The 72,089-nt window shown below is 47.8% G+C and overlaps 3 protein-coding genes across 3 annotated transcripts; 1 reads left to right on the forward strand and 2 right to left on the reverse strand.

Moving 5' to 3' along the window:
• Positions 1–9,526: 9,526 nt before the first annotated feature.
• LOC135822891 (espin-like protein) lies at positions 9,527–14,929 on the reverse strand. Its single transcript, XM_065335729.1, has 6 exons — positions 14,587–14,929; positions 12,591–12,799; positions 12,142–12,264; positions 11,197–11,298; positions 10,635–10,745; positions 9,527–9,976 (listed from the first exon to the last, which is right to left on the reverse strand). The coding sequence occupies exons 2-6, from the start codon at positions 12,795–12,797 to the stop codon at positions 9,860–9,862; spliced, it is 660 nt and encodes a 219-aa protein (XP_065191801.1). The 5' UTR covers positions 12,798–12,799; positions 14,587–14,929; the 3' UTR covers positions 9,527–9,859.
• A 2,913-nt stretch (positions 14,930–17,842) lies between these two features.
• LOC135822968 (uncharacterized) lies at positions 17,843–22,171 on the reverse strand. The gene has a single exon (XM_065335808.1). It carries the CDS (start codon positions 22,169–22,171, stop codon positions 17,843–17,845), a length of 4,329 nt encoding a protein of 1,442 aa, XP_065191880.1.
• Positions 22,172–60,559: 38,388 nt separating this feature from the next.
• Positions 60,560–62,950, forward strand: LOC135822851 (uncharacterized). The gene is made up of 2 exons (XM_065335686.1): positions 60,560–62,121; positions 62,249–62,950. Exon 1 carries the CDS (start codon positions 60,612–60,614, stop codon positions 61,356–61,358), a length of 747 nt encoding a protein of 248 aa, XP_065191758.1. The 5' UTR covers positions 60,560–60,611; the 3' UTR covers positions 61,359–62,121; positions 62,249–62,950.
• The last annotated feature ends 9,139 nt before the right edge of the window (positions 62,951–72,089 follow it).

Below are 72,089 nucleotides of genomic sequence, written 5' to 3' on the forward strand. Positions count from 1 at the left end.
GAACAAGGAACTCACGGCACAGAGTAAGCGCAAATTTTCTGGTTTCAGACCTTGTATTTTTTTGGAAAATACCAGGGCATTTCAATTTAGCGCGGGGCACGCGGGATGGGCATAAAAAAGTGCATGGACCTCAGCTTTTCAGAGCAGTATGAATTGTGAAAATCGGTTGAGTTTGAGGAAGAAGCTGAAAAAAATGCTAGACTGAGTTGTTGTGGCGTTTCCAAGGCATGATAGGAGAGTTTGGAAAGGACATGGAAGTGGCCCTGATGTGCCTATGGAGCTGAGAGTTGTCAGGATGGATTTGTTTGAAATTGTAACATGCATCATACAGTATGACAGGATATACAGGCAGGAGCTGTATAGGCTGAATTTTAATGGGGCCGAAAAGGATTTTGGCCTGCGGATGCTGAAATTTAAAACGTGCTGATAATTTGTAGACTTACAGTATCCAGTGTCCAGTATCACAGTAGTAGATATCAAACTCAACTCACTTACTAAAGCCACAAGTCGCCAAGATACTCAAGACAAGATGCAAACTGGAATAATTCACTGCAGCTGGTTGTCGTCGCAGTGATTTCCAAGTGTCCATTGTACACAGCACGTTCAGCATAGTGCTTGCATTTAGCTCCAGCTCTGGCAACAGCATGGGAGTGGCTACACATTTTCCCCTGTTACTAGTGGAGCAGTTATGCCGCGCCCATCATCATCATCCTAACCCCAGTTGTCGTTCAGGACCGTACGGGTTCGTCGTATCAGTGTTGAAAGAGCAGCGGTTGTCACTGCTGGGCGGATGAGATGGCCCATCCGCTATGCGGGCCATACCGCGTGGGAATCATTTAATGTCATGGTTCGCGAGTTGCGCAAACGTTGCGCTTGGCAATTTGGCCAGAGCAGTTCGTTAGAAATCGTGGCCACCGTTATCAGAAATCTCGGTGGCAGTTCCGAATTCACCCCGCGTCTCCAGAGCAGACTTGATAGCGTAGCTGATCATCCGGAAGACCATTTATCAGTCGGGATGATACTTGTCCATCGGATCACTGTTGACAGAGCAGCTGTTGCTACCGCCGAGGGGACGAGACGCCCCAGCTGCTGCGCGGGCGTGCGGTGAGGAACACTCGACATACCACGTAACCAACGGAGAGCAGTTTTCAATGCCTCTGAATTCTGACTACCCACTACAAGGTGCTTTGGTGCACCCTGCCCCGCAGGTTCTGACACCACTGTCGCCTGTGGGTGACATCGAATAGCGGCAGCAAATTGCTTTCTGTTGATATGGTCGGTCATTACTCACTACCTACCCTTGCCCCGCCGGGGGTAAGTCATGGTTGCCGTGTGCACGCACGCATTCATGCCGACGTATCTGTGCCTGCCGTGCTAATCTTTCTGTCAGGCATATGTTGAACAAAAAATGCCTCCCTGCTCCTTTTGAGGCCCGATCAGTGCATTACGGCTTGTGCTTCCATTTGCTCCGCAGTCACTACCGGCTTCTGCACTCGCTGGTCAACGCTTTGTTCGGGAGTCTAGTTTTGTTTGCATTCAGCATATCATTAACTATTCATTCGCGTGGTGGCCGCCCGCGTCAACTCTATGGTTTGCTGGCCGAGAGTGAGATCGCACCTCAATATGGTGATAAGACGCTGTACATCTTGACGCTATGCACATAACATTGCCTCGCCAGGACTGCAGTATGCTGGGTGATAGCGTGGGCAACCCACCCTGTCCTGGGTTGACCATCAGTCTACTACCGTCGCCTCGTTCAGTGTTACCTGGGCCCTTCTCTTTTTGGGGAAACTTGGCCAACAAACGCAATGTGCTCAAAGGCTCGCTGACAATGTTGTGCAAGTTTGCGCCAACAACCGTCACGCGTCCCACCAAGATAAATCGGGCAGGAGGAAAGTGCTCTATGGCTTGGATCCCCAGCTTGCACGTGCATACGCACCAGATGCGATCTGGAGGCGCATTATGCATGGCTCAGCGCCGGGCAGGCTAGTAGCCAATAGAATGAGCTAACCTGGAACTGATGGCCAACGTTTGCGCTTTCCCAGGCCAGTATCAGTGCTAGTGATTGGTATGTGGGCTCGCGCCAGCATCTTAGAGCAGTGTGAGTGCGTAGTGCGCAGGTATGGCAGTGGTGAGGATATGGACGTGTGCTGTGTGCTGTACCTATGTGGATGTGCACGTGGCAGGCGCGTATGCTATCGTGTGAAGTGATTGATGAGGTGCAGAAGTGCGGGTGGTGAGAGTGTGTGGCTACTGCTAGAGTGGCTAAGGCGAAAGCAGCCATCAGGGCGGGGCAAGATGGCCTGTTTGCTGGTACGGTATGTGCTTTTCTAGGCCCACACGCTGTATGCGGTGTTGGCGACAATCGGGCCAGTAAGTGGGCTCACACGAGCAGCTTGTGGTGGTCTACGGGCATCTATTCTCTGTCACATGAATGCGAGGCGGTCGAGAGAACGCTGGTGCGTGCTTATGAAGGTGTGTGCGGGGTGGTGTGTGTGTGGGGGCGTTCCTGGCGAGCTTGTATGAGGTTATATGCCTGTGTAGGAAGAGAATATACGGATGTGTAAGAGGCGAGAGAGTTCTCGTGGATACTGTGAAAGCCACAGTTTATACTGCTTTGCTACCCGGGACCGTGTACCCTGGTCAGAGCAATTGATAAGGTAGCGGCGGCATCATATGATTATGCATAGGTATAATGCTGACGGTACAAATACACCTTCCATAGTGGGGGTGCCATGCCTTCTAGGTTTATCACTTTTTTTGGGTGCAATCGGGCATCGTATCGTATACGTGTGGTGTGACGCCTAATGCCAGGCAGTTGTGTGAGTTCTTGGCCTCGGTGGTCGTTTGTTTGCCCTCGCTGGGCAGTATAATTTCGGCCCTAGCGGGCAGTATGCTTTTCCCTTGGCGGGCAGGTTGTCGGCCTCGGTGGCTGTTCATTTGCTCGATAGGCAGTATGATTTAGCCCTCGGTGGGCAGTATATAATCGGCCCATGGTGGGCAGCATGCTTTGGCCCTCGGTGGGTACTACGCTTTAGCCCTTGGCGGGAAGTTTGCTTTAGCCCTCGGTGGGCAGGCTATTGGCCTCGACGGCCGTTGTGCACACTCGGTTGGGCGGTATGCTTTAGGCTTCGGTAGGCAGGTTGCTGGCCTCGGCGGCCGTTCACACGCCCTCGATTTTGCTTTACGCTTATTCTTGCACCCTCGGTCGGGCTATAATCATGCGCCCTCGGTCGGGCTATAATCATGCGCCATCGGTCGGGCTATAATCATGCGCCCTCGGTCAGGCTATAATCATGCGCCCTCGGTCGGTCTATAATCATGCACCCTCGGTGGGGCTATAATCATGTGCCCTCGGTGGGGCTATAGCCATGCGCCCTCGGTGGGGCTATAATCATGCGCCCTCGGTGGGGCTATAATCATGCGCCCTCGGTCGGGCTATAATCAAGCACCCTCGGTCAGGCTATAATCAAGCGCCCTCGGTCGGTCTATAATCATGCGCCCTCGGTGGGTCTATAATCATGCGCCCTCGGTGGGGCTATAGCCATGCGCCCTCGGTCGGGCTATAATCATGCGCCCTCGGTCGGGCTATAATCATGCGCCCTCGGTCGGGCTATAGTCATACGCCCTCGGTCGGGCTATAGTCATGCGCCCTCGGTCGGGCTATAGTCATGCGCCCTCGGTCGGGCTATAATCAAGCGTCCTCGGTCGGGTTATAATCATGTGCCCTCGGTCGGGCTATAATCCTGCGCCCTCGGTCGGGCTATAATCATGCGCCCTCGGTCGGGCTATAATCATGCGCCCTCGGTCGGGCTATAATCCTGCGCCCTCTGTCGGGTTATAGTCATGCGCCCTCCGTTGGGCTATAATCATGCGCCCTCGGTCGGGCTATAATCATGCGCCCTCGCTTGGGCTATACACTTCTCGCGCGCCCTCGGTTGGGCCGCATGCTTTTACTCTCGATGGGTAAGCTGTTGGCCTCGGCGGCCATTCATGCGCCCGCAGCGGGCAGGTTACTGGCCAAGTCGACCATATGGGCGCCCTTGGTGGGCAGTATGCTTACGGCCCGTCGTACCATTTCCAAGGATATTTACTCGCATACGATAAACTTTGACACACGCTTGCAACTGATTTTTTAACCTGGCTGGGGCCCGTGTGCTCACGATTATACTTTGCACACGAGCAAAAGTGCCGGTGTTGAAAGTGCGACTACTCAAATTCAAGCTAACAATGCGCTTTTTCAGATTTTCTATACCTCCCCGCGGAAAACCATCCTTGCCACCAGACAGCTGGAAGTAGGCAGAAACTGTATTCGCCATCGCTCTGAAGTGTGAACATCCTGACCTGTTTTACGGACTGGAGCGGAGATTGCAGCCTTTTATTGCGGTGACGGAAGTGTTCGTCGGTGGCAGCTCCAGTCAAAAAGATTCAAACGAACCGATCACAACCTCTGTGCTGGTTTGTGCTGCCATGTTTGTGGATGCAATGGTCTATGGTTATGTTCGGATGGTGAATCGGTGGTTCAATGCGGTATGACACAGGCAGAACACCGAAAAATCAAGTGCGAAGATAAGCGCCAATTGAAACTTGGCGGACCAAGTATTAGCAAACATCACTTGTCTAGTGAGAAAGTGCCTTGCCTTCGTACACCGTATATTCACCATCATACTTTATTCCAACAGGAGTGCATGAAACATTTGGAAATTTGAGAAAAGTCACAAAAGGAGGCGCAATTTACTGTGCATTCTCCGTATCTGTTGAAATCGCACGCACTGGATTAAAAAAAACACACTTGTGTGGTCATGACGAGTAGATCCCACCGAACTCATCAAACACCAGTGTGCTTCGCGTGGACAGGATGGGATTCTAACACAATTTCCTCATTCGTCTTGCCGTTTCACGGCTTGCAAATGGTCCCAATTATCACATGCACTTGACGTCTGGTTGATCAAATGCAGTGATACCCTAAAAAGCCAGCCGGCACCAAATTTAGCGCTTGGTGCACAGAATAGGATATAGTTTAGGTCGAGTGCTGCATTCATCCCCATCCCCCCCCCCCCCCCCCCATATATCCACAACCATGCAGTGGCGTGTCCAGGATTTGACTGAGGGGGTCACGGCCGGGGGAGATGACATGGTGCACATAACTGTAATGATGTATGTCATGCACCTAGCTATCCAACATTACAAAATGATTACATGCCAGGTATTTCTTCCAGACCTACACTATACAGATTAAAGTATCTCATGCTCAGTTACTACAGTGCGTATCGGTTATAGCGTGGTCGTGTAAAAGAATATACTACTTACAAGAATGAACTCTCATATTTTCATAATCATAACATGGGTTTCAAGTGAACATTTATTCTTACTTCTTCCGCGTCATTAAAATTGTCGCTTCCCAGAGCGATTTTTCAAATTTATTTTGTCCACTCGCAGGGAAAAGAAATCAGCTAGAAATTGAGGCAGAGCATTGTCGACGGACCAAGCTTTAGTTTGTGGCCTCCCGCTTCGCTGCACTTGCAGGTAAGGCCGACGTCTTCATCAGAGTTTGGGGCAGGCCCTTCAGCACTCAACAATGTGCTGAACAAGACGTGCGTTCAAATTCAGGTAAAGAAACTTCGTTTTCAAGCGATCCATGCCGCCAGGTGGCAGGCGATGAAGGCAAGCTAGCATTTTTCAAGTACACTGTAACGACCTTCCAGCGGGATAGAGTAAGTAGTTCCGCACCTTCTTTCTTTGGCAAGCGCTTCGCTAATTGTGTTGGTGTTTTCAGACCTGCTACCTTCGTAGCAACATGCGACACAAGTAGCGCATTTTAGGAATTTGAGAACACTTTGTTCTTGCCATCGTCAACTTCAGCATTTCGTATTCAGGAGAGATACCAGGATTCTTATACCCGATCTTGCAGTCTTGATCAATACCCACGCGAACGATATGGGACGGCACGAACTCCAGAAAAACGATATGCGCTCTGGGGCGGAAGAGTGCGGAGCGCGATGAATTTGGTTGGTGCGGAAAAGAGCTCCGACAAAGTCCGAGACCACCACGGCTTCAGTAACAAGTAGACATTGCGCAGGAAGGGTCGCACCAATGCTCGCACAGAAAACAGCGATTCCGACAGTCTAAGGAAGACGAGCCAAGTCACAAACATTGCGATGTGCGCAGCGACAATTTTAATGACGCGGAGGAAGTACAAGCAATGTTATCGCATTGTAGAATATGAGCCCCGGCCAGCGAAAACCAGCACTTGTGTACTTGATATCAATCATCAAAATGTGACGTCAAAGTTTGGGACGCGCAGTGAGCTGGCTTTTGAAGATTCTTTTTCGATCGAGTGGGTGTCTTTGTTGTCAAAGGAGTTTCAAGTGTCTTCAAATGTCTCTGGTCAATTGATTTTAGCGCTAGGTGAGAGCTCGTCACACGGCGGTTGAGTTTAGACACAGCGATGGCGACAGGTGTCGCGACAAAGACTTAGGTCCAGAGTTGTCAGCGTGAGACTCCCTGTACGAAGCGGCGCTGAAAGTTAGTTCGCGATCGGAATTATTTCTTTGGTGGCGATCTCGCTGAGTTAGTCCAGCAGTGGCGAGTCTCATATGCATAGCAACGAAGAGCCCTCATAAAATCGACACTGGATACTGGTGGCGACGATAGTCAGTGCTGGAGTAATAGCGACTGCGAGGAGAAGCTGAATGTCGACCCGCTGAGCGATCCATATTTCTACATCGACAACAATGATGCTGCAGACACTGATGGAGGGCTTCTCACGGCGCAAAACAGAGCATAGTATTATCAGTACTCTACCTTGCCAGACGACGCCAGGCTGGCTGCTGCCTGTGCTGAGAAAGGGGATCCCTAAAAACTCAAACCGGCTGAACGCTTTGGGGCAACATCTTCACGCGCTACAAAACGCGAGTATTCGCTCATATCATTGAAATACAATTATGCTGAAATCATCGTCTGAGTGAAAGTGTGCAAGGGAGTGGATGTCAGTGGTATTGGTCAGTACATCTATCAGTATGGCAAGCTTTGGGACAACGCTCAAACTGCCAGGACAGAGGTCCCTGAACACAATTTGGAAGGCCAGCCACCAATCATCGTTTTGCACTCTGGTGTTGTAAAGAAGGTAGTGATGTATACGGAATATCGTCACACTTCTGAACTACTCATGCCTGCAGCACCAAGAGGGCAAGCCTGACTTGCATTCTATTTACTTACATGTACCTGTTCCACATCACAATCAGAAACTGTAGGATCAACTTGCATGGAGTCACTAGGCATGGATGCTGCGCCAACTGTACCGAATCTTGACCTGTGTGACTTCAAACTCTATTTTCCATGCTTTCGCTTATCAGATTGTCACCAAACTTTATAACTTGAATGATTAATAGTGTAGAAACAATTTCGAGGGAAAAATTAATATTTTTTAAATTACACATGTTCATGTTTCTGCTGGCTGGGGCTCATATATCGGTCCTAAGAATGGACTTTGTGTAGCAAAACATACCAGATTGGTACAAAGTGTATCGCCTGTAGATGAGTGTAGTAATACCATCTGTCCAATGCAGTTCTGTTCCGACTCGCATTGCATTGTTGTGCTCCAGGTTCAACTGTTCTTGTCCTGTATCTCATGCTGCATAGCCACATGGCAAGCGTATGAGACTATGAACACCCGCATGCACAACAGAGATACGTTGTATGTATGATGACCATCCTGTATCTGCGCACATGCATCTGATATGTCACACTTGACTTATCGCGAGTAAGAAATATCGGAAATAAGAATAGAAAGTCGTTTTTCGAACACCCACGCTATAACCGATACCTACTGTACATTGTACAATCATCAGTCATGTTACTTGTACAGTACATCCTTGCCCAATTTTTATTGGAGCATATCATGCTGTTCTTCATCATGTTTTGGCTGCTCATTGACAACAGGTACTGGCACCTCCGCGTGGGGCGGAAAGTCAGTCTGCTCCGAACTGGACTGGCAACGACTTGATCACTCCCGCTGTTTCCTGTTGGAACAGGAATTGCGCCGTCGCAAGAACGCTTTGTAAAAATCCATCAAGGCTCTGTTGGCCAGAGCTTGTCTTCTTTGGTCCATGGATGTCGCTGAGACTTCGCAGAAAAGTCTTCAAGTCAACCAATTCGCGATTCGAATCTGGAGGGGATCATCCTCAAATCATCGTTGTACAACGTTGCGAAAAGAGGCGCTTGAAGATCACAAGCTTTGTTTTTGTCCCACTTGGGCAGCGCTGCGTTCAGCACATCACTGCACGCCTTTCTCAAGACGCATCGAGCGCGTCCTGGAATCTGTACAAAAGTCTAGAGCTCGTACAAAGTCGATCATTTCTTTCGCAGTGCAATCAATGCCGCTCGCAAACCGACAGCTCGTGCAACCAGTTTTGGACGCTGCTTCCCACCGCGTAGAGTCTACCGCCTGTGCACATGGTGCATGTAGCAGCCTGGTGTTTTTTCAAACCCAGGTCGAACATTTTTGAGGGGGGGGGGGGGGTGGGAGCGTGACCCCCTCCCCCCCCCCCCCCCCCCCCCGTAAACCCGCCAATGCCATGTAATAGGGACCATTAGCAAGCCGTGAAACTGCAACGCGAAGGGGGAGCTGGGTTAGAGTCCCGTCCTGAGCACGCAAAACATACTTGTGTTTGACAAGTTCGGAGGGGTCTACTCGTCATGACCGCAACAAGTGGGTTTTAGTCAAGTACGTGCGAATTCAACCATGATACGGAGAATAGCACCGTAAATCGCGCCTCGTTTGGTCTTTGCGATTTTCTTCAAATTTCGAAAAATGTCTCACCCATTCTTGTTGGAATAAATACAATGGCGAAACGTACCAAACAACCAGTAGGACCATTGATTTTGGCATAACCGTTACTAACATGACACAGAACAGGATTGAGGGTAACCACAGTGCCAACATTTATGCTTGTTCAAGACAAACTTCAGCTTGCTCGTTCATTTATGTTTTGGCATGGACCTCGTGAACACAACCCTTTGCTGCACCCATCCATCGGCGATGTGGCTGTCATGGGGTTTCTTTCACTTTCATTCGGGTAAAAGTCAGTCAGGCTGAGAGTTGTTCTCAAGAAAAAGTTCGCAAAAATAATTGCCAGTAAAAATATCAGAAAACTGTTTGAAACTGGAAAGCAGCCGACTCGCGTAGACGGGTTGTGAACGCGAGAAGCTAATCCTCAACCACACCGTGTTTCACGTGCGTTACGATGAACTCGTTACCCCCGTTGACGTTTCACGGCTTGCTAATGGTCCCTTATGGTTCACCCAGCCCCCCCCCCCCCCCCCGTTCAATCTCAGGCTGGCTATGACCATGGAGACAATATCGTTATTTCGTACTCGGACCCCTGCCCCCACTCTGAAACGAACGCAGCTTGCTATGCTGGACGACGATAATCGCATGCATGTACAAGTACAATGTACAGTGTCGGTCGAGTTGTGATTTTGACTCACACCCCTACCCCCCCCCCAAACAAATGATGCTCTCGTTTCAGAGACGACAAAAAAACTTTTGCGACAACCCCTAATGAAAACTGTACAAGCTCACGCGCCCACAGACTCGTAGTACATGCCCCGTACGGTATGACTCATCATCTCCAGAAAAGTCAACAAAACGAAACATTCCGCCATGGCCAGACCAAGCGGAGTTACACTCTCTCGTGTTTATGTACTCTTGATCTCATGGACAGCTGTACAAATGTAGGACATGATGGTGGTAGGTGCACCTCACGTGACTCACGTGACACCTAGTCACTGCATAGTTCAACCAATCAAATGTACGACACGCTGTAATGTTTACTGTAGACACACAGTACATCTAAATTCAGTCACTCACAGTCAAGTCTACTGTACATACCTTCGCACTCTCGTGATCCACCAGCAACTGCACACATCCCTCATGCTTTCTTTGCCTGGCTAGGTCCAACGCTGTTCTCCCTTCCTGAGTAACTCAGCAACACATCACAGGAACAACAGAAAATCATTTTTGAGAAAATTCGTTCCAATTTTACAAAAACGAAAACATAACGAAGGCCAAGGACATAATCTACAACGAGACGAAATCAATCTCTCCACAAGACGACTTACATGTACAGAACAAGTCTCTTCTTCCTCAGCAACATTGCTACTCCATGCATCCACAGCAAAAACTCCAGTTCATACCTCGACAAATTTGAATTTGTTTTACAGATTTCTACTCGAACGAAAATATCCACGACGAGAGGAAGGCGTCCACAGCCCCTGCTCCACGTCAGGAACAACTGCATGTCTTCTGCGTACTCGTTACAATAACAACAACCCTTCACTCCTCACTCGTTCCAACAAACACCATCAAACAGTCTACTCCTTCACACACTGATTTCGAATTCTTCAAAAATTGAACCACGGAGTGAATATGACCACGTGGCGATATTGTACGCATGATGTCATCGAGTACGGTATTGTACAACTGGTACACATTTCTGACAAGAGGAGAGGAGAGTTGTGGTACTGGTAGTCGTGAGAGAGAGAGAGCAAGGGGCAGAGAGAGAGAGGCAGGACAGGTGAGAAGGACGAGTAGAAACTGTTCACTTCACAACAACACACAATCAAATACTTACACTGTCACGCAGTGTGGTATCCAAGGTGACACCGTCACTGTCATGTGACAGCATCACCTTGACAACGTTGATGTTGTTATTGAAGACTGCCCAGTGAAGTGGAGTCCATCGCTGTAGTGTAGAGAAAGAGAGAATGTGATGAGTATTGCTATACAACCATTACACTAACTACTACAACCACACACCGACACAGACCTGGACAACTAGAACAAACGCATCAACACACACACATACACATACACACACACACACACACACACACACACACACACACACACACACACACACACACACACACACACACACACTCACATGTGCGCTCGCACACACTCACACACATACGCACGGGCGCACATACACATACACACGTACATGCACACACACATGCACATACATGTACACACATGCAGATGTACATACACACGTGGACATACAAATGGAAGGACACACATGCAGAAGCAATGAACAGATTGTCTTAGAGACACACAGATAGACATGTAGGAACATACAAACTGAGAATTCAGTTGAGACAACCAGACTCTAAACTATCACTAGTTCTTACCAAGCTGTTCTGCGCATTGACATCAGCTCCACGTCCGATGAGAATATTTGCTAGTCGATCATTTCCACACACTGCACAGTGGTGCAGTAGTGTCCAGTTGTTCTGTACACACACACACACACACACACACACACACACACACACACACACACACACACACACACACACACACACACACACACACACACACACACACACACACACACACACACACACACACACACACACACACACACACATATGCACACACACACATGCACACACACACATACACACACACACACACACAAATTCACAGGCACACACACACGCACACACACACGCACACACACACGCACACACACACGCACACACGTGCACACACACACACACAACACACACAACACACACATACACGCACACACACACACACACACACACACACACACACACACGCATACACACACACAGGCACATGCGCGCATGCACGCACACACACACACACACACACGCACGCACGCACACACACACATACGCACACACACAGGCACAAGCGTGCGCACACACACATACATATACACACACATGCACGCGCACGCACACACACACACGCGCGCGCGCACACACACACACACAGGCACATGCGCGCATGCACACACACACACACCAATACACACACGCACACACATGCACGCATACACACACATGCAAGCGCACACACACACACACACACACGTGACAGCCACATACACACACATGACAGACACCCAGTCAGTTGTACATCCCAATGACGCAAAGTCTTGGGGCATGTGGACAGACGGATGCATTTTACAGTACAGGGATGCAGAAACACAGGAGCGAAGCGTCAGGCAGACAGACAGACAGACAATAGACAGACATACAGAACAGCCATGACAAACCTGAACAGTACTGAGTCTTGTAACAATCAAGAACACAACAACTTACGTGAGTTTCGTCTTGCTCATCCATCTCTACACTATGTACACTAAATATGTAGTGTACAATAGTGTAGAGGATTTCATCACGAAGATGCTGACCCTCCAAGCAGATCACACAAAGGAGCATTGTCTGTGTGATATACAAAACAGAAAAAATGATTTGACAATTACAAAAACGACAGCAACAATACTCTCAGTACAATGCCATCAGGAGTTAGGAAACCTACTGATTGACCTCAGGGGTCAGCGATCCAAACCAGACAAATTGCCATAACTTTATTCCAGCTTGAGAGAAGCTTGCAGCTATTGCACATCTTGTAAAGGTATGTCACATCAACGATTCCCACTGGCCAACAATCACTTGACAATGGTACAGACAAGAAGACCAGGTGTCACAGAAAACTCCCCCCCCCCCCCCCCCCCCACACACACACTGTACAGCAACACTCTACTTACTCCCATTGAGTAGCAGTGTGTCCAGTATGAGTATGGTGATGATGTTGATGATGATGGTGATGATGAGTATGGTGATGTCCATGTCACTTTACGTGATGTGGAGGACAATTGCGGCTGCTCAGGAGGCACAGCAGACTGAAGACTTTCCAGTGTGGCACCCCGTCGCCGTACCTCCCGAGCAAACCCTGCTACTTCTTGTCTGGACATGTCTGTACAGGGACAATGCGTATGCAACACAGACACACAGACACAGATGGACACACACACACAGACAGACAGACAGACACAGATGAACAGACAGACAGACAGACAGACAGACAGACAGACAGACAGACAGACAGACAGACAGACAGACAGACAGACTGCCACTTCCATGCACACACACGACACAGATAATCACACATGCACACACAAACACACACACACACACAGATGGACAGACAGATACAAACAGACGGACAGACACACATACAGATGGACAGACAAGGGGACAGAAAATAAGAGGTAAGAAAGACAACAAGTACTCCCATACTATGACATACACAATGATCCAAACAACATTGATCTTACATGTCAATACTTGCATCTACACTGATGCGTACGCACACACACATACACACTCATCATGACGTCATACTCAACACCATATTTAGAGTGGAATAACCTTTGACCCCACGTCCACGGACATGCAGCTACGTCAGTCAATGACTGTGTCAGTAGCTGAAAAAGGTGAAGACGATCAATGAACGACATCCCGGGGACATCTTCACAACACACTGCAACACAATGCAATTTACCTGTCTCAGCAAAACCACAGAAACTACCGACAAATGTTACACCTCATTACTACAACTGCCTACGACAACTATCAACGAAAGAATACAGCTCTCCACCTCAAATAACTCCAACTCTCGTACCGTTGACAACAAAGAAGAAAACGCCAGTTCGAAGAAAGGTCCCCACACAAAATGAATGGAACAACTTACTTCAACTTCAACTTGACAAGCACGAACAGTTACAACAGCAAACACTTGATATTTGAACAATCTTCATGTCAATCGTAACTAGAACTATCTATAAATCCTCTTGCTCGTCAAGTCTACCTTCGTTACAAAGAACTGAAATGTACGTCGTCTACAAGAGGTCAATCAGTAGGTCCCTGAATGGCCGTCATGTTGCGACACGAGACAAGGACAAAGGTGGAGACCAACGACACGACAGTACTAACGAAAATATGGGAAGTAAACGAAGAGAAAGAGATGGAGTGCCTCCATTTGTAACTTACATTCCTTGTTGGAGAAACGTTGATGACAGTGAAAACGATCTACTTTTCTCTTCTTTATCGCTAAGTGTAGGAAACATGATGAACTTCTCTGGTCTATTGAGAGTTCTGAAAATGGTCTATTCAGTTTCTAACTTGCCATACGGATAAAGTCACCGTTGAACTTCTCATAGACGAACATGACTACAAGTAATGAGTCTAAAGGGAAGAGCTGAATTGAAGAAAGTCATCCTTGCCGTTTGTTAAACTTTGCCTTCAAGTAGCAGTGAAGAGAAAAGAAGAAACTTGACGCGGAAGTCCGGAGGGCCTACGCCTGCAAGAAGGTACTCAGCTGCTTAACGGAATGGTGTAGCGAAGGAGTAACTCACTGTTTGAACTTTGGACTTTGATCTACAGGTCATGAACCGCTACTGAACGATCCACAGTTGCTAACTAGACCGATAAGATGTAGCACTCAGTGCGAGAACAGGGTCAGGGAGTGAATCGAATGATACAGTCGCTAACGTGAGCAAATACACCCATTATGTCAATCAGGTCAGTTAGTGCAGTACCTGGCGCATTTCTACCAAGCATGTGCACACACGCTAGTTCTCAACCGTGTCACTGAGCCTGATGACCTAGCTCTGGAGTAGGCTTAGTCACAGTGTGCAATATCAGTGATACTTGTAGGGGATTTCAAATAGACCTATAGCACATGATTGTATTTTTACTTACTGAGTGAGTTGTCCGTTCCTTTTAAGATCTTCTTCAAACGTTGGCTGGGTGGGCTGACTGGAGTAAGTAGGTCGTTTGGAGAAGGAGAGCGTTATGCTGAACTTGTTACTCACTGAGAGAGCGTTGTGCTGAACTAACTTGTTATTCACTGAGAGAACGTTGTAGCCACTACAGACTGATTAGTAGTTCAGAGAAAGAGTAACAATGACTGGAAAGGATAATGCACGACTAACAAAGGTAGGTCAGAGGGACTGTTCCACAACACTAGAAGACGTTTGAAACAAAAGAGAAAGACAGGGAGACGAAAACGGACAACTGGACTGTGCCTTGAGAAATGGATGACTGAGCGGTGCTGACCAAAATAGCGATGTGATCTAATGTTTGAACGAATCGTGCATCACATGCCTGTGGTAAATGGCAGGAGATGCTCACTGTCTGGCAGACCACGGACGGCCATCTACTCGTACATTACTGATACTGCTTTAGCTTTGTGGCTGTGTGCCTTAGCGCGAACTCAGGCATCTTTTGTTCGCAGCATTGCGTGTGTGCGTGTGTCAGAGGGTTGTCACGTGATATGCTACACGTCTGCACGATGTCGTCGCGCTCTGCACAGACCGAGACCATAAAAATGTGTTGTTTACCTAGTCATTGGTGACAAGAATCACATTTTTTGACTACACACATAATGCCATTACTGGGGGACCTACCCCATTACCACATAACAACACTACCTGGAACCAATCACGATCCTATGCTACGCTCTTCTCATCAAATATGGACAAAGAGCTGATGACATCATGTCTTAGGGTACAGTCCCATACAGACCAGGGTGGTGTTGGTGTTGTCATTCTGATTGTCGTGAAATTCTAATAATTATTTATAACTGGTTGTTGCCAAACACGTGTCGTCATAACGACATGACGTCTCTGAGCAACTTGACAATGTAGACACTGTAGTAGCTGCTTGTGTGTGGTCTGGTGTACAACTCAGCAACAGACTGTACATTTGGGTGATCGCGGATCAACAGGGCTGGTCTAATACATGTAGACTACTATGTGTTGGCGTGAAATGGTGTGTTGGAGTGCTGTTGCTGGTGTTGTTGCTGCTGCTGCTGCTGCTGCTACTGCTGATGCTACTGCTAGTGCTAGTGCTACTGATGCTGCTGCTGTTGTTGTTTCAAATCTTTATTCTCACGATAGCCAGTGGCCAGTAAGAGATAATAGTGTGAGAGAGGAGAAAGAGTGAGGGAGAATTGAAGAGAGTACGAGAAGGGATTTCGCGAAGCTCGGCGGGCAAGAAATTAAAGTAATGAAGGGCTTTGGACAGGGGAGAATGGAGACAGCGATCAGTCCGCGGAGTTGGCAAGTGCCAAGTACGAGAGCGACGTAAATTATACGAAGGTTGCACGCTGCTAGCAGTATGCAGCGAGAGTAATATGCGGTGGGGCATAATTGTGGCGCAGAGAATGTGCGAAAAGTACATGTATATGTTTAACTTTAAATCGTGAAAATAATGTTGGCCATTTGATCCGATGCAAAACGTGGGAGCATACATGTACATGTAGTATAAGTACAGCTGGACAGCGTTTCCCAATATCTAAACTCACTCTACAGAGTTTGGGCAGATTTCAAATGTTTGCCAAATTAAAGACTGAAAATGGCCGGAGAAACGTTCTTCACTGGTATGGAGTCATAATTTCACGACATTCCTGTTTAGCCATTGCTGTTGGAAATGAACAGATCTGGGTAGTGTGGTTTGAACACAAACTTCGTAACTACACGTACCTGATTGTAGTATGTAAGTTTCACGATGACGGTGTGAACAAGGTGGACTACCCACTGTATGGGAAAACACTACTCCAGGCTCACTGCAAACATACACCGGTTGCCGGGTAGGGTCTCGATCTTGTGCCCATTTGAACCGTATGGGGCTATACCCCTGTTCAGACACTCATTACTCTAGGGGGGGGGGGGGGGGGGGGAGGGCATTATAAGAATATTCCCTGATCGTGTGTGGTTGTTGAAGGCAGGAGCTAGCAGTGCAGTGTTAGCGCAGAGTGTGTGGATGGTGTGGGCAGGAGGTGGTGATCAATGCGTGTGGATGTTGTAGGCAGGAGGCTGTAGAGCTAGCAGTGTGATATGTCTTACTTTCTTTCCTTGTGTTTCTTATTTCGCACTTTCATCCATAACTATGTTACTAGTACATACACAAATAGGAGATCCCCCAGATAGGCGTTAGCCTTTGGGTAATCCTGAAATAAAGATTATTATTATTTGTTGCGGTGCGACTTGGTCCCGCAACTAACCATCGTCAGGCAGACCACAAAAACCCAGAAACTCCTTTAATCGACATTACCACTCGTTTCAACAAGAACACCAAAGAACACACCGAACAACGATCGCCAAATCGCTGTCCTGGGCAAAACGTGCAGCGTGCGTGCATTTGGCTTGCGCTGCATGCATGCACACAACGACGTGGCATAGAGAGAAAAATGCAGCGTACAGAAAATGCATGATCATCGTAGCCATAGAGATACTAAATATGGCGACTGCCAAAGTCCGCGTGCAGCGCGGACGAGTACGAGTGCATGCAACGAAAAGAAAAGCAATAATTTGAAATGCAGGACAAGCAGAAACTAATAATGACTTGCAATGTGCTGGAGTGAAAGAATAAAGAATTGTTGGTTACGGAGGTGAAAACAGTGTCTGTCAAGGGGTGCTTGCACCCAGCGACAGGGTGACAGCACACCCTGTCAGCGAGAGTAAGTTTCGCCAAGTAGATCGTAGCGGAGTTGCCGCGGATGGCGATAATGCAACGGATCAAGTACTAGTAAGTACATGTACATTGCAACCAATTAGTGTGTCAACAATTCTACTTATATAATACATTAGAACAATTCACAAGATATTCCGCTCGTGAACATGGCGTGGTACGAACACGCATAGCAATTACTGTGTCGTAAAATGCGTCTCGACGTAGACGTAACAGACATGCACTCGTGATGTAATTCTAACGGACTAACAAAATAATTATTACACTCGCGAAATGCATAGCAGTAATACGCACCGCACCAGTATTGCAAGCGACCTAGCATGTCTTGACAATACTGTCCTTGCAGCATGTGACAGTTCTGTACACAATTCGTAACTACAATACACTAATAGTATCAACGTGCAACATATGACAACATGAAAGGATAATGTTCAAGAGCGCAGTCTCCTGTCCATTTTCCCCACCTTGATGAACCGCGGGGGCTTCAACACAACGGACATAGCTTAGCAATAGGCCGCACAAGGCTCTTACCGGTTGCTAGACGCAGCTTCACCACTCGTACATGGTTATCCTTACCGGGATAGACTTCCATTACTCGTGCTAACGGCCATTGCCCACGTGGTGTGTCGTTAGATGCCACTACAACCACGTCGTTGACTTTCAGGTCTGGCAACTCTTGCCTCCATTTCTTGGCTGGGTTGAGAAGAGGCACCCACTCTCTCATCCAGCGAGTCCACACTTGACCAATCAGATGCTGCACAGCGCGCCAGCGCCTGCGCGGGCTGAAGCTACTTTCGCTGCAAGCTGGTGCGAACTGACCACCGACTTGGCCGATGAGGAAGTGGTTTGGCGTCAATGGAATGTCGTCCGACGGGTGAGCTGACTGATACGTTAGGGGACGCGAGTTGAGCATGCTTTCAGCTGAGGCAAAGCACGTTGCTAGCTCTTCATCGGTGATATCTGCTCGGGTGAGTATGGCGTAGGCTGCTCTCTTGGCGCTCTTGACCATGGACTCATGAATTCCTCCGAAGTGAGGTGCTGCTGGTGGGTTAAAGTGCCAAGTCACTCCAATAGCAGACAACTTGTTGGCTACTCGCTGCTGGTTGACTTCGCCGACCAACTGTTGCAGCTCATTGACTGCGCCGACGAAGTTGGTGCCGTTATCCGAGATGATATCTGTAGGCGTTCCACGACGACTGACAAACCGACTCAAGCAGTTGAGAAATCCATCGGTGGTGAGGTCATTCACCAGCTCGAGATGAACTGCTCGCGTAGCGGTGCAAGTAAAGACAGCCATGTACCGCTTACACTGGGCTCGTCCTCGACCCTGCTTCGTGAAGAATGGTCCGCAGAAATCAACCGCGGTTGTAGCGAACGCACTCAATGACGGCTTCGTACGGTGACTCGGTAGAGGAGCCATGACCTGCTGCAGGGTCTTTGCTTTCTGCCGTCGACACGCTTGACACTGCTGCTCATACTCACGAATAGCTTCTCTGGCCGAAACTATCCAAACCCGTTGGCTGAGCGCTGCCAAGGTCTGGTTGGTTCCACCGACGTGAAACAGGCGGACGTGTGCTCGTTTCACTATCAAAGTGGTTACTCTGCTCGAGCGGGGCAGAATGATCGGGCACCTGGCATTATCCGAAATATGCTCTGCATAGCGCAACCGACCACCACACCTCAGAATACCATCTTCGTCGAGCTGCGGCTGTAAGCTGCTCAGCACACTCTTAGGAGAGATAGGCTTTCCCCGCTGTAGAGCACTGATTTCCTCTGGGAAGGCTGACTGCTGGCACTGACGTATGATGACATACTCGGCGCTGCGGATCTCATCTACGGACAGGGGGCCTGACACTCGCTCAGTGTTCAGGCGTCTTGCGTTGCTTGAGAAGCGATTGATCCAGGCAATGACCCGGGCCAGCTTGAGGAGGCTGCTGTAGCGCTCTGGATCCAATGCGGGCAAGGCGGCGATCGCCAGATAACTGAAATGAGCTATCTCAACTGCAGGCTTCTTCAGCTCTGCCGCCGCTGTTGCTGACAATGCCTTTCCTGGGGACGGCGTGTGTAACCCGGACATGTCTGGACCGCACCACCAGAACTGGGAATCTGCGAGCTGACTTGCAGACATACCACGCGTCAACAGGTCGGCTGGGTTGCGGGTAGTAGCTACATGCTTCCACTGGTCGGGATCACTCGCTGTCTGAATTGTGCCGACTCTGTGAGCAACGAACGGCTTGTACTTTCGGCTCTGTCCACGAATCCAGTAGAGGACATCAGCACTGTCAGACCAGAACGTGACAGTACTCATTGTGAGATCAAGCGAAGGTAGAAGAGACTTCACTAGCTGCAAACCAAGAACTGCGGCCATCAATTCCAGCCTCGGAATACTGTGGACAGCAAGCGGGGCGACTTTCATCTTCGACGCGACGAGACGCATTGAGTCGCTGCCATCGCTGAACTGCTGCCGGATGTAGACGACTGCGCCGAACGCCTTTTCGGAGGCATCCACAAACACTTCCACGCTGCTAGTTGCTGTTGTCGCTGCTGATTGTCGCAGGCACCTCGGAATTTGAACTCTTTTCAAATCCGGTAGCTCGGCGCACCACGCTTCAGCTGCACTGACGAGATCATCTGGCAAGTCTGCATCCCAATCGAAGCCTTCGATCCACATGGATTGGAACTGGACTTTGGCTCGGACGATGTACGGGGCTAGAAAGCCGAGCGGATCAAATATTGTTGCCAGAATACGCAGAAACTGCCGCTTGGTCAGACGTGTGAAATCTGGCACCTTGTACTGAAAGGTAAACATGTCGATCTCGGCTTGCCAGAGGACGCCGAGCGTCTTGATGTTCGGCAGCTGTTCGTCCGTGAGCTCCAGTTGACTTGCCCGATCAGCTTGTGGGATCTCAGCCAGAACCTCCGCCGAGTTAGAGAGCCACTTCCGCGCGTGCATGTTCGCTTGGCCCCAGAGATCCGACAAATCCGCGTATAATGACTTGGCTGCTGCAACATCAGGTGCTGACGTCATGCTATCATCCATGTATGTGGAGTCCAGCACGACACTAGCGGCTTGCGGCATATCGGAGCTGAGCGATCTGGCATGCTGCTGCGACACGTACTGCGCTAGGAATGGCGAAGCATTGACTCCGAACACCACGCTGCAGAATTCGTAAACTTCCGGTGGCTTACTTGGGTCTGTGCGCCACAGAAATCGATGGTAGCGCCGGTCGTCTGGATTTAGGCTGATACGGAGGTACATCTGGGCAATATCGCAGACCAGTGCTATCGGCTCACGACGGAACCTAACCAGTACATTCACCAGGTCTTGCTGTAATTTGGGGCCGGGCAAGATGAAGTCGTTCAATGACTTGCCGTTCGACTTCGCTGCGGCATCGAACACGATGCGTACTTTTGTTGTGGTCTTGTCCGGCTTGACTATCGGGAAGTGGGGCAAGTACCACGAGTTTCCGTCGTTGACGTCTGCGGCGTCCACCCGGCGCACATAGCCCTGGCTGATGTGTTCCGCTATCGTAGCGGCGTAGACTTCTCCGACTGCTGCGTCTCGCCTCAGCCGCTGCTCGGTGTTGGCCAAACGCTTCAGAGCAGTGTGGTAGCTAGCATTAGCTCCGGGCGGGTGATCCTTCCATGGAATGCCAACGCTGTATTGGCTTCCAATGTGCTTGATCGACTTTGCGACCGTCTCCTGTGCATGTCGCTCATCTGGGGTTAGAAGTGCCGCTCCATCTGCCACGGGCTGACTGTCTACTTCCCAGAACTTCCTCACCAGCTGAGTGAGGTCGGCGTCTGACTGAGTCATCAGACAATGGTGCACGCTGGCCGATACCCGGGAGTCTCCTGCCGTTTGACTGATGGGACCCACACATGTCCAGCCGAGTGGTGTTCTCCGGGCACTTGGCTCACCTGGACCACCGATGACTTCTTCTAGCGATACATGCAGGCTGCTGTTGTCAATACCAATCAGAAGGTCAACTGTCGACCAATCACTGAGCTTCGGGAACTTGACATTCTCCAAGTGTGGCCAGCTCTTCTTGACAATCTCCCAGTCTACTGGTGTTAGCGACCGAGATACTGCTGGTACCGTGTTAGCACAGATGTCCACGCTTGTCTTCTTGGTCAAGTCAGACAGTGTGACAGTGACTGGCATACTCTGAAACGTCTCTTGGTGCCCATTCAGAGTAGACATTGTAATCCTCTTCGTCTCTCCGCGGAGACCAAGTGCGCCTGCGGCACTTGCGCTGATCAGCGTCTGCGTCGCGCCGTCATCCAGGAACGCGTTGACCCGTATGGTCCGCTCGTTGTTGCTCAACAACACTGGCACAGTGCGCAGTGACCCTGGTGCTGCGCTGACGTTACTCGCTGACATAACGTTGCCGACGTTGTGCCTTGAAGGTCGCTCCCCTTCAGTGCTGCGATCCGGTTCGCTGTGTACCTTGTCGAACTTCGGTTTACGATGCAGCAACCAATTGTGGGTGTCGCTGCACTTATCCACACCGCATTGTCTGGTTCTGGGACACTGCGCTCCACAGTGACCTGACCCAAGGCATCGATAGCATAGCCTTTTCTCTTTTGCCAGGTCCCATCGTTCATCCACGGTCTTTGCCTTGAAAGACGGACATTTCCAGACTGGGTGCTGCTCGCTGCAAGCGGCACAGCTCTCGCTCTTCTTCTCTGCTAGGAAGACTCTTCCGGACGACTCTGTGTTTCTCGGTTTCCGGTCATTGAAACCACCACGTCGCTGTCTGCTGCTGGCAGTACTGGCGATGCCGTCAATGGTTTCCGACGCTGTAGCCATTATTTCGGCTTCTCGATTCACCCAATCTAGAAGAGTCGTCACAGATTCATTGGCATTGGTCTCCTGTACCCAGCGATGATACTGGACGAGGTTTTCCGTTGCAAGCTTCTTCTGCATACGTGTATACAAAGTACCCGTACCGAGTTCACTGGTCATGCCGGCATCCGTCATTTTTACCACCGCCACCTCTAGCAAATCTGCAAACTTCTCAAAGTCTGCTGCTCTGTTTTTCACTGCAGGGAAGTCCTCTAGTTCTTGCATATGGACGGCCACCAACCTCCTCTGTCCGCCGTACCTCTTCTCAAGCCGTCTGCGTGCCGCACTATACGCTGATGGCGTGAAACCCAGGTTTTGTACGACCGCCAGAGCTTCGCCAGACAGGTACTGCCTAAGTTGCAGCATCTTCATTTCTGTTGAAGTTGCCTGCTGATCAATGGATACATCAAAAGCCGCCTTCCAAGCCTCGTATTCCCGTTTGTCGCCGGCAAACGTGGCAATAGAAACTTTCTTCATGTGCTTGGTGATGTCTGTCTGTGGCTGACTTGTTCGCAGGTACTGTGGCTGTTGCACGTTCTGCGGCTGATATTGTGGCGTATACGTCGATGGCAGCTGTTGCTGCTGCTGCGGTAGGTACTGTTGCGACGTGTACGTGTATGACGGCTGAGACTGCTGCTGTTGCGGAGTGTACGTGTATGACGGTTGGAACTGCTGCTGTTGCGGAGTGTACGTGTATGCTGCCTGGGACTGCTGCTGCGGTGCATACTGTTGAGGCGTATACGTGTATGCCGACTGAGACTGCTGCTGCGGTGCCGACTGAGACTGCTGCTGCGGTGCCGGATTCGGTGCAGTGTACGCCGGATTCGGTGCCGTGTGCGCCGGATTCGGTGCAGTGTACGCCGGATTCGGTGCCGTGTACGCCGGATTCGGTGCTGTGTACGCCGGATTCGGTGCGGGGTACTGCTGGCTCAACGCCAATGGCGCACCTGTACGCCGGGTGAAGTCCCTAGTAGTAGCTGATGTACTTGGTGTACTCTGTATGACTGCTGTGCCAGTGGCCATAGTCACGAAACCCGTTGCCATGGGTACCCGTTGTGAACCCGTGCTGCTCGGTGCCACAGTTCTGGCTGCTAATGGCTCTTGTTTCATTCTGGCTTGGCTAAGCTCAGATGCCTTCGGCTCTCGCGACGCCGTTGCCATAGTAACCGCCGACAACGATGACGTGACCCCTCCCTGGGTTGACGTTGTGGGCGTGTCAGACATACATGTACGCTTTACAGGTGCGTTGCTTTTTACTTTACTCTGGTAGACACCTGCACTCTCACTTACATCCACACCTGGTACCTCCTCTTCTTCCTCATCTTCTTCGTCATACAGTTTCTCTTTCAGCAACGACCTTACTTCTCTGATTTTTGCCGCACGTTCTCTGGTTGCGGGGCTGTGGCTGATGCTGGTGGCTTTGCTGGGCCTTTCTATTCTCAGCTGCTCCAGCACATCCCCTGCTCTCGATACCGCTTCGGCATATTGCTGTTCCAACAGCTGGACTTCCTCATACCAGTCTGTGGCATCACCTTCCACACAACAGGCGATGGTGGATGTGGCAAGAGCACTGAGGCCATCCAGTGCCCTTAGTATCTCCTTCTTGTCCGCTTCCTCCTTGTTTATCTCTACTAGCAGCGCTCTTCTGCTGTTGGTGAACTGGGCCTTTGCCAGTGTTCTTTCCTTCTTCGTGGTTTCTGGCATTCTTGCTTCAGTTACTGAGTCTCTGTCTTACTCTTACTACTAGTTCTAGTACTACTGCCTAGACGTGACTACTATACTACAACCATCCTCTGCTACCAAATGTTGCGGTGCGACTTGGTCCCGCAACTAACCATCGTCAGGCAGACCACAAAAACCCAGAAACTCCTTTAAGGTGGCTCACGCCTATTTCAAAAAAATTAACGATTGCTCTGAAAATTTGGTGGGCGGTTGCTCTTAGGTAGTGTATGCAAATGGCGAGTTAAAAAAACGGGGTCTCAATGCTAACTTTTGAGATATAGGCGATGACAATTTCACTAAATTGTCAAATTTGTACAGGATTTGTGATGTATAGCGGACGGGTATTTCATCAAGAACCTGATTTAGAATCTTCCTCATTTTTTGGTTATTGAATGGACTAACTGTGTACATGCCAATGAGAAAATAAAAAACATATGCTTCAATGCTCAATTTCGCCATATAGGCGCAGAATGCCTTTTTGATAAGTTTGCTTTGCTACATGTACATGCACACCTACATATCCCATGTACATGTCCGTATACAGCTACTCTTCTCTACTAGCCCACCCAACCCTGCAATACACATTGACACAAGTGTACACACACATACCACACACAAACACACACACAAACACACACACACACGCATACATACAAACACACACATGCATACATGCAAACACACACACACACACACACACACACACACACACCTGTCCTGTCGAGCCACTACCACTAGGGTCACGTGGGCCCCGGAGGGGCAGCAGAGAGAGAAAGAGCACGTCACCCGGTGGCGCTCCAGACACACACGCGCGCACACACACACACACACACACACACCTTTGGACCTTTGGAAAGCCCATCGCCGAAGGCGATGATAGCTATTAGGCGAGGCAGAACACACACACACACACACACACACACACACACACACACACACACACACTACTACTACTACTACTACTACTATGTACAGCTACCCTATCGGGCCACGCCGCTCCCAGAAGCGGGAGACAACGACAAGAAGAGAGAAGAGAAGAGAGAAATCGCAAAGTCAACAATATTTGGCATGGCGTTGCAAGTCCTGTGGCCTTGAGAACCGTCTTTCGCAATGCTTGAATTCATGACGGCAGTTGTTCCTGGCTGCACGTGACATCACACACACACACACACACACACACACACACACACACACACACACACACACACACACACACACACACACACACACACACACACACACTACTACTACTACTACTGCTACTGTAGCATGGTTGCCCAAGGGCCACACCATTCCGAAAGAAGCCGGAGTCGTTGTCAGGAGCAGAAACGGAGATGACGACTCAGGTCACTCTGTCGACGGAACTGACGGCTGCAGCGAGAACAGCGGACACAATATGATGCTCTGTCAGACTTGGTTGCCCGATGGCCACGGTCGCACATGTGACGTCTGAAACCAGGCACTGGCTTGAATTGCCGATTGCATGTCAAACACAAGAGAGAAGCATGGACGCTGAGCGGAATAGATGATGCCGGTGCGGACACTTTCGATGGTTGCAGGGGCAAACAATGATGCACACGCAGGCCACCACGAGAGTGAAACCACCTTCTGCATGTACCACATTGCACAGCACCACGCTGATCCTGGATGGGGAGACTTTGCTCTGCACCACATTTGTGCCTTGTTTGTCACCTGGCTGGCGAAATGACCGATGCCAGATAAGACAGTCCACCCGCCAGGCAGACCTATCCTGACCAACCTCATACCAGGCCAGACAGACAGACAGACAGACACACACACACGCACAAACGTGCGTGTAAACAGTGACTAAACACACACACACACACACACACACACACACACACACAAGGCACACACATGATCGCACGCCTGCAGACCATCGCTCCAATGAAGATAAGATTACTACTTCTTTGCGTAAATATGTTTGAGATAGAGTGTCACTCTTAGATGTGACTGATGCCATCAACCAATGTCAAGGAAAACAATTCACGGTTCGCGTCAGACTCGGCTAGAGGCCGAGTTTTCCGCATCCGTAGGAACACCATCATCCTTCAAGGATCAAGGCGCAGATGCAAGGAAAGAAATTCAAAGAATGTGTTCAATCTTCTTCTGCACACGTAGAAATAGGTTTGGGCATTTTCGATGATTTAGAATGTACGTCGCGTGAATATGACAATGTGACAGAGGCAGCCACAATTTACTGATTACTGTGCATTGATCTAGCTATATACACTGCAAGTGCACTGTAAATATTGTGTTACATGCACGTAGTTGTGAAGGGAGACAGTGTACATGTACATTCACCAATGACACACCTGTCAGACAGCAAGTTAGGGCTAGTCAAAGTTATGAAGGCACAATATACGATACGAAGGCACAATTTTGCGATGTACTTGAGTTTGTGAATATATAGTGTACTTTGTGTTCAAACATACTCTACCAAATTGCCATGCACACCCTTGTAACACACACACACACTTGAGCCTGGGGAGCATGATTGCTGTCAGCCAGTGTTGCTTTCAAATGCTTATTCTCGTCAGGAGTGATGTGAAACACATAGTGTACCGCTGTGATCAAGCCGTGGCAATAACTATAGTAGAGTTCTTGGTGGACAGCGATTACCATAAAGAAATGGTGAGATACTACAGTAGTACCCTCTACTGACACAATGCAACCACGTTGTCCAGTACATGTTCGAATCAAAAATACTTTCGTACATTCGTGACCATTTCAATTTATATTCAAGGGCGACCTCCACAATTCACTGGCTTCAGAGTCGATTGATCATTATAGAACGGCCATTCTTGACAAAATAGTCAGACAAATTTTGCGAAGGATGGCGTTCTACTGTGGAAGGGACTCGCCAAGTAACTTGAACCAATTCAACGAAAATACAAAATACTCAGGTTTTACACATTCACGTACCCGTCTGTGCCGTCCCCCATTCCTTCCAAGACATCCACATAGACTCCAACGCTTTTATTCTACTCTTTTTCCGAAGCCGACCATGGGCATGGCCAGTGCCTGCTGGAAGGGACATCCCAACACTTCTCTGACAGGTGACAATTCCCACAAGTAAAAAATGCACCTAAAAAAAGTAGCCAAGTGAAGGAGTGAAAAAAAAGAAGAAAAAAGCTCACACTCTAGACTCGAGTACGAGAGTTTCGTACTCAGGCCATCTGCTCGAGCTGGACCCTTCGAAACTGGAGTGCGCTACAAGCTCGCTACGCCAACTCCGCATGCACTTTTCTCGAACGTAGGATGCGCGAGAACCTGCGCAGAAGACGAGTTTAGAAATAGGCGCGAGCCACCTTAAGGCCGAGTAAAAAAAATTACTAGATGATCGTCCTTTTTTTTGGAAAAATCGGGGAGGGCGGGAGGATTTTATTTTTATTTTTTTACTTTTTACCCTCTCATGCACACAGTGTACACAACAACATCAAGGTTTTTTTTCTCTTTTTTTCTTTTTTTTTCTTTTTTTCTTTTTCTTTCTTCAGCAGATCGATACTGACGTTGTGATATACTAGTAGTATGTGGTCCATATAGTAAAACTCACGATTTAAAAAATAAAATATTTCTTGGGGCGCTGACAAAAACTGGGGCGGACGGGGACGATCATTTTTTGTTTCGCTCTGTAAAGAGCACTTAGGGTTCCCTGTAACAAGACGGCAACGTCTGTAGGGCCTTCCCTATCAAAATAATAAATTCTACTACTACTACTACTACTATCATCTAGCTTTTTTTTTTACTTGGCCTAATCGACATTACCACTCGTTTCAACAAGAACACCAAAGAACACACCGAACAACGATCGCCAAATCGCTGTCCTGGGCAAAACGTGCAGCGTGCGTGCATTTGGCTTGCGCTGCACGCATGCACACAACGACGTGGCATAGAGAGAAAAATGCAGCGTACAGAAAATGCATGATCATCGTAGCCATAGAGATACTAAATATGGCGACTGCCAAAGTCCGCGTGCAGCGCGGACGAGACGAGTGCATGCAACGAAAAGAAAAGCAATAATTTGAAATGCAGGACAAGCAGAAACTAATAATGACTTGCAATGTGCTGGAGTGAAAGAATAAAGAATTGTTGGTTACGGAGGTGAAAACAGTGTCTGTCAAGGGGTGCTTGCACCCAGCGACAGGGTGACAGCACACCCTGTCAGCGAGAGTAAGTTTCGCCAAGTAGATCGTAGCGGAGTTGCCGCGGATGGCGATAATGCAACGGATCAAGTACTAGTAAGTACATGTACATTGCAACCAATTAGTGTGTCAACAATTCTACTTATATAATACATTAGAACAATTCACAAGATATTCCGCTCGTGAACATGGCGTGGTACGAACACGCATAGCAATTACTGTGTCGTAAAATGCGTCTCGACGTAGACGTAACAGACATGCACTCGTGATGTAATTCTAACGGACTAACAAAATAATTATTACACTCGCGAAATGCATAGCAGTAATACGCACCGCACCAGTATTGCAAGCGACCTAGCATGTCTTGACAATACTGTCCTTGCAGCATGTGACAGTTCTGTACACAATTCGTAACTACAATACACTAATAGTATCAACGTGCAACATATGACAACATGAAAGGATAATGTTCAAGAGCGCAGTCTCCTGTCCATTATTATTAGCGCAGTGTACATGTATATGGCTGGTGTGGGCAGGGTGTTATGAGCAAGGTGTGTGAACGTGAATGGTGTGGGCAGGGTGTTATGAGCAAGGTGTGTGAACGTGAATGGTGTGGGCAGGGTGTTATGAGCAAGGTGTGTGAACGTGAATGGTGTGGGCAGGGTGTTATGAGCAAGGTGTGTGAACGTGAATGGTGTGGGCAGGGTGTTATGAGCAAGGTGTGTGAACGTGAATGGTGTGGGCAGGGTGTTATGAGCAAGGTGTGTGAACGTGAATGGTGTGGGCAGGGTGTTATGAGCAAGGTGTGTGAACGTGAATGGTGTGGGCAGGGTGTTATGAGCAAGGTGTGTGAACGTGAATGGTGTGGGCAGGGTGTTATGAGCAAGGTGTGTGAACGTGAATGGTGTGGGCAGGGTGTTATGAGCAAGCCAGGTGTGTGAACGTGAATGGTACGGGTAGGGTGTTATGAGCAAGCGGGGTGTGTGAACGTGAATGGTACGGGTAGGGTGTTATGAGCAAGCCGGGTGTGTGAACGTGAATGGTACGGGTAGGGTGTAGGAGCCTGTGGAGACATGTTTAGATGACAATGTGGTATTTTAGGAGATACTTGTTCTCGTGTCGGCACTTGGACACCATTTCCGAGCGCTTGTTGAGGCTGGATGGTGACCCTAGCGTGTTCAGGATGTGGTACTGTTCTCTGGAACAGAGGGAGCATCGCTTTGTGATGTTGGAGTCAGCACTCTGGGTACATCCTCCGGAGGGGGCGGGTTTATAAAGTGCTGGATTAGAGAGGGACGACTGTAGTGGTACCGAATACTACCGATTACCTGGAATGGAGTCAGTGAATCACTGGTTCATTCATTGACACGTCAATGATCTAGATCCTGTCAACGTTGTCACGGCAATGACATCATGTGTACGACGAAAACTTGTTCAGTTTTTCACAGTTTTTTGTTTGCTGAATGAATGGAATTATTATTTTATGAGCAGCTGGAAGTCTGTTGGTCAGTGTATTCAAGACGTGATCGAGGCAAACGTCAGGTCGTTGAATGTCAGCCTGTGAATATTGTGGCAAATGTCACACGTTCTGACCCTACATCATCTTGAAAATAAGTTAGTGGACAACAACGCATACTGCGGTGTAAACCTTTAGTCCTTTCCTTCTTCTAAGTAATTCTTTTCTAATCTTGTCCTCAGATCAGACTGGCAAAGAGCCATGCTTCTCTCCCCACCATCATCTATACTTTACGCACGTGGCCTAGTAGATGCATGGCTGATGATACTCACATAGCTGACTGATACCTGTACATCAGGTAGTGTCTGGTGCATAGGCGGACACTCATCCACGACTTGGCTGGTATTGTGACGTAGGTTTCGTGTCTCCAGGACTCATTGCTCACTGTGTGATCAACCATGCGTAAGCTGCGCTACAGTGTATACGTTATGAGTGTGATGTAGCAGTTAGCTATGTGCACATCACCAGACATTCATCCACATGATGCTATACGCAAACAGAGCAGAGTAGGAATGGGTGATTAGGATAATGATGTACATGTATGCAGTCCTGGAATAGAATCTACCGGTAAGAGAACATTTTCTTTTTGTCCGTGTTTCTATACATGGCTAGAAAGTACAACTAATCTGTGTGTGTATGTATTTGTGGCAGCTAGTTCGGTTGGTGGGTACACTTATGCCAGATAGTGTTGGGTCTGTTGCCAATGGGCTCGGCTGCTGGAAAGTGTATTGTTGTACCTGCCACCTGTGTTGGTTTCAGGGTTCATATACTTTCTATTTGAAGTATACTTGTTAACCATGGACTACTTCTGGCTAGAGCAACTCTTGTGTAATCAATGGTGCTAGTGAAACTTATAATTATCAGATCCACTCTGAGTTAGCCACACACGCTAGTAGCAAGTATTACCTTCACCGGAGGCAGGGGTAACTGCAGTTGGATCCCGGGACGTATATCCTGATGCCGTCAATCCTTTTTTCTTCACCAGAAAGAGAATCTACATTGTACTATTCATTGGTTGGGGAACGGAAAGGAAAATAATAGTAATAATTATTATTAGGTTATTGTTGTATGGACACTAGGAGCACAACAAAAAGGTAACTGAGCCACTTGCTTTGAAGCAATGAAGTTAGTTATTATTCCACGGATGTCAGCAGGAAAGAACGTTCCAGAATGCTGCACTGGCAACAGACGGCCTGCATGTGCGCGATCCCTGCAGTCGGTCTAGATGCTGGCCTTGCAGTGCAGAAAAGAATGTGCAGTACAGCATGTCACGTAGTATCACAGCCTGGACAAATAGGCGCCGGGAAGTCCTAGTTATGTGCTCATCTACACCACGATGCACCAATCTTCTGAGCTACTTTGGCAACAACTTTGTCCACTTGAGACTGCCATGGACTGAGCCAGTTGCTGAGGGCTGCACCAAGGTGAACAGCAATGACCGCTGATGGCAATACAACTCCATGACACACAGTCACTAGGGCATCGTCAACATGGCGCTGAGGCTGGATCGGTAAAATCTGCCTTAACCCTTTACTGTCCGATTAAAATGTATACAAGCCCACGCAACCACAAAATCTGAAACTAAAATTAGACGTAACTTTGGTTTGAATTTGACGATTTCCACGATCTTGGGCATCCTGGAAAGGTCTTGACGAGACGCACGCAATGAGCCCACACTCGGCGCCACAGGATGCACTGGTCCAGCGCTGCAAGCCAGGGAACGCGCAAAAGCGCTGAGCTCACGCTCGAGATCGATCTCAATCCACCATGTCATCCCTGTTGCTCGCGTATCGAGCTCAAATATTTTCGTAGAGACTCCCGGGAACCTACTTTTGAATTTGAATCGGTGTAGCCTTGCCAACAGGTGACGCAAACAGGGAAAATCCCAGCCGTCGACATGCGCGTCGCGCTCTGAACGCACTTTTCCCGGGACCAGAATTACGAGTGCGATAACTCAGCAACCGCTGTTCGTATCGCTTCGGGAATTGTTCGAGGCGACAGCTGAGACTTTTCTCTTCGACCTACATATTTCGATCTCTCCAAAAGACCTAGATTTGAGCAAGTTACGATAATTTCAAAATGCCTACCCCATCGATCCCATTGGATCGATGCTTGTATGTACGGACAGTAAAGGGTTAAGGCTGGGTTGACAACGAGGCCGCTGTCTTGAAGCTAGTCAGTCAGCCTGGTCACCGCCATTGACGAACCAGTCGCCACAGCAGCGGCGGTCAGTTGTGACAAGTGTGGCGCAATATCGTCAGCATATTCAGTACTCGGGATAAGATGAGTGACAATGGGAACGTCGTGTGTGTATACTTTTGTATTGTATTGTATTTTATTATTTTACTTGGGCATTCCCAACAGACCCTAAGGTCTTCTTACAGGGTGCCCAAGATGAATGAAATTGTTAAGTTCCTGGCGAAATGAATTGGGGATATGATTTGTGCGAAGGGATTCGGGAAGCGCATTAAAGCGGTCAGCACCAAGGAATGAAATAGATCTGTATCCAGCTTGAGCTTGCACAATGGGTAAGGAAAGGGAATAATTGACTTGGCCGCGGGTTACTCTGTCTGTGTGAGCGCAGTCACGGCGAAGGGAGAACATGTCAGAGAGGAGTGAACTGCAGATATTGTGGATGCAACGGAACACGAAGAATATGGACTTAGTATGATATCTTTTGTCTAAGCTAATTATGTGGTATCGCTCAAGCAAGTATGATGTCCGCGTGAATGTGTCATGCTCAAATATGCATCTAAGTGCTCTCTTACTTATGCGTAGCAGCTGATCTCTCACATTGTCAGCGAGGCAGTGGACGTAGGCAGTGCTGGCGTACTCGAGCTTGCTCTGGACTACTGACAAGTAGAACTGCCTTCTGGCCTGGACAGCAAGGTTCCTCCTTCCACGTCGAAAAGCACCTAGTTTCTTTCCGATGTCTTCCCTGAGGGAGTTAACGTGGGCACTGAAACTTAAAGTTGAATCGAGAGTCAGTCCTAGATACTTAACTTCGTCAGACGGGGCAATAACAGTCGAACCACAGACAATGCTCAGGTTAGGTGGGGGATGTGAGCGTCTGCTGTGGATCAGTAGTACTTGGCTCTTGCTGGAGTTCAGGAGCAGGCCGCGATCTGTGAGGTGCTGCTTAACCACTGAAAAATCGTCTTCTAAGTAAGACATGAGAATTCGTGGACACTTTCCAGAGGCATACAGGGTGGTGTCGTCTGCATAAAGAAGGCATTGGGAACGCAATGGCAGAGTGGGGACAAATCGAGTGTAGATGCTGAAGAGGACTTATTGAAGTGAACAGGGATGATCACAAACCCTGCTGGTACCGGGTACTCCACCGTGAGTTACAAGAAAATTCCGGACTGGGCGACGAGCAAATGCCAACCTGCTACACTCCACCCAGGCAGATACTATTATGAAAGCTGCCAAACCCGGCAGGTCAATGTCGACCCACTGCATGCCCGTATGTCAATGTCAAACAGATCCTGCAGGAGAAGACTGGGGTGTTGGCGTCCAGTGTACAGACACCAGTCACATTTCCTGCGTCTTTTCATTATTTTGCAGCATACAGGATAGACTCATCGCTGTATAGTCCACTACTTCATGAGTTTTATTTTGTACAATACATGGCAGGCGTACACGGTGTGCCTCGCAGGACTGCGAGATGCTGCAGAAGACCAGGCTCAACCCAGTTAGGTAGGCTTGAACGAATGCTAAAGCGAGCTTTGCGTTCAGTGTACGATACTGGTTTTTGTAGCCCATCAAGCCCTTTATTTGCGAGACTTGGTCTAGATCGTTTGGCAACCATGTATTGCAAGAAATTACTGTATCTGACGTGGCGCTGTTTGGAAGGCCGCTGTAGTGTCACATTAAGTCAAATGTTCGAGCGTTTAAATAATGGTCTTGCAACGCGCAGCCTTGTATCACGCATTCTTAAGTTGCCCATGCTCAGAACTGCCTTTGCCCGTCATGGCGCTTCCCTCCAATGTGCTAAGCTGTGGAATGATTTGCACCCTCTAGCTCGCTGTGTGGATAACTCCGCCCGTTTTAAGAAACTGTTACCCCAATGCCTTGCTTTTTCACGCTAGTAATTATGACTTTCAGCTATGCAAAATGCGAACATGATCACCTATCCAATACCGGTAGTCTATTATATTAATTATTCAGATCTTTTTGCATCTTTCCCTCGAGTGGGTCTATTGTTATTAGGCAATTGTCTTATAGTCACCACTATAAATAAAAATCCAATCCAATCCAAAATCCAACCTTTCTGGACGTCCATTCACCGACGGTGGGCTAACGGATGCTGGAGGAACTAGATTCCAGTGAAAACCCAAGATTCCTTTGCTCCTGGACGCTCCGACGTGTTGTGATATCTGCCAGGTGCGCAATAACTAGTATTTTCATCGCTATAGCGAGGACGACGCCGATTGGCAAATTCTCGCTCACAGCCATCACCAGCCTCTCAAAACCATCACTTGGCATCCCCAGAGGTACAGGATTAAGCCAAAACAGCTTACAACAAACTAAAGCTAAGGACGATGGAAAGAGAGCATGTCAAAAAGAAGACGAACAGTATGAAGTTCAAATGGTTTTGAACACTCGTACCACCAACTACACCACTTTCAATAGATCGTGACGCCATTTTGTTTTAACACGCATATCACGGATACATGGCTAAAAAACGTGATGTTTGGACACACACTTTCGCGTCTTTCCATGATACGACAAGTTGCGCACGGTCTGCTCACATTCAAATAGAGTGCCGCCGAAAAATGACAGCTTGCCACAAAAAAATCTTTCCTTGCAAGGGGACATTCTCGGCCATAACTCTTGAACGGCTGGTCAGATCGAGACAAAATGTTCAGAGAATTTGCAGCTATTCATGCTCTTTCAACTGATGTAGCACTCGATATGAATTTACAAATTCGATTTTTCAGTGCGGGTAGTACGTTGTATGGTTAGGAAAAACACTGGGTGGGGATTGCAGATTTTATTTGAAGTACAACGTAATCCAGCAGATATCTCTATCACTCGGATGGAGAACCGTAGTTAGAATTAAAGGAAAGAAAAAGGAGCAAGGAACTACAAGTTACGCTATACTGTCCACTAACTCCACTAGTCACTGTACAATCATCTCCTGTGATAGCATTCCACGAGACTGAGCAACGGTACTGACGTTCTCCAACTGCTGTCTCTAACTGTGTATGGATAGAGATCACAAAGATCTAGCATGCAGTGAACTTGTTGATGACTAGCATCTCCACAATACACACTACTCTACACAAACACACGAGTACATGGAGGTGTTGTGTAAGTGAATCAGTCAATCCATGAGCTTATAGTGGGATGCGTAATGGTCAAAGTAGACTACTGTACTGCTCACATACACCTGTATTCACAACTACTGTCTAGTGTAGTTGTATGCTGGGTTTCAGGTCAGCACTTTACTCCTCAAACTTTCACTCTCTTCTATGCTCTTTGTCAAGTGACGACGGGCAGTGGAATCCGTTCCTGCCCGTCGTCACTTGACGACGGGCAGTGATTCAGTTCCATCACCTCTGAGCAGGCAGGACCGCGCTTTCCAGCCCGCGCAATTTGATCTGCCAATGGTCGACTCCAAGGAGACGATCACGTGACATACGGGAAGTAAGCTACTGCAGTTGCCTATTTTGTCACGTGATTGGCCATTTTGCAATGAAACCTCTAGTCCCGGCCTAGGCCAGTGCAGTCAGTAAGGGCAACTCCGCTTCCCTGCCATTGTGCATCATTACGTCAGACCTCAGCAGACTCAGCACATGATTTGTATAGCACTCCACATGTTTTGTTAGAAGCAAAGAGTCATACAAACACGCCATGGGTAGAAGTAGCAACACAGTCCATGGACATCACACATAGGGCATAGCAGTTTGTTGGCGCTATGTGTTTGTATAATGTACTACTACTAGTATATGTACATGTCACCAAACTGAAACATCGAGCACCTGTATGGAAAGCCTTTACTTAGACAGAAAGCCTTTCCAATGTACATGCACATGCAGTTCTGACGGTTGAGTGTTCGCATTGGAGGTTGTGGAAAAGCAAAGAAGATTATTTCAAGTGTTTCAAGTGTCCGTACAGCAGCCGAACAGTGAAAGTAACGTTGAAGGTGAGTTTGCGGTTTCTGTGCGAAGTATGGGGTATGGTTGAGCTAGGATGCCTTACTGCACTATCAAACACGACGAAGAGAAAAAGGGTTGAGAAATCTGACTCAAGTTCGATGGAGAGTGTGATACTTCTGGACAAAGCAGCATCCAGGGCTAAGCTCATCATTAGTTGGAAGCAGGGAGTAGTAAATATTACTACTACCCGGTTGGATATTTGTCATTCACTGACTGATTTTCAGCGTCAAGTACGTTTTAAAAGTGTGGGACTGATTTTGCTCCCCCTCTCGCCGTATCGCAGACCAAACACTTGAGTGCATGTACTTGTGTGTGTGGAAAATCGTGGCACCCTCCTTGATCACTATCCTGGCTATGCCCCTGCAGTGTATACGTTATGAGTGTGATGTAGCAGTTAGCTATGTGCATATCACCAGACATTCATCCACATGATGCTATACGCAAACAGAGCAGAGTAGGAATGGGTGATTAGGATAATGATGTACATGTATGTAGTCCTGGAATAGAATCTACCGGTAAGAGAACATTTTGCGTGTGCACGTGTGTGTGTATGTATGTATGTCCCACTTATGAGCCTATATTGGGCCATAAGTGGGATTATTTCCAAGTCCACCCAAAGTTTGAGGATTTCAGGGGGTGTCCCCCGTTGGGCGGTGCAATAGCCAACCTAGTCATCTTTCCAAGATTCCTTTTGAGTCTCTCTCCCCTTTCCCGGGGAAGACACACGTGACCAGTTTTGGCAGTGAGCAAGTAAGCACAAGTGTGTGTGTGTTTTGTGATGTAAATGTTTTCATAGTTGTGAATCTCTTTTGCGACCAACATAAACACAATGAATGGAAATGCAATAAAAAAATCCGTAAAAATAGAGAATGAAAAATGCAAATTTGAAACTCGGATGTTGAGCCATAAAGTTGGAAGGCTGTCGGTTAGCGCTACGGAGATGTTTTGAAGCTACATGTAGGTGTCAGGACGTCGAATGTCTCATTACTCTCTCAGTTTTGTGCCTAGTTGTTGCACTTTCTGACTGTATAATATAGTATCCAGGTACAAGTACAGTGATGGAGAGTTACTCTTAACTCGTATCCATATTTCCTTTTCCTTTGAAAAATGCAAACCGTACCAATCTACCCATCTATGTAGTTCTTCTCCTGATGACTGTTGTCCGCAGTGGCTACGACTGTGTATTGTATACTGATGACTGTTGTCCGCAGTGGCTACGACTGTGTATTGTATACTGATGACTGTTGTCCGCAGTGGCTACGACTGTGTATTGTATACTGATGACTGTTGTCCACAGTGGCTACGACTGTGTATTGTATACTGATGACTGTTGTCCGCAGTGGCTACGACTGTGCATTGTATACTGATGACTGTTGTCCGCAGTGGCTACGACTGTGTATTGTATACTGATGACTGTTGTCCGCAGTGGCTACGACTGTGTATTGTATACTGATGACTGTTGTCCGCAGTGGCTACGACTGTGTATTGTATACTGATGACTGTTGTCCGCAGTGGCTACGACTGTGTATTGTATACTGATGACTGTTGTCCGCAGTGGCTACGTCTGTGTATTGTATACTGATGACTGTTGTCCGCAGTGGCTACGACTGTGTATTGTATACTGATGCCTGTTGTCCACAGTGGCTACGACTGTGTATTGTATACTGATGACTGTTGTCCGCAGTGGCTACGACTGTGTATTGTATACTGATGACTGTTGTCCGCAGTGGCTACGACTGTGTATTGTATACTGATGACTGTTGTCCACAGTGGCTACGACTGTGTATTGTATACTGATGACTGTTGTCCGCAGTGGCTACGACTGTGTATTGTATACTGATGACTGTTGTCCGCAGTGGCTACGACTGTGTATTGTATACTGATGACTGTTGTCCGCAGTGGCTACGACTGTGTATTGTATACTGATGACTGTTGTCCGCAGTGGCTACGACTGTGTATTGTATACTGATGACTGTTGTCCGCAGTGGCTACGACTGTGTATTGTATACTGATGACTGTTGTCCGCAGTGGCTACGACTGTGTATTGTATACTGATGACTGTTGTCCGCAGTGGCTACGACTGTGTATTGTATACTGATGACTGTTGTGGGCAGTGGCTACGACTGTGTATTGTATACTGATGTACATTATGATTGTGTTGTGCCAGTCTTTGTCACTTACAGTGACCTGTAGAACATGATGGGGACAGTGACTGTGTGACTTGCAATGGGAGTGCTTGCAGGCAGGCTTGGAGCTGCAATGTTTTCTGTGCGTATATCAGAGCATGGATGCTTGCAGTTTGGGTATGGCGGTATGAATGTTGATTGATTTTTTTGGTTTCGCGAGACCAAACGAGCAGGAGTGCTCAATAACAGGGTAGCGAATGGTTGAGTTGTGCTATGCGACAATGTAGTGTGTGCGTGGGGTGGTTGTGGTGGGGGTGGGGAGCTGCGGAGGCCCAATACAATGTAAGGGGATGGGAGGAGAGAAGGCCAGCGGAGAGTCAAATTCAGAAGAGGTAGGAGAGAATAGCTGAAGTACACGGTTACTGAGCCAATTTAAATAAACCAAACAAACAGCAAAACAAGTACACAGCTCACGAGAATAAAGAGGACTGGAGCACAGAATTGAACTGCTGAAGTACACAGCTGACGAGAATAAAGACAGGAGCACAGAAATGAACGGGAGGCAGTCTGCGAAGTGGTGGTACCATTGGTGCATGCACCACGGTACATTATCATATTATCGGCTTTGCAAAGTTCGTGGGTACTGAATACCATGGTATGACCAACTGTGTAGCAGTCTACAACGTGTAGGGAATGGCAGCTCGGCGGAATGCTGGGATGTTGCCCATGGCTCGAACCGTGTCAGGTATATGGTTCCATAACAGGCAACCGCGAGATGCCGGTCGGCATTGACCTGCTCGGCTTCTGGCTATTGGTTGTTGCAGGCCCAGACTGCGCTGAAGGCGAGTTGCTCCGCAGTTGCGGACAAACAGTGCCTGCAGAGCAGGACTGGCGCGGTTATGAACGCACCGCCATACCAGCACGAGCAGTTTCTGGCGATGTACCTCGTCCACGCGATAAACAGAGAGCCTCTCCAAGAGGTCACTGGCCCTTGTAAATCGTGGTCGTCCGAACACCGCCCTTGCTGCGCGGTTTGGGGCCACCTGCAAGCGGTTTAGCTGGTTGTGGGTCAAGCCAGAGCCATATGCTGACGATCCATTATATCAAATCCGGCATGATGACAGATAGGAAGTACTTGCTTCGACTAGCTAGAGTGAGGCAGCGTCGCGCCCGCCACAGACTACCGATCTTCCTAGCAGTGCGTGAGATGCACCGGTCAACTTTCGGTTGCCAGGCCATTCGTTCATCGATCAAGATGCCGAGGTATTTCGCGCTGGTGGTGTGCGGAAGGACATCATTTCGACAGCGTACAACCACGTCCGGCTGCTGCCCACTGCTGCTGGTAAAAACCAATACATTGCTCTTCTTTGCATTTAATACAAGACCACGAGCGTCCAGCCAACTTGAGAGGGAGGTAACCGCCAAGCTGAGCGCATCAGCCACCTCTTGCGCTGTCCGTCTTGCACATGTCAGGGCGATGTCGTCCGCAAACTGCAGTGATGATGAATGTTGGTTGTGAATATCGGAGCACCAGTGTTAGATGTACAGTGACGTGTACATTGGAGCAGAAATGATGACTGTATATCGGAGCATAATAAATAATGCACAGTTGTCTAACATCATGCTGTCTGATGAGTGCTTATACAATGTATAAGCTACTTTACTAATAATATGTTGACTGGGGCTAGAAGAGCTTGATTGTGGACTGCGCAGTTCTGTAGCAAGAATTCTGCCTGTGTGTAACTACCTATATGTACTTGTAGGAGAATGACGGTTGACTTCACAGTTTCGGAGCATGAATATTAGGTGCGCAGAATGGGAGCATGATTGTCGGCTGGGGAGTTTCAGTGCATGAATGCTGACCTTTGGTATTATAGCATGACGGTTTGTAGATGCAGGAATTATGAGCATGAAGGCTTGCTGTTGGTCTTGGACACACTGGCCTGAATACCTGCAGAATGAGTGATAGTTTATGCTGATCATAATGACCAGCTGTTGCTTAGCAACTGATTGTATTGGTTACCATGACTACATAGTGCTGGTGACTAGGGTAGTGAGTGATGGAGAGGTTGATGGTGTAGTTGTCATGGTATTGACTAGACAGTTCATAGCATACCTATCAGATGATTTGACGTGTGCACAGCACATACTTACACCTTGTAAGAAGAATGAGATCTCGATGACGCAGGGCAGTGCATGCTTTAAGCTTGTGTTCATATGTGTTAGATTTGCATACATGGACTCATAACATGTAAGGGTAGTATGTTGTATGGTTGGGAGAAACACTGGGTTGGGAATGCAGATTTTACTGGAAATACAACGTCATCCAGCAGATATCTCTATCACTCGGATGGAGAACGTAGTCAGAATTAAAGGAAAGAAAAAGGAGCAAGGAACTACAAGTTACGCTATACTGTCCACTAACTCCACCAGTTACTGTACAATCATCTCATGTGATAGCATTGCACGAGACTGAGCAACGGTACTGACGTTCTACAACTGCTGTCTCTAACTGTGTATGGATAGAGATCACAAAGATCTAGCATGCAGTGAACTTGTTGATGACTAGCATCTCCACAATACACACTACTCTACACAAACACACGAGTACATGGAGGTGTTGGGTAAGTGAATCAGTCAATCCATGAGCTTATAGTGGGATGCGTAATGGTCAAAGTAGACTACTGTACTGCTCACATACACATGTATTCACAACTACTGTCTAGTGTAGTTGTATGCTGGGTTTCAGGTCAGCACTTTACACCTCAAACTTTCACTCTCTTCTATGCTCTTTCTCAATTCATACTAGTTCACATTTACAATTCTAGTGTCAGCTACTACAGCAACAGTCACAGCAATGTGACAGCATCCTTCGCCTGTCACACACACTACCATACTATACTAGCGGATGGTCTTTTAAACGAACTTTTTTCTCTTTTTTATAGCCATTTTCGTAAATGAAAGAGTCAACACAAGCAAATGAATCAAAGGGAACTGGTCTACTCACCTGTCATTGAGTAATATTCCGTGAAAAGAGGTCTCAGTAGAGACATCGAAATAAGCCAGGCCAGGAGACGAAATATCCGAAACAGCTCATGAAAGAAGCAGTTCCAAAGAAGGAAGTTCCTCGTGCATGCACATCCGAAAAGGCTGCAACATGTAGGCAACGGCGGATTATGCCGGCATAATTATTGGCATAATTTGGTGGTTTAAAATGTGTAGGATAATTTGGCATCGTTTCTGAGGTAGGATCATAACTACATGGTATTGCAGTACAGACAGCACAGTTCTAGTATGTACATGTACATTGTAGGATACACTATTGTGTTCAATGCACATGAGTAGTGCTCGTGGTCTGCATGCTACTCAGTAAAGGGTTCGGAGGTCATGCACATAATGTTTTCAATGAAAAGTAGGGTAGAAATCATGGCAATACATTATTGTATGCTCGAACTCGTCTCCTTCAAAGTTCTTTCTCACGTTGATACAGTAGGTCTACATGTACTGCTGTAGCAGAAGATGCGAGTGAATTCGCCGTTATCAGGTATCCCGGCGCGAACGAGATAGTGACGGGTAGTCCGCAAAACGCTGCATACAGTCATGTACATGTACCTTCTGCATGTTACGAAGGCATGACCTCTGCTCTGGATTTTAGCAGCCATGACTGCGCAGGCTACGAGTATACAATGTAGCTCTACAAATTGAGGTATAGTTGATGTTCGGTCATGATGGAAGTAGAGATGGAGCTACGGGAGAGATTAGCTGATTGATCGCAGAGTGAGGGTGACAACGCTTGGGCGAGTATGACGATTGCGAAAACAGGTCAACCGTGATGATAATTTTCAAAGGTAACTCGAACTAATTCGGCAATGAAAAAATCTTTTTACAATACAAAGTAGAAAGGAAAAGGACATATGGAAACGAGTTAAGAGTAACTCTCCACCACTGTAACTAGATACTATAATACAGTCAGAAAGTGCAACAACTAGGCACAAAACTGACAGAGTACTGAGACATTCGACGTCCTGACACCTAGCTTCAACACATCTCCGTAGGCTGAAATGCTCACTTACATTGTTATGTCTTAGTGTTAGCTTGTAACTTGTTTCAGATTACATGTAGTAGTGTGACTGTTCCTGTACTGTCCTTTAACAGACAACTTTCTATCATTCTTCTCCTACATGTACATCCCTGATGATGCCCTCCTGGGTGAAAATATGGACAATTTCAACTGTACGTGGTGTAGCCAAGGACTGTTTGTGTGTTGTGAGTTGGGTATACTGAAAATATGACAAGGCTACAATGGAGTTTCAAAGTTCTTAAAAAACTTTTCTGCTTCTGTGTGTGTTAAACAGTATAGTACTTTCCTGCTCAGTTTCCTTCTGTTCTTCCTTTGATTAATTGTTATATGGAAAATGTGCCATTGTGTTGAAAATCAACCTGTATTGTGTTTTTTGCCAATGAAAAGGGCTGTCCTGTAAAACAAATAGACTACTTGAAGTAGTTGTACACACAAATACAGCATAACGTAAAAAGGTTTGTTCTAGTAAACAAATACAGCATAACGTAAACAGGTTTGTCCTAGTAAACAAATACAGCATAACGTAAAAAGGTTTGTCCTAGTAAACAAATACAGCATAACGTAAAAAGGTTTGTCCTAGTAAACAAATACAGCATAACGTAAAAAGGGTTGTCCTAGTAAACAAATACAGCATAACGTAAAAAGGTTTGTCCTAGTAAACAAATAAAGCATAACGTAAAAAGGTTTGTCCTAGTAAACAAATACAGCATAACGTAAAAAGGTTTGTCCTAGTAAACAAATACAGCATAACGTAAAAAGGTTTGTCCTAGTAAACAAATACAGCATAACGTAAAAAGGTTTGTCCTAGTAAACAAATACACCATAACGTAAAAAGGTTTGTCCTAGTAAACAAATAAAGCATAACGTAAAAAGGTTTGCTTTATCCACACATATCCACTATGAGATAAACAGCAATGTAGAATACAGACTTCACTGTATGTAAACTATGCTACACATCAACACTGTCCAACTGCATGTATAAGTAGTTTTGTTCTCACTAAGATCTGTGTTGAGATGATGAGCCGACAAAGTAGCAAACATTTCAGTGAGTCTGTACCTCTACGCACAGTATCAAGTGTAGCACATACATGTACATGTAGTATAAGTACAGCTGGATAGCGTTTACCAATATCTAAACTCACTCTACAGAGTTTGGGCAGATTTCAATGTTTGCCAAATTAAAGACTGAAAATGGCCGGAGAAACGTTCATTACTGGTATGGAGTCATAATTTCACGACATTCCTGTTTAGCCATGGCTGTTGGAAATGAACAGATCTGGGTAGTGTGGTTTGAACACAAACTTCGTAACTACACGTACCTGATTGTAGTATGTAAGTTTCACGATGACAGTGTGAACAAGGTGGACTACCAACTGTATGGGAAAACACTACTACAGGCTCACTGCAACCGTACACCGGTTGCCGGGTAGGGTCTCGATCCTGTGCCCATTTGAACCGTATGGGGCTATACGCATGTTCAGACACTCATTACTCTATTGGAGCATTATAGGAATATTCCCTGATCTCGTGATTCAAATTGTCGCAAGACCGGGCCCGCCAACCAGTTTATGGTTTCAGTCAGGAACACTGTTTTCCTATACTGTGGGTCCTCCACCTTGTTCACGCTGTCATCGTGAAACTTACATGTTAGTCCCTGGATTAATTAAAGAGGGACGACTGTAGTGGTCCCGAATACTACCGATTCCCTGGAATGGAGTCAGTGAATCACTGGTTCATTCATTAACACATCTATGATCTCTCGACTAGATCCTGTCAAAGTTATCAAGGCTATGATATCGTGTGTGCGACGAAACCTCATTCAGTTTTTCACAGTTTTGTTTCTTTGAATGAATGAAATTAATATTTTATGACCGGCGGGAAGTGTGTTGGTCAGTGCATCCAAGACATGATCGAGGCAAACGTCAGGTCGTTGAATGTCATGCAGTATCATCAGTGAATATTGTGGCAAATGTCACACGTTCTGACCCTACATCATCTTAGCAATAAGTTAGTGGACAACAACGCATACTGCGGTGTAAACCTTTGGTCCTTTCCTTCTTCTAAGTAATTCTATTCTAATCTTGTCTTCAGATCAGACTGGCATAGAGCCATGCTTCTCTCCCCACCATCATCTATACTTTACGCACGTGGCCTAGTAGATGCATGGCTGATGATACTCACATAGCTGACTGATACCTGTACATCAGGTAGTGTCTGGTGCATAGGCGGACACTCATCCACGACTTGGCTGGTATTGTGACGTAGGTTTCGTGCCTCCAGGACTCATTGCTCACTGTGTGATCAACCATGCGTAAGCTGCACTACAGTGTATACGTTATGAGTGTGATGTAGCAGTTAGCTATGTGCATATCACCAGACATTCATCCACATGATGCTATACGCAAACAGAGCAGAGTAGGAATGGGTGATTAGGATAATGATGTACATGTATGCAGTCCTGGAATCTAATCTACCAGTAAGATTACATTGACTTATTGTTCGTGTTTCTATACATGGGTAAGCTAACAACTGATCTGTGTTTGTGTGTGGGTGTGTGTGGGGGGGGGGGGGGGGTGTGGGATCTATGTGCCCGTGGCGTGGAGGCATCGTGGTATGATGTTGCATGTGAGTCCCGCGCGGAGTGGCGCAGCACCTACCAAGAGCCTGACAATGCGCCTGAGCCTCCGCCCGGAGTGGTATGTACGGTATGCGGACGGGATTTTGCACGGAAAGGAGACACGGCTCGGCATAAGTGTCTGGAGGAGCGTGCGCGGCCTGTGTCTGAGCAGCGGGGCGCCAGTCAGTGCGGATGGTGTGGGCGGTGGCTGAGAAGCCGCGGTGGCTTGGTCCGGCATGTGTGTGCCTCAAAGGTGGATGCCACAGTGCCACCTGGAGCTACCGGAACGTCGGCACCGGCGGAGGGATGTTGTGCCGCGCATTGTGACAGGTGTGGTCGCTGCTTTCGCGGTTTCCGGGGACGAGGCAGGCATCGCTGTTCAAGGGTGGCGCATAGACCAACAGCAGAGGAGTGCTCAGCCTTCCAGCACATGTGCATATGCGGCAAGCGGATGCGACTACTCGTGCACCTGGAGCGTCATCGAGCGTCGTGACCTCTCTCTTTCTCTCTTCTCAAGTTTCCCAGTGATGGGATCAAGTGACCCTTTTGCGGCAGTGACTCTACAGGACAGGACAGGACAGGTGTGTGTCTGTGTATGTAGTCCTTGCCGGATTATGCTTGCATAATTTCTGACATAATCTTCAGAGTTTTGTCTAAAAATTATGACCTGGCATAAAAGGACTTGCCAGAGTGGTTGTAACGTTGAAAAGTGCAACAAGAGTGCAAGGGTAGAGTATAGCACCATCATTGGCATAATTCCACCATCATGTAGCATAATCACTGGCATAATGGAAAGCATATTTCAGCAAATTACCCAGCATAATCCGCCGAGGGCTATGCGTGTGTCTGTCTGTGTGTGTATGTGTGTGTGTGTGTGTGTGTGTGTGTGTGTGTTTTGTGATGTAAATGTTTTCATAATAAGTGTTGTGAGCCTCTTTTGCCAGAAAAATAAACACAATGAATGGAAATGCAATACAAAAATCGGTGAAAAAAATAATTGTGCGATGCTCCCTACATGGGAGCTCGCGGTTTTCCTGCCGACTTTGAATTCTCACTTGATTGACTCACGACTGCCATCCAGAGCACCCCAAGTATCGCCGAAGTCGCACCAACCTCTTCTTCACATTGTTGTTCCCAGCGTGGGCTTGCGATTTAAATGGTTTGGAGGCAACAATGTTGTGAATGGCCGGCAACGGTCCTCAGCGCTTGTTCAGCACCTCCATGAGCGACGCTAACTCATGCTTCTATGTGGTGTTCACGAGGTGTTAGTCGCGCTGGAAACGGAGCGTCTCTGTAAGTTTGTATCCCTGGTGATGTCTGTGCCTGGAGAGCAGTAAGTACATGTATAATGTAAGTGGTGCTCTTCAGGCACAATCTTCCTCAGCCTACTCAAGCTCAACTGATAAGGGGTGAATTCCCCGAAACACTGTGTATTGAGCAGGGAGTGGTGCTTTCTTGCAGGTTTGCCGAGTGGACGGTTCGATGGACTTCTCCTGTGCTCTGGGTGGCAGTCGTGAGTCAGTCAAGTGAGAATTCAAGTCGCCAGGAAAACCGCGAGCTCCCATGTTGGGAGCAACACACAATCTCCCAAGTATCACCGAAGTCGCACCAACCTCTTCTTAAAAATACTCGTCTAGAGAGCGACCTTTCTGCCTGCCAACTATGGGCCAGCAACGTCGTTGGAGAGTTCCCATCGGCCAAAACGACTCAGATCCGTAACTACAGTAACGACCACCCTATCCAGCTCTCTTCCCAACCTATCACCATCGTTAAAGCTGCGAAGCATCTTGGAGTGTATTTTAACACCCGACCAGTCCAACACCATCCACCTTCAGACCATCCTGAAAACCTTCCAACGTCGTGTTCATCTGCTATGCTTCATGGGACGGCATCTTGCCCCCACAGCCTTTCTACTTCTATAATTATAAAGGTTTTGTCCCACCCGCCCTGGAACACGCCACCTCGGCCTGGTCCTATGCCATCACCAAATCTGAGCTGGAGCGTTTAAATATTTTACAAGCCAGAGCAGCTAGGAAGTATTTGCTACGTAAATAGTCGATAAATGCGAGAGGAAATGCTAGTTAAGGAGGCTCCAACCCTTTGGGGGTGATTTTTTTTCTTCATAAACCCTCTCCTTTTTGTGGATGAGTGTGCTCTTTATCATCCCATATTACTCCACAAAACATTTCAGGGGGTGTTTCCGCGGAGATAAGGCTGTTTGAGGTGTATTTCTAGGGGTGGGTGTATTTATCGATTTCGGCCTAAATTTGCTTGTTTTGGGGTCATATTTCAGATTTACCAGTTGCCTGGCTTCTCTTTGTGATTGCAAGTCCTTTCACACATCACAGTGAAGCATTTGAGCAAGAAAATCTGGCAATCAGCATTGACTATTCAGAAAAATAGTAATTTTGGTACAAAAATGAACTTCGCAGAAATGCCCGTCCGCAAAGTACAATTGGGTGCACAGCTTCATAATTTCTTCATGGACATGCCCTTTTTATTTTATTTTTGGGATCCTCATACTTCATAGAAACTAGAAATATATAATTTTAGGGAGGTTACCGTGCATTTTAGACATCCAAAAATAAAAATAGGACAGAAAATTGGCCGATTTTCCACCATTCTTGGAATTGCTATTTTTCAGGTAAGGTGATCATTCTATGCATTCCATGTGGTATTACTCCAATTTTTTGTGTCAAAAGCATTGAATGGTCCCCCAGATTGTTATAGTACACATGGAGACTAGATGAGGCCATGGTTCCTCGGCTTTTTAGCCCTTGATCTGGATATCGGCATGATCCATGCACAACGTTATTCATGATCCAGGCGGAGGCCTACTGACCGTGAACGCAGTTCAGACCAGCTTTGCATCACAACTCTTGCAATAGTTCACTCCTAGTATTTCTCATAAAGCAACAGGCAAAGAGCTTGAGGAGGATAACAATTATTATATTCTGGGGGGGGGGGGGGGGGGCAGTTTCATGTTTGTAGTACATGTACAATGTAGATGCAGGTTCAACTCAATATTGGCAATGAACGACTGCTAGTAATTGTAGCACCCATTAGGTGTAACCATAACACTATTCCCAATAACATGGAACAACCACAAGTGTATGTGGGTGCATGCGCATTGCCCACATTGATACATACATGTACGCTTACGTGCACATACTCACACTCACAAGCAAGTACCCCTTGCACACACAAATACATGTACGTCATATACGCGCACCCGCAATAGCATACACCCACATGTAAAATGCATGCTCTTGAGCTTAGTTACCATATTCTGCTGTCCATGCACTTGTGCACGTGTGCGCGCGCACACACACAACATGCACTGCGCGCGCGCACACACACAACATGTAGGCTCACACGCGTGCCTGCGTATGTGCATGCACATGGTGCTTATGGGTACAGGTGCATACATTCATCATAATAGAACTGGTGCGAGTGGTGTAGGAATATTTTCAAATCACTGGTGCTGTACAACACAACATTTACAAAATACTTCACACTCTGACAATAGAGAATAGTACTGCAAAACAACATACTAGTGCTGGATTTTATGCACATTACATTATTCAAGTGGACCCAGGTGATGACTTACTGCTGGCGACGTTGGCAGTTGACAGGTCACAGCTTTCGTAAATAGCCCAAGTCACTGAGCAGTAGCTCACCAACGATTTACCACTCACTCAATACTGCAATGTTTTCAGCGTAGCAATATATTTCGCCACTTGAGAATTAGAAGTGGATCCACTTACCAGAGTCTGTGCACCCACTTCAGTCTCTCTCTCCAAAACGCGCTTACAGTAGGTTTTGGTCCTGGTGTTACACAGCCATCGAGACGCTTGGCTCCGTTCTCCTTGGTCATTTTTTCGTCAAGCAAAAATATTCAGGATCTCGAGAAATCGAGCTGTGAAGTCAACTTCTTGCTCACACCAGCGATGCTTTCGAAAACATGCCCTGCTCTACCCACTGACACAACGGAAGAGAGAACAACAGGAACCTCGATGGGGCCCAGGGAAGACTCAGGTGAAGAATGAAACAATATTCTCTGATATGACTGTCGATCGCGAAGTTCAAATTTTAGTAAGTTGAGATGGGAATTTCTTTTTTCAACTTGGTAAACCGGCCTCTTGTACGGGCAGAATTAAGTAACACAGTGATACAATAAAAACAAGTACCAGTAGTTACATACATGGACCATACGAGAAAAAGCAATGATGACGAGGCATAAACAAGTGTCTAGTGCTGTATGGGAGACCAAGCGGTTAATCCGACGAGACAAAGAGAATTGGCTACAAAATAAATGCAAGTCAATTGAAGATGACATCGCCAACCACAACCCCCACGGAGCATACCAAACTCTGAAGAGTCTATGCAGCAAGAAATCAGGATCAGCAATGCAGGTGATCAAAGCAGCAGACGGATCCACTTTAACGAAAAAGGAAGAAGTAGCTCAGCGGTCACGCAGGGGCGTACGCCGCTCGCCTCCAGGAGTGGTTCCCATGCCAACTGATGGACCAACATTCTTCACAATTGAAGTGCTGTTTTTCGTATCCCACGGAGTTTCTGCATATTCTCCTCAGACTGGGTGAAATTAACATCCACAAGCTGCTGGAAGATGTCATTGCTACGCATTTTTGATTTTACGTTTTATGGATGTTTTGTTCAGCATGACGATTGCATGCAGTTTTGAAAGCTGCCTAAGTTTCGAATCATCTGGAGCAAACATCACACAGGGCAAGCAGAAGCCACCATTGCACGCCGGTCAAAAGACTACCCAGGGTAACTCCTCTAATAACAAAGATAGTTGAAAGTGACGCTGTTTGCCATCCGTCTGGACACGCACAGGAAATGAAATCCTTCGCCTTCGGTGGCGCACAATGGTTATCGATGACGGAAATCTTTTCCGTGTCCGGCAAATTTCGGGGAACTGGATTCCACTGTGGACGTCGATGTTCAGAATATCCCTTCCAACACACTCCCATGTCACTGAAGTAGGTTTTGGATGATCTAGCAGCTTCCAACAACGGTCGCTCTACAGCTTCGCCGACAATTTCTTCCGCAGCGCTGCTCGTTGCATCCAGACTTCGCTTGCAAGTCAGGTGCGTCTGCATTCTCATCTGAGCCCCAGCCAGCAGAAACCTGAACATGTGTAATTTTTTCAAAAATTATTTTTTCCCTCGAAATTGTTTCTACACTATTAATCATTCAAGTTATCAAGTTTGGTGGCAATCTGATAAGCGAAAGCATGGAAAATAGAGTTTGAAGTCACACAGGTCAAGATTCGGTACAGTTGGCGCCGCATCCATGCCTAATGACTTCATGCAAGTTGATCCTACAGTTTCTAATTGTGATGTGGAACAGGTACATGTAAGTAAACAGAATGAAAGTCAGGCTTGCCCTCTTGGTGCTGCAGGCATGAGTAGTTCAGAAGTGTGACGATATTCCGTATACATCACTACCTTCTTTACAACACCAGAGTGCAAAACGATGATTGGTGGCTGGCCTTCCAAATTGTGTTCATGGACCTCTGTGCTGGCAGTTTGAGTGTTGTCCCAAAGCTTGCCATACTGATAGATGTACTGACCAATACCACTGACATCCACTCCCTTGCACACTTTCACTCAGACCATGATTTCAGCATAATTGTATTTCGATGATATGAGCGAATACTCGCGTTTTGTAGCACGTGAAGATGTTGCCCCAAAGCGTTCAGCCGGTTTGAGTTTTTAGGGATCCCCTTTCTCAGCACAGGCAGCAGCCAGCTTGGCGTCGTCTGGCAAGGTAGAGTACTGATAATACTACGCTCTGTTTTGCGCCGTGAGAAGCCCTCCATCAGTGTCTGCAACATCATTGTTGTCGATGTAGAAATACGGATCGCTCAGCGGGTCGACATTCAGCTTCTCCTCGCAGTCGCTATTACTCCAGCACTGACTATCGTCGCCACCAGTATCCAGTGTCGATTTTATGAGGGCTCTTCATTGCTATGCATATGAGACTCGCCACTGCTGGACAAACTCAGCGAGATCGCCACCAAAGAAATAATTCCGATCGCGAACTAATTTTCAGCGCCGCTTCGTACAGGGAGTCTCACGCTGACAACTCTGGACCTAAGCCTTTGTCGCGACACCTGTCGCCATCGCTGTGTCTAACCTCAACCTCCGTGTGACGAGCTCTCACCTAGCGCTAAAATCAATTGACCAGAGACATTTGAAGACACTTGAAACTCCTTTGACAACAAAGACACCCACTCGATCGAAAAAGAATCTTCAAAAGCCAGCTCACTGCGCGTCCCAAACTTTGACGTCACATTTTGATGATTGATATCAAGTACACAAGTGCTGGTTTTCGCTGGCCGGGGCTCAATTATTATTCTATAGCTTGACCTTCGCCACTAGCACTGGCTACATGCTTTGCCTGCTGCTTAAAATAGCTCTGAATAGAGCTCTGGCCCTCTGGATGTCGACGCTTCATGTTTCTTTTCCATAAAGCGAAAGCATCGTCCAAAACACGACCAACTTTGTCAAAACAAACTGCAAAGGAAAATTTGACTCTGAGATCGAGGAATCCGGCGTACCTAGAGACTTTGTTGAACCCAGTTCAATACGCTGTTATCACTTTCACACCTGGGCTACAGTCAGTCACCATCCTCGGACTGTCAGGCGGACTCCATGGATCCAGTCATGCACTGCATGCACTTGCACTAGTGTACTGCGAGCGCTGGGCCTGGATCAAAAACTTCTCCGTACCCATATCGAAGTTTTTTTACTGGTTCCCGGGCATCCCGGGAACCGCCCTATGTACGCCCCTCCCGGTGGTGTGAGTACGGGGCATCTTTGTACAACGTGGACCTGAACGTAGATGATAAAGTCCTTGACGCAATCGTTACTCCAGCCATGTCAGATAATGCCAACAACAATCCCATTCTGAGGACCGAAGTCGAATACGCTATCAACTCCCTCAAGAACAACAAATCAGCGGGGTTTGATAACATTCCTGGCGAGCTTTTGCGACATGGTGGAGATACGTTGGTGGCTGTTATGCACAGGATTTGTGACCTCGCATGGACGAATGGTAGATGGCCAACATCATGGACAAGGTCCATTCTTGTTCCCATCCCTAAGTCTGGAGACCTTCGGCAGTGCCAAAACTACAGGACAGTGAGCCTCATCAGTCATCCGAGCAAAGTGCTACTGAGGATCTTGCTGAAGCGCCTGCAGCCGCAAGTGGAGGGTTTGCTGGCGGACGAGCAAGCAGGGTTCCGGAAGGGAAGAAGCACAGTGGAGCAAATCTTCAACCTCAGAATGTTAATTGAAAAGTACCGTGACCATCAGCAGGCTGTGTATCATTGCTTCATCGATTTCCGTAAGGCCTTTGATAGGGTTTGGCACAAAGCGCTATTCAAGATTATGAGAGCGCATGGCATCGAAGCAAGAATTGTGGACCTGATTGAAGCGCTTTTCGCTACTACTGAAGCTGCCATCGTTGTTGGATCCACTATCACCGACTGGTTCACCACGTCAGTGGGTGTCAGGCAGGGCTGTTTACTCTCGCCTTGTCTGTTCAACGTATTCCTGGAGTACATCATGTCTGACGCTTTGGAGGAGTTTGATGGGTCAGTATGTATCGGCGGCATGTGCGTGACCAACCTACGTTTTGCGGATGATATAGATCTAATCGCATCGTCTGTGGAAGAGCTGATGGACCTGACCGAGCGCGTGGATACGAGTGCAACAAGACTAGGCATGCAGATCAATGCTTCCAAGACCAAGTCAATGGCAGCGCCGGAGGGCGGTGGTGATCTGGGGTGCATTCAAGTAGGCAATGAGCGAATAGAAGAGGTATCCCAGTTTAAATACTTAGGTGCCGTAATCACGTCGGATGGCAAGTCCGATGTGGAGATAAGAAGACGCTTAGCACTAGGGAAGCAAAAGATCATTGAGCTTCAATTCATTTGGAAATCGCCATCACTTTCTTTGCCTACTAAATTTCGTTTTGTTAGGTCTATTGTGCTAGCGACTGTTTTATACGGATGCCAATCTTGGACATTATCTGCCTCATCAATGAGAAGAATTTCATCCTTCGAGATGAAATGCTTCCGCCGACTCTTAGGAGTAACATACCACGACCGGCGTACCAACCAATCTATCCTGGAAGAAATCAATGACATCATCGGAGCAAGGATGCGGCTAGCGAACGAAGTCAAGAAATTTAAGTTGATGTGGTTTGGCCATGTTACGAGACATGACGTTTTCTCCAAGCCCTTCCTGCAAGGATCAACTCCTGGATCTCGACCGAGAGGAAGGCCCGCAACATCATAGATTTCTAACATTAAAAGTTGGACGGGTCTTCCCTTGCATGCTCTCTCTCATGCAGCACACGATAGAGTTGGATTCAGAGACATCATTCACAATTCTCTCGCTGATTAATGCCTCTACGATCACCTTGTGATTATGAGTTATACATACATACATACATACAGTGCTGTATGGCAGCTTCCGAGACAGCGAGTCGAGCGGATGACTCAGCCACCTCCGGGTGCGAATACAGCCGTCGTGCACCACGCAGGCAAGCCACGCCTGCACGGAGAAGGGCGAAGCTGAACCTGCAGCGGATCCATGCCGTCACTGCAGAGTATGGCTCACCAGATTTGTCGGAGACCATTGCAGCTATTCTCTTGAGGAGAGTGGCAGCAGCTCGACCAGTACCACCAGTTGCAGCGAAAACCACAGGGATGAAGGTTCCACGCTCGACCTCCTTGACGCGCTGTTCGTATCGCCTCCGTTTTTCACGTTCATGACGCTGGTAGCAAGCGGTGATGGAAGAGGATCGATTTGAGGGAGCAAAGGGGTTGAAAACCCGAATATCGAGAAAGACTCTCTCAAACCGACCTCCCCAAACACCACTCGCCGCAACATCAAGTCGAGCCTGGTCTTCTGTGGAGGCAGTCTTGTAGCGGAGCTGCTCACCAGAGAGCGGTTGTAAGTGTGGCTCGATAGCGACACTATTGGCGACACGTTTCAATAGCGAGGCAGTGATGTCCCGCACCTCATTGTGTCGAAGTGACGGGAAACCTCCGGTGCTGCATGTCAGGGCATGGGCTACTGTGAAGCTGGCTCCACAGACACAGGTTGACGGTAAGCGAGAAGGCCGCCAGCCATAGCGCAGTGCCAAACCATCGCGGAACTCGCTTTTGGATAGCACAAATCCATGACGGGATAGCGGACGACAAGTAAGCCAGCTGGAGGCGCCAGGCTCACTTGCCAACTGAATTGTGTGCTGCAAAGTGGGCGATGCGTCGGCAGCGAAGCCACGGATGTCGGTCTTCGCTTTCTGGCGGTGATCTGCACGCTGTGACGCTTTGGCTGAGGCAACGCTGGCAAGAGCTTCCGTCACACTGAAGTCTTGGTCGAGGATGTTGGTGGTGAGCGCCGCTGTGATCGCGCGGGATGAGGCGTATTGGGTTGTTAGAGATGTTGGATTGACGATGCCCAGGCCACCATCCCGGCAAGGGAAGGCAAACAGCCGTCGCAGCTCCAGACTGACTTCTTCTCCAGTCAGGGCTGGCAGCAGCTTGGTAACAATGGCGTGTTCCAACTGATCAAGACCACTGGACGCATCCGGCAGAACACGACACAAGAATGTCCAGCGGCATGAGAGAGCACGAACAAAAGTAGTGTACGCTGCCTGGGGCTGGGTACGAGCGAAGGATGAGAGTGTCTCAATCTGCTTGCACCATTCATTGGCCTTCTCCTGGATGAACCCGTGGATGTAGTCGGGCGTGCCAATAGCGGAACCCAGGTAGCGGTTGCCGTCAGACGTTACTTGGATGCCAGTATCAGCGAAGAGGCGCACAGCGTCGTCGTAGGCATGTGGCTTGACCACAAGCACAGACTTCCGGGCATTGAGGTGATATCCGTAGGACGGACCTTCAGCCTGCAGCTTGTCCCACCACTTTTCGCACTTATCGGCAAAAACAAGACTTTTGCCTGCAAAAAACAGAGCGCCAGACCGGCTGCGCAGCGCAGAAGGTTGGAGCCTCCCTAAACGGCCTTTGTGACTAAGAGTCCTTGCACTTTCGCAGATAAGTATCAGCTCTTGCTACTCTAGTTAAACTTATCCATACATGTATATGGAGTTATTACATAATATATCTCCAGAACACCTCCAACATTTTCACCTTTCACTCTCTTCAAGTCCAAGAAGACCAAACAAACTTTTTCTTTGATTGTTGTTTGTTTGTATTCTTTATTTAGAGTGGGAAGTCCAAAACAGGCCCTAGCCTAATAACAATGGTCCCACTAGTGAGGGAATTCTGTATATCTGTGCATAAGGATCAGTGAGTTAACATCAATTATCACGGTGTGCGTTTTTCTGCCCTCTTTTCCAACAAAGCTGCAATGCTATGGAATTGCCTGCCGCCTTCTCTTACCTCTATAACCAGCCTCCTCGAATTCAAGCATTCTCTCTATCAGCATTTTCGCCGATATACTCATTACACTGACGTTATCCCAACTCCTTAATTACCAGATGTTCTATACCTCGATCTATTTCCTTAGACTATCCTCGATTAACTGCTCCCTCTACATAAAGTTGTCATTTCATTCTTCTCGCAGGAGATCCCCTCGACAGGCCCAAAGCCTTTGGGAAATCCTTAAATCTAATAAAATACAAATACAATTACCTTGCTACTCATGTGAGGTATTTTCTTTAAACATCACACTGTCACATTCGTAGCCGGAGTCTTCGAACTGTGTAATTGGGAATTCCGCTAGGACCTGAAAGGTCTGACGTGGAATTCAGGTTACACTAGGATGTGAAGGCGGAGAATGTGACAGTGTGTTCCCACCCGCACCACCCCTGTAGCTGTCTCATTCTCCGCTGTCAGACTTTGCCGCGGCTTTTGCTTGTGCATAAATGAGCTCATCAAAGGCCGAATTGTGAGAAAGGGCAGGAATATCAATGGGACATTTCCATCTCCATTATCCCAGGACGCCCAATTTTTTCCGTGAAGATGTAGTGAGAGCTTCCGAGACGTCTGAGCCTGTTGCCGAGATCGTAGATCGCTTGAAAAGGGGAAACCCCATAGTACAGGAGCCAAGTGGGTGAAAACCTCAAGGAAAAAAAGTTCGTTCCGACTTTGAGCGTACCACGATTTTTTTACATAAATCGCTAGGCAATACCTTGTACAGGACAAATCCACTTGTTGTCATTCCTGAAAGTTTCTGGAAGGTCGACTTCCAAGGCAAGGGCTTCTTCTCCCAAAAAATTCTTCGAGTGGCTATGACAAGAGATCGCAAAACTCAAGCATTTTCAAGAAAATTAATGTTCAAAACTTTTTGCGCAAAGTGCACGCGGTCGGCTCCCGCGGCGTGCGGGTGCGTACTGGTGACCTATGACGATAGACGTAACCATGGTACTTTATGGCGTCATACATCAGCGCGTGGACACGCGGACCATGTGGAAGGCTCAGTTTGCAGACAAGGAAGCGGGCGATCCACGTGTTGGTCAACTGTTTACTTGACAAATTTCGTTTGCAATTTCGATTTCAGCGTCTTCTTCGTGCCTTGCGTCTTTGCAATGGAGATTTCTGTACTTAGATGATGGAGGAGACAGGCCGAGCTGGTCAAAGTGGCAGGAGGCTACGCTGTGTCGTCCACATTAGTAAGGGTGCCACAGGCGATGTGAGCGCATTTTCTGACCACACATGGGCGAAGGCTAAGTCTGCTGCTGAGCGATCTGGACTTGACTGGTGAACAGGCACCGGATGGCGCAGGTTTCCACCGACGATGTTATCAGCAGCTGACAAATGAAACCCTGCTTAGGCGTTTGGAGACAGGTGCGCCTTCTTCGGGTACAGGTGAGTGATTTACATAAATAGATGCGTTATGTTTTGGTGATGCACGCTGTCCTTACAACCGCTGGGCTGTGCCAACCCGCTGACATAAACGTATGACACGTAGAACAATGTACAGATGCATTCGCCCATTGCAAACACTGCAAACACGATTCGATGGGGATTTAGAAGCCCGTGGCAACTGTGCGCTATTATGTATTTGCAGTACTCCACAAGAAGACTTTTAGGTCTATACCAAGGGGTTGTCAAAAGGTATTTTGAAGTCCGCATAATCACATGCATAATTCTGTTTTGTGTGTGTTGGTCACGTGTGTGTTAGTCATGTGGGTGTTGGTCACGTGGTTGTTGGTCACGTGGGTGTTGGTCACGTGGTTGTTGGTCACGTGGTTGTTGGTCACGTGGTTGTTGGTCATGTGTGTCTTAGTCATGTGTGTGTTAGTCATGTGGGTGTTGCTCTTGAATTATCAGTGTCTAAAGTTTGTTCTCCATGTGTTTGTATTGGCCCCTGCATGTAGACTCCGCTGCAGATTCACCGTCTGCACATGCGGGCATCACAAGCACAGCTACCAGACCGACAACAAGACAGAGCTTGAAAGCTCCGCAAGTCAAGCCAGGAAATATTGATTGTGTCTTCTGTGGGAAAGCTAAGAGACGGCTCCCCGGAAAAAAGAACCAGTATCAGACAACGTCATTGTGTCAAAGCGAAAATGCTGCGGAGAAGATTTTGTTGGCAGCTGATTTCAGAGACGATGAACGAGTAAAGATAGCAGTTGGAGCGTTATCCAGTTTGATTTCTCGAGAAGTTCGTTATCACAAGCTATGCTATAATGAGTTCACCCGTCAGAAATCTCTGGATGCCCTTGCAAAGACGAAATCCTGCAAAGCCAAGAGCAATATTTCGGATGTTGAGGCCAATTTCTTCGCACTACTGGAAAGCCAACTGATAAAGAAGAAGATGCGCTTGTCTATGGCAGACTTGAAGCGACAGTACGATGGTTGCTTCAGCGCTGCTGCAGGAGTTCTCAGTAATGTCCGCAAGGACAAACTTAAAGCCCACATCAAGAGGCATTTCGGAGAGAATGTGCAGTTCATCAGGCCCAGCCGCGCCAATGAACCTGAACAGGTGTTCGCAACCCAGTACAGTCAGGAACTTCTACGAGAGTCGGTTACCCAACATCGTCATGATGGCGATGATAGTGATGATTGCTACAGCTGTAGCAGTGACGAAGGTGATGACGAAGGTGATGACGATGGTGATGATAGGAGTGATACTGATGTTGCTAATGATGATTGCGCATTCTTGATCCCTGAGGAGGGCGCTGCTGATAGCCATGGTCCTCCAGCCAAAGAGGCACCACCTTCAAGCATGCCTGATGGACCCTTGGCAGGCAATGAATGCGGACTTGAGGAGTGGCGCATCATCTACCATGCAGCACTAATAATTCGCCGAGAAGTAGACACAACTGTATCAACAGGCAAGAAGTCACAATCAGGTGAGTGACTACTGAAGTAGCTATGGTAATCAACATGCATATAAATGGTGCACTGCGTATTGTGTATGCCCTTTTGACATTCTGAGAAATTAGTAGACATAACTGCAATACAATAGTACATCCAAACTCTGTACAGAACTATAGTGCTCATTCCATGAAATGCTATTTCTAGATGACAATATTAGAAATCATTGTCATTAGCTTATTCTGGAATATAACATAATTATTATGTTTGTACTGATTTCAATTTCAGTCAGAAATAGTGTTGCAATTTTCACAACATTGGGGAATTTTGCTGTGCTCTTATTTTTCTACTACAGATGTTGATGTAGTTCCCGACGTTCTCTTTAACCTTCTTACATGGGTAATAGCAGACAAAGGCAGCATCGAGTTCAGCACCAAGCGGACGGCAAATCTTGATGACCATACTGCACGTCGTATCTCCTCTACTGGCAATGATATTGTCTTCTCGGCCACTGCCTACCCAACCAAGAAGCACACCACTCTATCCATGGCCCTGCACCACTTATTTCGCAGCAAGCTAGTTGTCACCGTTCTCAACCGCCTTGGACACTGCAGCTTGTATAGTAAGGTGCAAGAGATCGAGACGAGTCTTGCAACCCAGCATGCCCTCTTGCAACCCAGCATGCCCTCTTGCAACCCAGCATGCCCTCTTGCAACCCAGCATGCCCTCTTGCAACCCAGCATGCCCTGAATGCCAACCAAGTCTCTCTCCCACAAGTTGTCGACCCGAAATGGCCATTCCAATTCGTTTGGGACAACAACGACTTGTGTGAGGAGAGTTTGTGTGGAAAAGGCACAACGCACTGTACGAATGGTATTGTTATACAACGAAATGTCCCTGATGACAGCCTCATCAACTCAACAAGTCTCTGCTATTCGCTCATCAAAGCGTAAGCGTTCCCTGCCAACGCATCCAATGATATTACCAGTGTTTCCCTCGGGAAATAAGGTCAATCCACCACCCATGGCCATGCCATCTGACTTCAACCTCGCTATTACCACCCAGGTCAATGGAGTTCAGCCAGCACTCATTGATTTCCTGTGGATTCTTGCCAGAATGTGCCCAAGTGGAGATGTTGGACACCCAACTGCAGTGAGAGAAGATGCGCAGTCCGTAGTCGAGGACTGAGTCTCAGTTACAAGTGGTTCCAGCCGGGACAGCTTTTAACTCACTACTGTGCAAGGAATCAACTCCACCGCGATCGACTGTAGCATATTGTCCTGTGATCAGTGCATCGCCAACCGACAGTGCCACAGTATATGCGCTACTGTCACAGTCAGTGTCCATGACTCGGAAGGCTGAGCTCCCATTCTGTGTGATTGTCTTGGACCAAGCAATTTATGCGAAGGCCACAGACATTGTATTGCAGAGGGCATCTGAGTTTAGTGACGTTGTTCTGAGGATGGGCGGTTTCCATATCTGCATGACACTGCTCGCAATCATTGGAAAGCGTTTCTCCGATGGTGGCCTACTCAACCTGTTGGTAGAAGCTGATGTGGCTGGATCCTCAACAGCAGGTTTAGCGCTGAATGGAAAGCAGTACAACCGGGCGGTGCGCTTCCATAAATTGGTCTATGAAGCTCTCCAGCGATTGCGATGGCGCTCCTTCATCGATCATCTGTGTGATTCCCGTCCTGAGTGGTTGTCAACCCTTCAGATCAAGAGCGGCCTGCTTGAGTTGCGGAACTTCATCAGCCTCGACAATGCCAGCCAGCTATTGGGCAGCAAAGATTTCCAACAGCTGTGGCAGGAGTATGACAAGTTTTGCTGCCAGCGGAATAATGCCTCCGCTATGTTCTGCTTCTGGTCCAGTTACATCGATCTAGTGGGTCTCCTAATCATGTTCATACGCTCAATGTGTATCGGTAGTTGGCAGCTCCATCTACAGTGCATCGGTCGCATACTACCTTGGTGTTTTGCTTACAACCGCCACAATTATGTGCGCTACATGAGTCTGTACTAGCTGCAGATGCTGCAACTGCCAACAACCAACCCAGAGGCTGCTGCATTCCTGGAATCGGGCGGATTTGTTGTCCAGAGATCTGAAAACCCCTTTGCTCAAGTAGGCTCAGATCTGGCTATTGAGCAGACCATCAATCGCTCGTCAAAAACAACAGGTGGTATCATCGGCATCAGCTTGAACCCATCTGCTGTACAACGCTGGGTCATGACGGCGCATGATCGTGCACGATTTGCAGATTCCTGTCTCCAGCTCTGTGGACTTGACGACTGCTCCCGTGAGGCTGATGTGCTGCACAAAGAGTGTCATCTGCCACGCATGTCGAGAGATGAGGATGATGTGCAGCGTGTGGAGGCAACGATATGTGGCTGGGTCAACCCCTTTGGTGACGAAACGCTGGATAGGGATTCTGCCGACTTGGTCAACCTCTCGTCTGGTTTGATGTGCTCCGAGCAGACCACGAAGGACTTGCTTGAAGCAGAACAGCAGGGAAAGGAAGCATTTCAAAGATTCATCAAGAATCGCGTTGTCGACCAGTGTGACAAGTTCCACGACCCCATCCAGAAGCTGAAGCTAAGCACGCTTGCCGTCCGCAAGGACATACCACCACCCGTAGTGCGTTGAAGGTAGCAGTGCTCAAGGCGGATTGTGCCCTGTTCAGTAAGATGGCTGTTATTGCCCAGCAGCGTCATCTTGACATTCGTGAGGTTCTTGCATATCCGCTTTCAGCTGCGCCCTTGTCGCTATGCACTGCAGAAGGCACCCTGGTGAAAACCAACAAGGCCGCACTGTTGCAGCTCCTCAGCAAGACGGATTGTGCCAGCCATGAGCCAGCACCTCCATCTTCGGCTGCGTTAATTGTCGATGCCATGGCTCTGCTACAGACCCTGAAGCCGACTTCCTTGCCAGGTACGCTCGGAGAACTGGCAAAGCATGTGTTTATGTGCCTCGCGAGGAATTTCCCGCAGTTTCGCCGAATCGACTTTGTAGCTGATACGTATCCAGAATACTCCATCAAAGATGTTGAGCGAAGTCGACGAGCGCAATCGCATGGTGAGATCCGGCTAAGAATCTCAAGTGGACAGCAGCACACGCCGAAGCAATGGGCTAAGTTCTTGTCAAGTGGCAGCAGCAAGACTGAGCTTGTTAGCTTCCTTGTTACGGAATGGTCCACCGATGCCTACGCCAGCCACCTGAAAGCTAGACAGCTGTACGCAACAGACGGTATCAGCTGCGTCAAGCTAGTGTCACCTGATGGCCTCACCACCACAGCAACAGAGTGCTTACGGCTGAACTGCTCACATGAAGAGGCAGACACTCGGCTTCTGCTGCACGCTCGTGATGCTTGTGCAGAAGGCTATACTTCGGTCACGATCAAGTCGCCGGACACGGATGTAGCGGTTCTGGGTTAAGGACTGAGCCACCGCTTTCCTGACAGTATGAAGCTCCTGTTTCTGCCTGGTTCTAGGAGCAAAGTCCTGCTCCTGAATCTCTCAAAGATTGGCTCTGCGCTAGGCACTTCCGTGTGTGACGCACTGATCGGCATGCATGCCTTTACCGGGTGCGATACGGTCAGTGCGTTCCACGGAAAGGGCAAGACCAGCGCTTATCAGCTCCTGACCAGTGATGGAAGCAAGGGAGACCTGGCACGAAGTTCAATGGCCGAACTTGGCAAAGCCTTCAACCCGCTGTCAGCAGGCGCCATGGCAGAAATCGAGCGGTTTGTCTGCATGCTGTATGGCTGGTCAAACCAGTCAAGCGTTAACAGCTTACGGTACGAGTTGTTTTGCTTGCTGGATAACGCCAAGTATTCGAGCAGACTGCCCCCATGCCACGATGCTCTGCGTAAACACGCAGCAAGGGCCAACTTCCAGGCGGCTGTTTGGTGACGTGCTCTAGAAGCCCAGCCCCCTGTCCCTGAAGCATACACTGGAAGCCATGGTTGGCAGCTGTCCAATGGCCAGCTGCGCATTGATTGGCTCTCGGTAGCTGCAGCACCACAAGCAATCTTGGAATTTGTGAAGTGTTCCTGCAAGACCGGCTGCCAAGGGAATAGATGCTCATGCCGCAGCCAATCCCTTCCCTGCACGGATGTTTGTGGATGCAGTAGCGAGTGTAGCAACCGCGAGGAGTCAGGTCATCCCATAACTCAAGAAGATGACGACACTGTCCAGTGTGAGTAATATTATTGTCTAATTTTCATCCAGGCTGGGTACCTCTTATTTGTGTTGAACTTCCTTGGCTGCAGGCAGTCACGGGTAATATATCTGATCCACCTTGTCTTTTGTTTGTTATGTTACAGAGCCGTTGGATTACTACACATGCCTGGTCCAAGATCTCCATCACCACAGCTGTCAGCTGTCATGGTGTTGCAGCATTGGTGTAACATTTCTATCTGTTTAACTGCCTACAGACTGTACTTGCCCTGGCAACCTGGTAGGCCCATTCGATCATGCCACACACTCTTTCCACACTGTTTATATTTTTCATGTTGATAACAATCACAGAATAATATCTGTAATGAGCCTAAGTGAACTGCAGTAGTCGTTGTCTTCCGTGATGTTTCCTCTGATACTGCTACTCTGGCTGGCTATGTTATGTGTCATTCAAAGTACATCAGACTCTAGGGTACAGTTTACGGATTCTGGTAATGTACATCATGTATTAGTAATCTATCTGTAGTGTGTGCAGCCATGCATTCCAACTGCAAAACTTTGAGAGACGACCTCTTGATTTGATGCCAGTAGTCTAGTTACTCGAGGACAATGTCTATCATGCATTGTTTGTTCTTTCTCTCTCCAATCATTTCTTGTTTTCAAGTTCTTTTCTCTGATCGCTGTGTCTGAGCCCTGCTGCTGAGCTATTGCCTGTGGCTGCTTGTACTCAATCCTTGCCATGCGTTTAAGCAGCTCAATCAATGCTAATACATGGCCAATCGAAACGGTCTGTCCTCTGCATTGATGAAACGGGGCGTAGTGGTGCACCCATTGCATGAAAGTCTTTCCAGATAAGTTATTTCAACGCATGCTTCTAATCCATAATATATATAATATTCCAGGATTGATAACATCAGTCCTACCCATTATTAATGTTTCGTAAGAATCGTAACTGTTTCTGCGCTATTATTACAGTGTTGCCATGCTGTTGCTATGATGTTTGTTCTTGGTTACCATTGGTTACCATGGTAACCAAGTTCGAAAAATGCTCTGGGGTGCTTCAAATATTTTATGTAGTTGTTTGGCAGATAGAATTTTCCGGGATGAAAGTAATAGAAAATCAATTTTTGTGGTCAGTTGGCATGGTAACTAAAGGCAATTTCAATTGCATTTTTCACAACCTTTCAGAAAATTCTGAGAATGACAACAAGTGGAAACATCATCTACGTATGCTCCTCTATCATAATTAGCAAAATAATCGTGGTACACCCCAAGTGGGAACGTGAAGTCACATTTTGCCCACTTGGCTCCTGTACTACCAGGTCTGGAGCGTTTGACTCGCGTGTAGAAATGCAAAGTGCCGTGACGTATCTTGCAGGCTTCGCATCTCGGGAACGCAGCATCGTGCCGCGATCGCGCATGCTGTATTGGATTCCTTGGAGTTTTGGATTGGATTGGATTGGATTTTTATTTATAGTGGCGACTATAACAGACAATTGCCTAATAACAATAGACCCACTCGAGGGAAAGATGCAAAAAGATATGAACAATTAATATAATAGACTACCGGTATTGGATAGGTGATGATGTTCGCATTTTGCATAGCTGAAAATCATAAGTACTAGCGTGAAAAAGCAAGGCATTGGGGTAACAGTTTCTTAAAACGGGCGGAGTTATCCACACAGCGAGCTAGAGGGTGTACATAATTCCACAGCTTAGCACATTGGAAGGAAGCGCCATGACGGGCAAAGGCAGTTCTGAGCATGGGCAACTTAAGAGTGCGTGATACAAGGCTGCGCGTTGCAAGACCATTATTTAAACGCTCGAACAATTGACTCAATGACACTACAGCGGCCTTCCAAACAGCGCTACGTCAGATACAGTAATTTCTTGCAATACATGGATGCCAAACGATCTAGACCAAGTCTCGCAAATAAAGGGCTTGATGGGCTACAAAAACCAGTATCGTACATTGAACGCAAAGCTCGCTTTAGCATTCGTTCAAGCCTACCTAACTGGGTTAAGGAAAGGCCAGCAGAAAAACAATTTGATACATATAGAAAATCTGGCAACACTAGGCACTTTACAAAGGTTTCTCGGCAAGTCAGCGGAATATTGTGTCGATTTCGGAACAGAATACCAATTTTACTGGCAAGTTTGGTGACCATAGAATCAACTTGAGTCCTCCAAGAAAGATCCTGATCCAAATGTATTCCAAGATACTTTGCACATGTCACTTGCTTTAGCTGCACTCCATGACAAGGGACTGCAAATTGGTGGTCAGTAATATGTGGCGTAGACAGGAAGAGCACTTGTGTCTTCCGGGCATTTAGAATTAAATTGCGGTTTGACAGCCAGGTACTAATGGCTGAGACAGCTGCAGACAGGGAGTTGCTAAGCGCAATCTTCTGCGTACCGCAAACATACAATAGAATATCGTCAGCAAATTGAATAACTTTCACACAAAACTCGGAGACAATGGACTTTTCTCTTCGATTTACATACTTGGATTGTCCCGAAAGACCGATATTTGACTGAAATACGACGGTTTGTAGCTTGGTTGTCCAGACGCACCAGTGGGTAAACTCGCCAACTTTCAAGTGCACTTTTCTGCACTGTACAGTTTTTGCGATAAGGTCTGTTTTCTCATCTGACGGCTAAATATTATATTTTATTTTCAAGTCTTCATTTATTTCGTAATACGTATTCGCATGCAACGACGCAAATCCACACAATTCAGTAGACACTTTTTCTATCAAACGTTTTCTTTCCCTTCTCTTCAGGATAGTACAGGGAATGTTGGAAATTAGAAAAACACATAACTATATAGAGAGTGAAAGAAAGAAAAAGTCAACACTTCAACATAGGTGTTAAAAATGATTAAAGTGTTAAAAACCCAAAAACAAACAGCTGCAAGTTGTAGACAAACACGTTGAACACATAAGGGAACACTTGTCACACTTTCACGAGGTGTGACACCAAACAACTGCAACGATAACACATTCTCCTTCTGTACACATAGTTCTGGATCTAGTTTACGAATATACAGAGCTTCTAACACAGCAAGATGTAACTTAGACCTTCCACGAGTCAAAATCGAAAAGATATCATCACTATACAACTTACGACAACTAGCACTGCCCGACAAATGACGCTTGATGGACGATGTCCGATCACTTAGCTCTGTCACCTTCGACGCCTGCCGTTGTTCTCTTCCGTTAGGCTTGTTTGGTTGGTTGTTCCGGTCCACACCTCCAACGTCCGTTGATTTCATGTCCGTTTTTGTTGATTTCATGGCCGTTTTCGTGTCACTTCTTGGTCTTCCTCGTTTCCTCTTGTTGATCGTTGTTGTCACTTCCATTATCGACGTATTCAGATCCCCAGTACTCCGTCTCTTCACCTTGCTTCTGGTAACTCTTCCGGTGTCTATGAGCTCCAGTGTCACATTGGGTGGTTTTCGAGACGGTCTCCCTCGCTTCCTCACGCTTGTCTGAGATGGGCCAAGCTCCCCGCCCGTCGAGGCGGAGGCGCGCATGCGTACATCTACACTGGACGCAGACAAAGGCGTTCCAGTATCGGACTGCACAGCACATTTTGGAGGACGGCCACGACGAGGACGAGTACCACGAGCGTCAACAGGGACAAGACCTAACGGCACATGTTGACGGATGCGTGCGCCCAGGTGTTGAAGGGTTCTACCTACGTACCGATCTTCACATTCTCGGCACTGAAAAAAATAGATAAGGTTGCTTCTACTAAGGGTAGGTAGAACGTCCTTCTTCACACTGAACGCACGCGTCGTTCCAAATACTAAATACAATTTCACGCACGGGTAAGACGAACAGACAATGCTGCGCACCTCCTTCTCGACGCGCGCAGAACCAGCACCCACCCAGGGTAAGCGTAGTACCACGGGGCACCTGTCCGGTCCAAATGGTTTCGGATCCTGCGTGATTGGTTTGTTATTAATAAGTTTTGTTAGTAGTGACGAGGGGTATCCATTGTTTGTCAAAATTGATGTGAGCCGCCTCAGTTCTTCTTGAAGAAGGTGAGGAGAGCAGATTCGATGGGCACGATAGACTAGTGCTTTGACAAGGTGAACTTTGGATTTAGTTGGTGTGTAGCTTCCCCATGGAATATACAAGCCAGTAAAGGTGGGTTTTCTGTAAACCGTCATGTCTAAACTCTTGGTGTCGTTGTTGCGGGTAATATTGACATCTAAGAAGGATATCACACCGTCCCGTTCACCTTCTGCAGTGAATTTTAATGCAGGATGTAGTCCGTTTAAGGTTGTTAAAAAGTTCTCGCAGGTTTCTTGGTCCTCGTCGTGACAAAAAACATCATCTACAAAACGGTAGTATACCGAGGGCCATAGCGATGGGGGAATGGATGACTCGCAAAATCCAACGAATATGTTTGCTAATACCGGACCAAGTGGAGATCCCATCGCAACTCCATCCAACTGTTTATACATGACATTGTCAAAGGAAAACTCAACACCAGAAGTGACCATTAACATCATTTTGACAAATTCGCTCTCATTCAAATCTGGTGGAGTCACGGACTTGTTATGGTACAACACTGCTGCACAAATATCAATGGTTTCACGCAATGGAACATTGGTGAACAAACTGACGACATCGTACGAGCACATGTAACCACACGACTCAAACTTCGATTTCCTGATCTTATCTACGAACTCGAATGTGTCCTTGACGCAATGGTTATTGTAAAGGGCGAGCACAGTCTGCAGCATTGCGCACAACCACTTGGATATCTTAAATTGCGGAGAACCGGACATGCTTAGTATCGGTCGTAATGGTATATTATTCTTTTTGTGAATTTTCGGCAGGCCATACATCCGTGGCCGAGTGGATCCCGTTGGTGCTAGCCGGTCATGTTCATATTGAGTAATCTGATGAGATCTAGATAGAAACAGTAGGTATTTTTAAGGTGGCAGACTACCCAAAAATTCGCTGAAAAATCTAATTTGTAAATTCATATTGAGCGCTACGTCAGTTGAAAGAGCATGAATAGCTGCAAATTCTCTGAAAATTGTGTCCCGATCTGACCGGCCGTTCAAGAGTTATGGCCGAAAATGTGCCCTTGCAAAGAAAGATTTTTTTGTTGCACGCTGTCATTTGTTGGCAGCACTGTATTTGAATGTGAGCAGACCGTGCGCAACTTGTCGTATCATGGAAACACGTGAAAGTGTGCAGAATTTTGCTCCAAGTCCAAAAAATCAGGTTTTTGAGCCACGTATTGGGCTGCACGGCGGCGGGCGAAGCCCGCCGCCGTGCAGCAGGACTTTTGCCAGCACCCTCGTGACGTTGAAGATATGTGGCTTGATTATTGTAGTTGACATTGATTTAGTGACTTTGGCAAGTTTGAGTCGTGTCAAGAAGTCAGGTAGGATTCAGTACTAGGCAGTAGTGAAACGTGAGTGGTAGTCTTTGCCGGTTTCTGAGGGTATCCTGGATTTGGTGTGCAGCGCTGTGGAAATGGCTTGCTGTGGAGGTCCCAGCACTGGATGTTGTATCAAAGGTACGACCTCGTAGCACACCCTAAACCTAAAAAAATTCAAAAATTGACTTGGGTCTGTGGGAGTGTGTGAGAGAACGCCCACTCGTTCCGTTGTGACAGATTCCAGGGCCTCGTTGAGGGGCCCTACCCCATCACCCATGGCTGCTTCTGGACTTGTTCTAGGTTTGAGTCCCGCGCACGAACAGAATGAGCACGAAAATGTGAAAAAATTGTAAATGCATTTGTTTGGCTCCTGGGTGGCTCGCACACCGTGGCACTATGCCGGAAATTTGAGTTTTTCCGGTCTGGAAAGCCTGTCAGTGAGGCGCAAGAACTTGTAAATCATGTCCTGAGGGCCAGCATAGTGGCAGGAGTGTGTGGTCAAAATTTCACTCAAATCCATTGAGAAACACCAAAGTTACGGTCAATAGACCCTTTGCACAATAAGCGAGAGGGGTCGAGACGGGGCATGCTGTGCACGCGCTGCACACTTGGCATGCAACCAGCATGCATGGTTTGCTGCAGGACGTGATCAAGTTTCCTGTGACAGGCTGTGTTTTCACGGTCCCGACGCGATGTTCATGTATGTAGATCTACTCCCCAGCCTTTTTTCATTTGAAGTTTTTTTAGTTTTGAAGTTAGAAGTTTCGAAGTGCTTTCCAAGGACCACTGTTGGGTTCTTGTTTGCAGCAACCGTCATCCCTAACGTTAGTCTAAGGAACCCACTCGTCTTTCCATGTAATGCGTTCCCTGGTGATGCTGGCATTCCACACTCTGGAATCCTGGCTATCTGGCGAGAAGAGGGCCGCAGTGCTGCGATATCGTTCACAGTGTTGTGCTCGGAACGATTTTCATCCTTGTTTTTGCTAAGATATTGAACGCCCTGCCAAGAGACTCTGGAGCTTGAGAAAAAGGCATAACCCATCCCTGTCTTTGCTATTGGAAGATCGACTGCTTGCTGGCGCTGCTCGAGCTGCTGATGTTGAAGTGGAGAGAGACGCAGCCTCATCGCTCAGGTGTGCGGAGAAAGTCATCTGATTTCGAGCTGTGGCTGTGTGCACGATATGACCGACTTTCACATTATGCACATAGCCACCAAAGTAAAACTCATGGACACTATCCACGGGCTTGTTCACTAGTACTACTCCATCAGCTCCCTCTTCACTGTCGTCGGCGACTTGCCCCTGTGTTGGAGACGAGCAAGGATGGTGTGGCACTCACTCTGGGAAACAGAGGTTCATCACTCATCCACTGGGAGTCGGACGCATGAAACGTTGGGCATGATGAAGGTACACTCGAGGAAGTGGTGCCCTTCTTAGTTCTAGGAGCATCAGGGTTCTGCATAGAGAAGTGTTCTCTACATCGACAGAGGAGAGAATGTAGAGAAAAGAAAAATAGTTCAATCTACAGTAATCCGAAATATCCACTGAATGCGAAAAACTTACCGCTCCAACGACTCCTTCTTTTTCCAGACAGATACGCACCCTCATTCAGCAGAAAACTGTTCAGTTCCTTCACAGACCATTCTTCATTTGACAGTTCGTCCACGGGTTCCACAGCCATCGATGGCAAACCACTCGACACTCTCTCCTCCATCTCCAAAATGGAAAAATACAGTGTTCCACCATGCTCAACAACTGATACTCTGCACAAAAATCGAAGAGGATGCCCCGTCTCGGATCACGTGACCGTTATTGTGCAAAGGGTCTATTGAATGCCATATGAAATTTATGGGTAGGCTGCCCCCTTAATTTCGTATCTATGTTTGCAGTGTGATCATAACCATCGCACGGGCCGAGTCTACAGAACTTAGTGGTGTCATTAATTTATTATAATTTTATTATTATTTTAAGATGATGTCACACACATGCATGCATACACGCACACACAAACCGGCTGCCGACAACTACCATGCCAGTGACTAGAATGCAGTCTCCTACTCCTAGGCACGCGCGCACGTGCACACACAAACACACGGACCAGCTGCCGAATCCGACTACCGTATTTCCACAAATAGTAGGCCGGTCTACTATTTTTTTCAACCTCGTCCTAACCCGGCCTTATAATCGAGAACGGTCTTGTATTCGAGGACGGTCTTGAACCCAGTTTGACCCCGGTCTTCTATTTGTCGCCACACACAGTTTTACCCCCGTTCTTCCATTTTCTTCTACACTGTTTGAGCACGGTCTTCTATTTTTCCACAGTTTGAGCACGGTCTTCTATTTTTAACACAAGAACAAAGACTCATTTAGTAGGCCCGGTCTTCTAATCGGAGACAGTCTTTTATTTTTCCAATCGCCCCCTGCGCCCGCCTTGTATACGAGGAAGGCGTTCTATACGAGGATGGCCTTTTATTTAGCGGAAATACGGTATGCAGTCTCCTAGGCACGCGCACGTGCACACACAAACACACGAACCAGCTGCCGAATCCGACTACAGTCAACTTCGCTAATGACGACTGCAGATATAACGACAATTCGCGAATAGCGACAGAATTTCCATGCCCAGAGCAAAGTCCCATACCACTGTAATACATGTAATGAGACTTAAAAGGTATAATGACACTTCGCGAATAAGGACACCTTTTTGATGCCCCGCCGAGTGTCGTTATAAGCGAAGTTGACTGTATGCAGTCTCCTAGGCACGGGCACACGTGCACACACAAACACACGAACCAGCCGCCGAATCTAACTATTCAGTCTCCTAGGCACGCGCGCACGTGAACACGGAAACACACAAACCAGCTGGTGAATCCGACTATTCAGTCTCCTAGGCACGCGCGCACATGCACACGCAAACATACGAACCAGCTGCCGAATCCGACTATGAAGTCTCCTAGGCACGCGCACACGTGCACACGCAAACACACGAACCAGCTGCTGAATCCGACTATGCAGTCTCCTAGCCACGCGTGCACGCGCACACGCAAACACACGAACCAGCTGCCGAATCCGACTATGCAGTCTCCTAGGCACACGCGCACGTGCACACGCAAACACACGAACCAGCTGCCGAATCCGACTTTGAAGTCTCCTAGGCACACGCGCCCGTGCACACGCAAACACACGAACCAGCTGCCGAAACCGACTATGCAGTCTCCTAGGCACGCGCGAACGTGAACACGCAAACACACGAACCAGCTGCCGAATCCGACTATGCAGTCTCCTAGGCACGCGCACACGTGCACACGCAAACACACGAACCAGCTGCTGAATCCGACTATGCAGTCTTCTAGGCACGCGTGCAAGCGCACACGCAAACACACGAACCAGCTGCCGAATCCGACTATTCAGTCTCCTAGGCACACGCGCACGTGCACACGCAAACATACGAACCAGCTGCTGAATCCGACTATGCAGTCTCCTAGGCACGCGTCCACGCGCACACGCAAACACACGAACCAGCTGCCGAATCCGACTATTCAGTCTCCTAGGCACGCGCGCACGTGAACACGGAAACACACAAACCAGCTGCTGAATCCGACTATGCAGTCTCCTAGGCACGCGCGCACGTGCACACGCAAACACACGAACCAGCTGCCGAATCCGACTATTCAGTCTCCTAGGCACGCGCACACGCAAACACACGAACCAGCTGCCGAATCCGACTATGCAGTCTCCTAGGCACGCGCGCACGTGCACAAGCAACAACACGAACCAGCTGCCGAATCCGACTATGCAGTCTCCTAGGCATGCGTGCACGTACACACACAAACACACGAACCAGCTGCCGAATCCGACTATGCAGTCTCCTAGACACGCGCACACGTGCACACGCAAACACACGAACCAGCTGCTGAATCCGACTATGCAGTCTCCTAGGCACGCGCGCACATGCACACGCAAACATACGAACCAGCTGCCGAATCCGACTATGCAGTCTCCTAGGCACGCGCACACGTGCACACGCAAACACACGAACCAGCTGCTGAATCCGACTATGCAGTCTCCTAGGCACGCGAGCACGCGCACACGCAAACACACGAACCAGCTGCCGAATCCGACTATGCAGTCTCCTAGGCACGCGCGCACGTGCACACGCAAACACACGAACCAGCTACCGAATCCGACTATATAGTCTCCTAGGCACGCGCACACGTGCACACACAAACACACGAACCAGCAGCTGAATCCGACTATGCAGTCTTCTAGGCACGCGTGCACGCGCACAGGCAAACACACGAACCAGCTGCCGAAACCGACTATTCAGTCTCCTAGGCACGCGCGCACGTGAACAGGGAAACACACAAACCAGCTGCCGAATCCGACTATGCAGTCTCCTAGGCACGCGCGCACATGCACACGCAAACATACGAACCAGCTGCCGAATCCGACTATGCTGTCTCCTAGGCAGGCGCACACGTGCACACGCAAACACACGAACCAGCTGCTGAATCCGACTATGCAGTCTCCTAGGCACGCGTGCACGCGCACACGCAAACACACGAACCAGCTGCCGAATCCG

The sequence above is a fragment of the Sycon ciliatum genome, chromosome 8 (assembly GCF_964019385.1).
Source record: "Sycon ciliatum chromosome 8, ocSycCili1.1, whole genome shotgun sequence".
NCBI classification, from domain to species: Eukaryota; Metazoa; Porifera; class Calcarea; order Leucosolenida; family Sycettidae; genus Sycon; species Sycon ciliatum.

Excerpts from the sequence above, each read along its gene's own strand:
- LOC135822891 (XM_065335729.1), bottom strand. The coding sequence starts at position 12,797 with ATGTCCAGACAAGAAGTAGCAGGGTTTGCTCGGGAGGTACGGCGACGG. Across the intron at positions 12,265-12,590 it reads CACACTGCTACTCAATGGGA|ACAATGCTCCTTTGTGTGAT; the intron begins GTAAGTAGAGTG and ends TATATCACACAG. Across the intron at positions 11,299-12,141 it reads ATGAGCAAGACGAAACTCAC|AACAACTGGACACTACTGCA; the intron begins GTAAGTTGTTGT and ends GTGTGTGTACAG.
- LOC135822968 (XM_065335808.1), bottom strand. The coding sequence starts at position 22,171 with ATGGCTACAGCGTCGGAAACCATTGACGGCATCGCCAGTACTGCCAGC.
- LOC135822851 (XM_065335686.1), top strand. The coding sequence starts at position 60,612 with ATGGCTGTTATTGCCCAGCAGCGTCATCTTGACATTCGTGAGGTTCTT.